The sequence below is a fragment of the Pseudophryne corroboree genome, chromosome 12, assembly GCF_028390025.1.
Source record: "Pseudophryne corroboree isolate aPseCor3 chromosome 12, aPseCor3.hap2, whole genome shotgun sequence".
NCBI classification, from domain to species: domain Eukaryota; kingdom Metazoa; phylum Chordata; class Amphibia; order Anura; family Myobatrachidae; genus Pseudophryne; species Pseudophryne corroboree.
The window spans coordinates 47,364,086-47,436,174 of record NC_086455.1 but is presented as its reverse complement, the minus strand read 5'-3'; the positions used below and the strand labels follow the sequence as shown (position 1 = coordinate 47,436,174).

The following is a 72,089-nucleotide window of genomic DNA, read 5'->3' as shown; positions in this document are numbered from 1 at the left end:
AACAGCACACAAAAATAATTTCCTTTGTAAAATTGTTTAATAATACTTTTAAAAATTCACTAATACAATATATACTACTTTAATCACCAAATTTTCCAAAACATGTCAATGAAGAGAGGAACAATTAAATATCTAATACTGTCATACCAATGCAACACAATACAAATAAGCACTGATACATCCTTGTATATTGTTAGTAGTTGGTTATCTACAGTACCTCTTTGTTGGTTATCTACTTCTTTGTGAGAGAATAGTTTTTCATTGTGCTGTATTGGCATGACCAGAGGTATATAGTGTAGCCACGGCGCCCGGAGCACGTGCAAGGGGGGTTAAATCAGCGATCAGGTCTGAATTAGCCCCTCTGCCAGGAGTAAGACTAAGACAGAGGTTCCCAAACTGTGTGCCGTGGCTCCCTGGGGTGCCTCGGGACACTTGCAGGGGTGCCCTGGGTTGGTGGTCCAGGACCAATTCAAATAATTCATGGTCAATATAATAGGCAAAACCAGTGCTGGTGGCTGCCAGTCATAAAATATGTGGCCAAACAGAAGCAAATCTTGTCCCTCACCACACAACTGACCCTAAGGATGACATATAAATGCGATCTACTTAATGTAATATTTCTTTCTATATTTCTCAATAAGAAATATTTGGCCTAGGGGTGCCGTGAAACAAAATCTGATATTCTAGGGCGCCGTGATTCAAAAAAGTTTGGAAACCACTGGACTAAGGAGTTTCTTTGCAAGAACAGTGATTTGCTGTAGCTGCTGACGATTTTCATGACAGGAAAGACTGAGAAAGATAGCAACACATGATCACACACACACGCACGCACGCACGCACGCACGCACCCACACATTGTTGTATGGAAAACAGCACATACAATAAACATAGTGCCCACAAGATGCAGACAGTGCAGTGTTCACGATAAAATAACATGTAATACACCAAAATACTTAATGATTTGTTTAGGGAAGAATTCACACAAGGTCAACTTGCATTTGGAATTTATTGCATAGGCATCACATTGATCATGTATATTGTACTTAGTGAGAAGAAAATGAATATCACAGCGAATATATATTGCAAACAAGAAACCCTGTATTGCATTATTATCATATCATATTAGTATCAACACTTGCAAAACTTCCCAAAATATAATGTGACTAATGTTATATAGAAATATCTCGCTACAACAAACATTTAAGCATAGACACACCCATTTGTGGAACTAGATACGCCCTTTAGGCAGAGTATGACACGCCCCATCGGTGGCGCACTGTGCTCTGCACGGCACATCCTAATGTAATCTCCCTGATTCTAGTTTTCAAAAGTAGGCAAGTATGGGTTAAATTAAAGGGGTGTCTCCGTATGGGTGAAGATAACAGGATACAGGTAATAGGCGATAAACAGCAGTCAATATCATAAGGTCTTTCTTGGGCTAAGAACTGTACAACTTTACAGCACTGTGATACTCCAATAAAACAGTGACACTCTTGGGCATGTGCAGACCCTTTTATAGATCAAAGTAAACAACATGTACCTGCAATCTAATTAGCCGGAACTTTAAGTTTGGTGATTCAGACGTGTGATATTGTTGTGGTTGATGAGAAATGCACAATAACACCAATCTAAGATAATACAGCTTGTGACGTTTAACCATTTAACTACATGTAAAAACTCTCATGTACTCCTGAATCCATGTAAAATTATTTAATCTCACGTAGAAAGCCTCCATCACCACCATCCTTTCATCAAACCTCTGCTTGTAAATAATCTGCTTCACCCCTACTTAGATCTACCTCTGGTCTGCTCCTCATCTCATAACCTCTCACTTGTCCTACTGCCAACTTACTGAAATCGCTACCATGTCTATTTAGACTCTCCCACAGCCTTCAAAGACTCACTACACTTGCTTAATTGCCACCTTTTCCCACGAGAAGGGAGCTGCTTCCATTTGTTTTCATGTGTGCATTTTCGCTGTCTCCTTTGCATATCTCTTTTTTGCATGCCCTGTTTTCCTCATTGTCTGTTACTGTGAAGCATTGTGGTTCTAAAAACGTAATAATAATAATAATAATAATAATTTGATTCGTGGTCAGTTGAGCTCAACGTCATCCTGTGGTGTGGCTCTGAACATAGTATTTCATGCTTGGGTTTAAAGAAAAAAACTCTGTATTGTTTTTCCCGTTTGGTTAACAAATTAAGGAATTTCCATTTAGCAGGGGTGAAGCTAGGCTGTCTGTCACCCTGGGAAAAACTGGGCCCTCCCCCCGCCCTTCCCTTCCATAGATAGTAGTCAAAACTCAGTAGTACTTCGTACTGTCATCAACACTGTAAGGAATTAGCTGTTTCTAGGGTGAGGGCAAAACTCATTAGATTAAGGTGCTTAGAGCCTGTTGAATTTAATCTGTGGTTCTAGGGTGTGGTCCGTTTTAAATGGAACATGCAGACTTAACTGTCTCAAGACTCAAAGGCACTGTCGGACTAGGGCATGAAGGGCACAGCGGGGGGATGCTGTTGTGGGAGCCCATGCTTAAGGGTGTGGCAAGTCTCCACTGGGGCGTGGCCAGCCACCACACAGGTTTAGCTAACCATTACAGAGTACATGTTCTGTGCCCCTTGGTAAATATATAATAAACCATATTCTTGTGAAGTATAATGTAACATATGTATAATGCATAATTCAAGTGTACTGGGATAGAGTCTGGAACCTGATCCCCAGAGGAGGAGGAGGGCCCATAGGCAGTGGGGCCAACCGGTGGCTTCCCCTGTTCCCCTGTGGGCCAGTCCGACCCTGCTCAAAGGTATTTATCACTGCCTGTACTACACTATCTCATCCACCATGGGGCATCACAGTGACCACTATACTCTATGTAGAGCATTACAGTGACCACCATATAATGCAGAGAGCATCAGTGACCACCATGTAATAAAGAGAACATTGCAGTGATCACATTGAATTGATACAGAGAACATCTGTGACTGCCATATAATGCAGAGAACATAATGGTCACTGTCATATAATGCAGATAACTTCAGTGACTGCGATATAATGCAGAGAGCATCATGGTGACTGTCATATGATGAATAGAATATCGCAGTGACCACCATATAATACAGAGAGCATCATGGTGACTGTCATATGATGAATAGAATATCGCAGTGACCACCATATAATACAGAGAGCATCATGGTGACTGTCATATGATGCAGAGAACATCACAGTAAGCACTATATAATACAGAGCATTAGTGATCACCATGTAATACAGGGAACATTGCAGTGACCGGTATATAATGCAGAGAACATCAGTGACTGCCATATAATCCAGAGAACATCATTGTGGCTACCACATAATGCAGAGAGCATCAGTAACCATCAATTACAATGGAGAGCATCAGTGATACGCCAATGCCTGCAGACCGGGGGGTATATCAGGAGAAGCAGGGTGAGTCAGTCCTTGTCCTGGACTTCGTGTCACTCCTACGACCTGTGTGTCTGGCTCCGTTCTCCAGTTCCTTTGTGTACCTGCTTGCCTTCCAGTTTGTTCCGGTACTCCCGTGGAACCACAAGCACCAGCAATCCTTGCATTTGTGATCAAGCTTCACACCTTTAACAACCACAGTGTGCTCCAGCCCTCTGCAGTAGAGACTCTCCTCCAGGTGCATCTCATCATCTACACCTGGTCATCAGCCTGCAAGCTGCCAATGTTATTTCCAACTGCACTGAGAACTTTTACACTTGTCTCCTGCAATTGCTACCAGGCTTGCTACTTTCATCACCATCTCTGCTGGCTCCACGGCCTAACTACCTTCGGTTCCCATACCGACATATCGATCCCCTGATCGATTGAACTACCACACAGTCTTTGCCATAGACTCTCAGCTTCCACGCTGCACATTTATCATTGCATTTGTTTCTGTTATTACCAAGTATTCCTGCTGCCATATTGTTTACCTTACTGTTCAAAAAAACAACATTGCGCACATGCGCAGGAATCCAATCCGGCCTCCTCACTTCTTCCATCCTACCTCCACTGACCCTCTAGCGCCCCCTCCGGGGACACAAACCAAACAGAACCTGACAGGCTGTGCGTGAGGTGGAGAAGGCTGTGCAGCCACAGTGTTCAGGAAGCAGACAGGTGTCCCTGAGGCTGTGCGTGAGGTGGAGAAGGCTGTGCAGCCACAGTGTTCAGGAAGCAGGCAGCCAGGCAGGTGCCCTGAGGCTGTGAGTGAGGAAGAGCAGGCCGTGCAGCCACAGAAGTGTTCAGGAAGCAGGCAGCCAGGCAGGTGCCCTGAGGCTGTGAGTGCGGAGGAGGAGAAGGCCATGCAGCCACGATTTTCAGGAAGCAGGCAGCTAGGCAGGTCTGCCAAGGATATGAGTGGGGAGGCCATGCAGCCAGGTGCATAACTCCCAGAGGCAATGGAGGCGCCTGCCCTTGGGCCGGTGCCTCCATTGCTCCTGAAGGGCACCTGCATGAACAGCAGCACCCATGTGGTTCACAGCGGGATCCAAGTGTGGTTGCTGCTCTGCCAACGGAGCTCTGCAGCGCACCCGCTGCTGCTACATAGTTAATTGGCTCTATCCCTAGAGCCCTGCTAACACCTGCAATAGGGGACCGGGAGTCTCCTGCCTAGTACCACCCTGCCTGCACTGCAGCAAGGAACGGTGCACCCACCACTGCTGCCGGACTGTAAGATGGGACCCACTCTGATTCTGCATGCTACAGACAGCTGAATCTCGTGTGTCTGACCTAACCCGCTGGCCGTTGTCACATAGCGTAGCTGGAGCCCTGCCAATTCACTGCAGGTTCTGGTCCCTGTAGAACATCTGAGAGCGCTATCTATAAAATTCTGTAAGTTCAGTGGCGTAACTAGGGCCCCGCAGCCCCTGTGAGCGATTGGAGACGCGCAGGGCTGCGGGGAGCCCTAGCCGCCGCCACTGATTCTGTTTTGTGAAAGAGGGACACGGAGGGCACAGCGAGCGCCTCTCCTGTGTGTCCCTCCTGGGTCTCCGGCGGCAGCGGTGTGTCTGTTTAATGAAGTGCCCGTTTGTGAGCCAATCAGAGCTCACGAACGGGCACTTCATTAAACAGACACGCCGCTGCCGCTGGAGACCCAGGAGGAACACACAGGACAGGCGCGCGCTGTGCCCTCCGTGTCCCTCCTTCACAAAACAAACAGCACAGCAGCGGGGGAGCCCAGAGGGGAGGGATGGGGGTGCACCTGGCACTGGGTGAGAGCATATTTGGCACTGGGGGAGAGCATATTTGGGCACTGGGGGAGAGCATATTTGACACTGGGGGAGCATATTTGGCATTGGGGAGGCATATTTGGCATTGGGGGGGCATATTTGCACTGCGGGGCATATTTGGCACTGGGGGAGCATATATGGCTCTGGAGGAGCATATTTGGCACCAGAGGGTATATGTGTACCTGGCTTTGGGGGGGGGGGGGTCATAGTTGGCACTAGGGGTGTATGTGTACCTGGCACTGGGGGGGGGGGGCATAAATGGCACTGGGGCATATGTGTACCTGGCACTGTGGGGGAATATCTGGCACTGGGAGCACAGCCCTAGCAACAAGCATTACCCCCTGGTTACAAGCAAAACACCCAGCTCATGAAATCCCTGGCAACAAGCATTACCCCCTAGCAACGAGCATGACACCCAGTGCATGAAACCCCTGGCAATGAATATTACTACCTGGCAACAAGCTTGAAACCCAGCACATGAAACCCCTGTCAACAAGCATGACACCCAGTGCATGAAACCCCTGGCAACGAGCATGATACCCTGAGCATGAAAACCCCTGGCACCGTGCATGGAACCAAGAGCATGAAACCCCTGGCAACGAGTAGGTAATTTAAAAGTAATTAGAAGCCTTACTGTAGGACTTAATGTGTAATGGGCATTGCGGTGTGTGTCATAATGTATCACAGGCATTACTGTGTGTGGCATACTATATCACGGGCATTGTGGTATGTGGTATAATGTCTCAGGGGCATTGCAGTGTGTGGCATAGGATATAACGGGCATTGCGGTATGTGTCACAGGCATTACGATGTGGTATACTATATCACGGGCATTGTGGTATGTGGTATAATGTCTCTGGGCATTGCAGTGTGTGGCATAATGTTTAACGGGCATTGCGGTGTGTGTCATAATCTGTCAGAGGCATTGTGGTATGTGCTATAATGTATCAGGGGCATTGCAGTGTGTAGCATAATGTATAACGGGCATTGCGATGCGTGGCATAATGTGTCACAGGCATTACGGTGTGTGGCATAATGTGTCGGGCATTATGGTGTGTGGCATATTGTGTCATGGGCATTATTGTGTGTGACATAATGTCTAAGGGCCATTGCAGTATGTGACATAATGTATACTGGGCATTACTATACGGAGGGAAAATGACAAATAATGTAAGAGGCATGAATCTGGATATTTTTTTTCCTGTGGTGGCCAACGTCTGGGTGGGCGTGCAGTTTGCAAAGCTACGCCAATTTCAGCAAGGCCATGCCCACTTTTGCAGGCGAGCGCAGATTCACCACTTCACAAGTGCCAATTGGAGGGGGGGGGGGGTCGCCAGAGAATTTTTGCCTTGGGGGAGAAAAATTTCTAGTTACGCCACTGTGTAAGCTGTGTAAGTCATGTGATACACACGAACACACACACACACACACACACACACACACACAATATTTGTTTTCCCTTTTATTTATTTTTTTCTTCAAGGGGGAGGGGGCGGCCCCAGACTCCAACTTGCCTCCTGGCGACTGGAATGAACCTACGCACCTACATGCAGCCACAGAAGTGTTCAGGAAGCTGGTAGCCAGGAAGGTCCCCCAAGGATGTGAGTGAGGACGTGTAGGCCGTACAGCCCCAGTGTTCAGTAAGCAGTTAAATTCAGTCACATCATTGTATCCCTAATAATAATAAATATAATAATAATAATTATTATATATTGCTTTATTTATTATTATTGATATTATTCTACATATATATTGGTCGGATTAGGTACAGGCAGTGCAACCTCTCTTCCTGCTTTTGTTTGCTTGTGAAAGGTGTGCCCTACCTCTCCTTTACGTAGTGTAATTGGCCAAGTAGTTGGATGACACACTTTTTATTACACCCAGAGTAAATAAATATGTCACAGTGCAAACAAAATTAAAAATGGTGGTGGTCAATGGGAGGAGAGAACAAACAAGGAGGTGGAGCGGATACTGACTGTTTCATTTGTACTGGACCCCGCAATTTCTGATTCCTATCTTTTTATCTAAATTGGGACACTCAATAAATGGTATGCAGGATGCCAGTGTACTCAGCTGGCATTTTCCCTGCAAATACTGTGCCAGACTGTAGGTGACTCCTATGTCCACTCTCTGTAAATTTATGGCAAGATTTACAATGTTTTGCAAACACTGTTTCCATTAAAGGCATGAGAGGATGGACGTCACACCACACTCACAAATCATGTTTTACTTACTATAGGAAAAACTCCTGAAAGAAAGGTATAATTGTCTCAGACCCAGGAAACTCCCTATTTCCAATGCTTCCAGATTTATCCTAGAGAATGTTAGATGTGCAGAAAAATAAGCATCTTTCTTATAGCAAAAATTGAGGACTCTCTCTATTAGCAGAACATTCATAAACTGGGATTTATGGCTTGGGTGGGTATGCAATTAGGTTCGTTTTTTCGCCTAAGAGAAAAAACATGACTTTTCGCTATTTTTAGGGCAAATGGGGATTCATCCTATTCAAAAGCAGGGCAGTTTTTTCGCCTTGGTGAAAAATTCATCAGGAGCGAAAAACATGTGGCTCCACGTTTTTCTTCCCTGCGCTGGCTAAAAAGATTTTGAGGCATTTTTCACCAATGCCTTTTCACTAAAAAAAAAAAGAGGAAAAGGCATTGCCGAAAATGAGCCGTAATTGAATAGGAAGGGGTAAACCAATAGCTCAGAGACTACCGGAGAAAATGGAATACCCCCCATATTCTGCTAAGCATAATATACAGTGTAGGGAAACCTATTGTGACAATTCTAATTATATTTAGAATATTTTTAATCAACATATTTAAGTTGTGTGTGCACATCAATTTCAGTAACTCACTGATAACTTTTTATTTTCTTACATATTGTAAAGAAAACTTAATGAGAAACTGAGTTTATTACCAAAACAATAATATCAACATCTATCCCAATGTGGTTCCTATGTTATTATGAAATCTTACAATTATATTTAATTTATATTGTATCCCATTTATCTCTGTCTGACTCAGCCGCCGTCTTGTGCATTGAGACCCCCCTACTGGTGTCTCACATCCGCCGCTCTTGTACAAGATGTGGCTATTAAATAACGAGACTGTACTTGTAAGGAATAAACTATACTGCATGAGTTAAAAGGGAGTGGGGGTACATTGACCATGGACTATCCCAAATCAGTTTTGCAAGTTACACCCATCTGTCACACAGCCTTCGAAGAAGTTGTGTTTTTCTCGTGATTTGAACAAACGCTTAGTTCAAAAGTGGAGCAATGCATTTAATAAATTTATAGTTACATTGAACAAAATGCCCACTGAATCTTTCCATATGCTAACTGAGGCTTACGGCTCAGATTGTATGTCACGTGCAAATGTGTTTGAGTGGCACAAAAGATTTAGTGATAGTTGTAAGGATGTTGAAGATTATGAATGTCCTGGAAGGCCTTGTGCATCAAAAACAAATGAAAATGTTGGAATTTTTTTTTTAAATTGTTCGAATTGACCGTTGACTCAGCATCCAAATGATAGCAGAAATGGTTAATAAAGAAACTGGTAAGCACGTTTTGCATCAAGATCTTAACAATAGTTTGTGCTAAGATGGTTCCAAGGCTTCTCACTGACAAGCAGAAAATCAAAAGCGAATTTGTACAGACATTTTGGAACATATTGAAGCAGATTTTGCATGTTTTAGATAAAGTTATTACCTGTGAAGAAACATGGATCTTCCAGTACCATCCTGAGACAAAGCGCCAGTCCATGCACTGGAAAACACCATCATCACCAAGAATGAAGAAAGCAATTCAAAATTCAAAGCCATGTTGATTGTTTTCTTTGAGATCAAGGGTGTTATTTTGGCAGACTGGGTACCAGAAGGCGCAACAGTGATCAACATTACTACAAAAATGTCCTAGAAACTTTGTGGGAAAGAATCAGAACAAAGAGGCCAGACTTATGGACAAATCCTCCATCAGGACAGCACATCAGCCCACACAGCTCTCTTTGTGAAGCAGTTTTTGGCCAAGAAACAGATTGCAGTGCTAGAACACCCTCCACACTCGACAAACCTAGCACCGTGTGCCTTCTTTCTTTCCTCTGAAGTAAAATTTGTTCTTAAGGGAACCTGCTTTGCATCAGTGACTGAGGTAAAGAAGAAAACGACGGCGCTTTTGAGACAGCTGACACATAATGAGCTACAAAACTGTTTTGACCAATGGAAAATAAGAATGTAGCGGTGTGTGGATGCAGAAGGGAAGTACATAGAAGAGGAGCGGAGTTAAAAATGTATTAAATATAATTATACTTCATTATAGTATCAGCCTCTAGATTTAATAGCCACATCTTGTACATAAGCAGAAGCACAATTGGACCTCTGAGCACCCTATGCTGTCTCAGACTTACTCTCCTAAGATGCTGGGGCCTCTCCACCTGTGAATGAATTTGCAGTGGCTGACCAGGGAATGCCCAGAAAACAACCCTGAAACACCTGCATTTTTCTAGCAACCTCCCAATACCTCCACCAAATGCTGATTGCCTGTCACTCACTTTGCAACACATTTTCTGTGTATGTGCTGTCGCTAATACTTAGGTAAAAAGTTGCTCCACTGCTTCTGACATCAACATTCAGAAAATTGATGGTGCAAATGATATGCGTCCTTGTACAAAGCAGTGCATAAGAGATGCCTTCAGTGGGCTGAGAAATTGGCGTATTTTTTCAGAACCGCTGCATGCAGGACTGCAGTTGCAGCGGGGTTTGCATGCACCTCTGAACCATGCCTTCTGTCACTTACCAATTTATGCCACACAGCAGTGCCCCCCAAGTCATATTTTGCCAAATAGAATTGTTTCTCATCAAAACATTTATCCCAAGCACTTAGTTCATTTGGGCCTTAAGAAAATTGAAGACCAAATTACTGTAAGTACAACAGTTTCGTAACACAAGTGCATTCAGATGAAAACACCATAGAAGCGCTGGGTACAAAAAGTACTATGGCAGATTTGAAATGTGTATTTTAATTGCACCAATCTCACATGAAACTGCAGTAAATATGTGCATTGGCCTATAGATAAGGGCCCGCAGATATTGGAGATATTTGCTGAGGTTCCTCCATGGTATAATACATCCGGAGAAGACTTAATTTTTGTGGTTATCCTCTGAAAATGGCTATTTTAGGGGAATATTTTGCAAACATGGCGCCAGATGGAATGGCTTGCGAGACTCTGGACGAACTCAAACTTTTTTTTTAAGAAGCAAACATTTACAAGGCAAAACATGGTTGGTTTTGTCTTGTAAACGTTTGCGGAATTAAAAAACATATGAGTTCGTCCAGAGTCTCGGAGGTCAGGCCATCTCACAAGCAATTACATCAAGCCCCTTATTTGATAACTAGGCCCCAAAGCCTCTCTATGGCACATCTGCATTTTACTGAACTTGTTGTGCAAACCAGAACCTGTCTTTTCAGGTACAGGTCGGGGGTCACAAATGCACGTTACTTTCAACTTTAAGTTGCCCATATTGCAGTGGTATACAGGGTGTTTAAAAAAAAAAAAAAAAAGGTAACTGAAACTTTTTTCCATCCTCACACATTGCTCATGGTGCTGCGAGGTCTGCCGGAATGTCCTTTATTATAATTAGCCACGGACCCTGTTTGCCGGAACATTTACATCCAAGACAGGATAGTTTTGTTTGGTAGTGCAGGTCTCTGGAAATTGTCCTGGAACCCAGTTGTTACGGATGCCAGGGAAGGCCTGCCATTCCATCCTGTCCCGTAACTTCAGAAATAATGTTCCATACATTATTCACATTCCTGGATGACGTACTATGGCATACCGGTTATCACTCAACGTCTACTGTAACACATAAGATACATATACAAGTTTCAGTTAAATTTTTTTAAAACACCCTGTATAACTCTGCTATTAATCTTGGAGCCCCAGTGAAAATCTCATTCCTAAAATTATTATTTTTTTTCTATCAACTGCAGCCTAACGCCGGCGGTAAAGGGTCCCAGTGATACGCAGATGCACAGCCAGCAGACGCTCCGACGCATAGAGTTTTAACTCTCCTCTCCAGATTCTCTTGTCCTCCATCATATATAGGTGACGCCATCTCTCAGTTGAGTTTAGTAGCTGCCCCCATAGAGCAATTATTGCACCTGGTCTGTGGTTTACAGCTTTGAGCTCAGTTCTGCAAAAAAAAACAAAAAAACAACGTCATTTGAGTGACAAACTGCAGAAATTAACCCTTTCTGTGGCTGCTGCACAGGAATCACGCAAAGTCTATTCATAAGGCTGAATTCAATTAGGGGAGATGTTCTCGCCCTGCGAGTAAGTGAAAGTATATACCGCACACACGGTACCATTGGACTTGCAGATATTTTCTTGCAATACACCATATACATAGAAACATAGAATTTTGTGGCACATAAGAACCACATGGCCCATCCGGTCTGCCTTAAGGCATTACTGTTAGTTTAGGGGTTAGCGTCGGGTTTGGGGGGCAATTAATTGTTTTCTTACTTACTAATTGAGCAGTTAGAGAATATACTTTAAAAGCAATGTTGTCACTGCTGCTCCGTTTTTTGGTGTCACTGATCCATGGGTCCCCCTTGCACTTTAAGGCCCTGTACAGGTGTCCCCTTTGTCCCTTCCCCGCCCCTCCCCCTTTTCACCAGACCTTTCTGGAAGATACTATTTACCCGTGTGCGTGCTCGTTGGAGCGGCTCGTGGAGGCTTGGGTCAGTTTTAGTGGGGGACATAGTCCCCATTTTTTGGACCCAGGTCACCCCTATAGTATTTCTTTATTTTTTTATGTGTGTGTGTGTGTGTGTGTGTGGGGGGGGGGTGTCCTGGTTATACCTCCTGGATGTGGTCACGCCCCTCTCAGTACGCGGGTCTGTATCTGATCTCTTTGGCCCTGAGTTCTTACAGTAAGTTGCCAATTCTATTGGTTTTAGAATGGGTGTAAGGAGAATTACTATCAGCCAGCGCTTAAAAAACACATCTACAGCTGTGTACACACTGGATGATATCGTGTATGATGTGCCAGATTTGGACACATTATTTACGATATCATCCAGTCTGTATGCACTATGTCACTGACGATATCCTGCACATCGTCAGTGTCATCGCCCGCGAGGGCCATGCTACCGGATGCTGCATGCCCCCCTGCCGTCTCTGCGCTACCGGCATTGGAAAGTACAGTATGTATGCATTTGTACATGCTGGCACCCCCTGCCGGGTCCCTTCACTGACGACATTGCATCGTTGGCGCGGCGTCTAGCGTGTACCCACCATTAGGGGGATATCTTCAAATTATACTGAAGAATATTAGTATACAATTAAAAAAAACTATCAGTAAGGTATTGAGTTTTAGGCGCATAATATTTTACCAAAACGTTCATTACAAATATAATGACATCTGGTTTATTATACATGCCCCAAAACTATTGCACATTTTATGGAAAGAGAACTTTTTTGCACAAGATAAATTCATTTTATCCTTAGTCCCTAATAGAGCAGTTTCATATTCTGTACAATTTAATGCAAATTTGACATAAAGAGAAATAATTGGAATAATTCCCCATATTTCAGCACCTAGACCTGCACCAGTGCTAACTTTTAATTCCCTAGTTGTTTCTCAGTATGAATGCAGCAGATGGCTTCAATTTACAACCATCAACGCATCTAGACTGGGTACATTACATTGCAGAGTTGCGCATTGCACATCTTTATGTACAGAAACAGATTATAAATAATGTCTGTTTTGTTGCAACCATGTGATTATTACTGAATTCTCATCCCTATAAATAAATATATTGCCTCTCATTGTGTTTGATCTGACATCCTTCATTCTCTTTTTTTAACGGATGTATTAAGAGGAGTTAAGAGAGAAAATGATCTCCTGATGTTATTCAGAAACCAGCTTTGCCTCTGACTTATTCATGCATTCTCCCATGTGAGCATTCATCTATTCTTAATAGCTGTTCCGCACTCTCCCTGTTCATCATAATCTCCATGTTCCAGTTTCCTACAAGGAGAACATATGACAAAAGTTATCAGACATTATTTACCACCAGGCCAGAAGCATATTTTATAGAAGCAGAATAATTATCCCATAAGATCTTTCCCACATGCTGGAACTCAGAATGAGACCCAGCTACCACACACTCTCCTTCTGCTGTAGGTTCATTGGGGGAGACGTAGTGCAGCGTAAAGAGTGGAGAAGTTGCCCATAGCAACAAATCAGTTGCTACCTATCATTTATAGAATGTGCTTAATAAATGCTACCCTAAAACTTATTGGTTGCTATAGGCAACATCTCCACTTGTCCATTCTTATGAGTCACCTATAAATGTTAAAAAAATCTGGTAAAATAAAAATGTCATCTTTTGTACAGTATTGCTATTGCGCTAGGTACCATGCTGGCCTATACACATATACAAAAAAGGGGCAGACTAGATGGGCCAAGTGGTTTTTATCTGCCGTCACATTCTATGTTTCTATGTTACGTAGTGTACATATATACCGTGTACATAAATTCATAATGTACAGTATAGAAAGTACATACATACATATATACAGATATACATAGTGTACTTACATATATACAGTACATACATACTGTGATAGAAGCACTGGTAAAGTAAAAAAATGGAGATATGTTTGTTGCAGGTTTCTGGCCTATGTATTTTAAAACTCCAGGAAGATGTTTGTGATTGCTCTGCTGAGAGCTTTTGGGCTTTTGGTAAAAGTTGGATAAGGGTTCCTGGGGTATGGATGCGAGCGAGAAGCGAGTGCTCCATCCACAAGACCGATTTCAGGTATTTAGGCCATTAGCCTAAGGGCAGGCTAATTAGCATTTGCACCTGTAAGAGGTTGATAAAAAGCTGTGTCAGGGGTTGGCTCAGGGTCTCACTACCTGGGGAAATAAGCAGCAGGCCTGTTATGAGACACTGTGATTTACACAGCACTGTGCATATGCCTGTGTTTGTGGTAGGGGCATTAGGTCCTACCATTTGAGAGAGGGAATCTATTATGTTTAGTTAGTGCCCAGACTGGCTAGGATTTATTTTTACAGTATATTTCTGTACTGCACAATAAAATTAGCCACGGCTAGATTGCACACAAAAAAAAACCCTGGACTGGTGTGCTGTTTTGCTGTCTGCTGTGTGTGGAGGTGCCCATCTATCCCAGGAGAGAGTACCCCTATCCTGATCTCCTCACAATATCCCAGTAAAACTATATATGTAATTAGGGGTGCACATGTGGGGAGTTTATTTTATGAATGAATGTGTTTGCAAATAGAGAGATGGCAACCTTCGCAAGATTTGTGGGAAAGTGGACGAAGGCCCCCTGATTATTTTGACGCACAGGGATGGCCTATTTGTCGAAGGTGTAATCGTAGTGGCCATGTGAAACAAGCATGCAACGTTGAAGATCCTTTAAATACCAGTGCACCGAGGCTGGAGCAAATGGAACATGTCTACCCTTGGAAGAAAGACAGCCTAGAGATGTAGAACTGTACCCTGTATATCAGAACCAGATTCAAGGGATTGCCATGCCCATTTCAACAGACCCTGATAACCAAGATCGCACATCCAAAGTTTAGGGCACAGTCATATGTTTCAAAGTGAGCCGTGGTTATTAATTCATAAACCAGAAAGTCACCAAGGAAGATGTGTTCATACATTATACAGCCATCACGAAAAATAACCCTAGAAAGTATCTCTGCGTTGTAGGAGATGGAGAGACAGTCGAGTTTAATATTGTCCAAGGAGTAAAGGGTGTACAGGCAGCTAATGTGAGTTCGAGGCAGCAAATATGCAGCAAATCATAGCCAATCCTGGACTTACCAAACTCCAAGAAGGTACTGCCGAGAGGGTTCTAATCAGCAGTACCCTAACCAGAAATGGTACTATCCCTCATACGCATGGAGGGAGTCATATAGCCACAGAAGGCACTACTCCGGTGTTCCATTACAGAACAAAGTGTTGGAAAGAACATTATGCCAAGATGCAGAGCAACAAGGTAGATAGTGCCTCCAAACATGCCGAGTATTTTCAGACCTCAATTTCTTCAAGAGTCACCTCATCAGAGCCAACCTAAAGTACACTATCGACTGAAGCTATGCACAGCAGGTCTGAAGGAAGACACAGCGAGAATTACAGACTCTCCTTGGCAGAAAGTTTGGGTTCACCCATAGTGAAGCCCCTCGATGACCCAAATGGTTTTATAAGCATGTATTGGCCTGTTGCGTCAGTCATGAAAATTACAGGTTACTGAGAATATGTTTTTGTACCAGAAATGCCAGAATGAAATGTACCAGAAGTTTATATTTGGGGTCCAAATCAGAGCATGTCAGGTTTAAAAAAAAATACAATCACAGTTGTAAATTCATGTCCTTGCAGTTGATAGTGCGTATATGGGATTTATGTGGATGGATTGAAAAACTGGTAAAGAAAACGTAGACCCTGGAAGTACCAAGAACCAACCAACTCTGAATAGCATCCACATTAAAAGTCAGGGTAACCTATTAAGGTGAGAAAGGGGGACCTGCCGGGAGTAAGACGTTGATTGGAGTGGAGTAAATGCCATGCATCACATACTGATCGAATCAGTAAATGATCTCTAAGGATGATGGATGGCCAGAGGAGCGCATTAGAACTTGAAGGAGATTAATCAAATCAATACTGAGCTAACAGCCTGATCTAAGGATACATCTGTATATGTCTTCTTCTCCCCTGCCCAGTCCATCGTGTATCCTTAGTTTGCAGCCAGGGCATAATCCCTAAAACAAGGAAGCTAATAGCTGTTGCAGCTTAAATAAAGTTATGCAAAGGTGTTTATTGGCCCAAATGAACTTACCAGCAGGGCTGCCAAGAGAAATCCTGGGCCCCGGTACAACAATTTTCTGAGGCCCCCTGCCCCCACTGGAGGGGGTGTGACCACAGCATGCTGAGGGCATGGCCATTCCTCTTTGGGGGGGTGTATGCTTCCCAGCCAGGGCAGTACAGAGACTAGCTGTGCCCAGGTACTTTTCAGGGGGCATGGTCTAATCAAAGGAGGTGTGGACCTGGGCCCCCACTGGGCCCCTCTATCAGACCTGGGCCCAGGTAATTTATACCCTCCCCCCCTCTCTCGACACCACTGCTTACCAGTGATGTGCGGTGAGGTGAGGCAGAGCCTTTCTTGTCATATTGATGTATATACCAGAGTTTTGACTGTATAAAGTATATGAAAAATACAAAGAATTTATAAGAAATATTTTCTTTGTATTGTTCTAATCATTGTTATAGTCAACACTCTGGAGTAAATAGTCTATGGCAGGTGCGCCCACCTTTTCTGCACATCTCTGATCAAAACTCACCAATTTTCCAGCAGTATATACTACTGCACCTGTGTATAATGCCCACATGAATCCTTTGGCTCATATATTGCATACCCCCCAACTGTACCTTTTCGGCTGGTACAGTATTGTTTTTTTATGGTCTGTAACAGCCAAAAGGGTCCTTGTACCGGGTTCAGCGTCTCTCCAGTAGTCCCATAGAGTTAAATGGCAGCGCAGCTGGGCCATGCCCCCTATACCCATGGACACGACCCTTTCCTTTTTTGTACTGATTTCTGCAATGTTGGAGGGTATGATATAAGAGTGTACATCTGGCTCTGATACTAGCCAGTGCCTCCTGAGCCATTTACCTCACTGCACATCCCTGGAACTTACTCATTGCCGTGTTGATCATTTGTAAGTTGGTTTTGTTAAGAAGAGGGGCAACATTTAAAGGGAATATAATATACAAGGGAAGTTGACCATCTTTATCAAATGACCGCTGCCCAAATATGACAAAGGCAGCTGGCACCAAGTACAGTATGAAAGTTTGTCAACATTTTCTTAAATAATGAAGGGTGTGAAGGGTGAGAGGGGAAATATCCTAAATATTTCAAGTAGAATGGAAGTCACTTAAAATTTTCAATGTCTCCAGGATGGCCTCACAGGGATCATAAAAGTATAAACACAGGTCTACTGCAAAAGCAAAGGCTTTCAGTTCCACAGGGCCAACAGTGATGCCATGCTACATGGAGCTACGTATGAAATGTCAGGGATCTAGGGCAAAGTTGAAAATGAGTGTGGAATGGAGACACTCCTGCCTAATTCTTCAATAAAACTTAAATTGCTGAGCGTTAAGGCCACTCACAGTGAGGAACACTAATGGATCACGATACAAGGTCTGGAAGACACCCACGAAGTCAGCCCCAAAACCCATAAAAAATTTGATCACAAGACCCTGTCAAATATCTTAATAGTGTAATAAGTCACTACTATATTATTTCATTCAAAACCAATGTGAAAACGAGTCATAGTTGCCACCAGCTGGTGAACATTGCGGTCGGATGACCGACACTTCACAAATCCCTTCTACTAACACTAATTCTAAGTTCGGGGCAAGGGACCCCACCAAGCCAGCGAAGGCCAGACACCCCGGAGGCAGCACACTAGCGAGAGGCTAGGGTGTTAGTAAGTGTTAATATGAAAGAAGCAAAAGGTATGTGTTAAAAAGTGTTACATAGATGAAAGGTATTAATTTAAAAGCAAAAAAGTGTTGTATTAGTAAAACTAATATTTGAAAGTGTTAAAAAAAAGTGCTAGCGAAAAATATGTGTTAGCGAAAAAGCTAAGTTTGTGGATCACTCTGTAGTGTTTTAATTACATTAGTAAGATGTTTCCCAGATCTGTTGCTCCACCTGAAGTATTTGTTTTTCTCATAACCTAAGTTAAGTTGGGCATGTTCCACTCACGGGGTGTAATACAGCTGTTATGCTTCTTTAGCCACTTGACTGGCATAGTCGCATGTGATGCGACTGGAGTCAGGTGTATGTTACCTGGCTTGGTCACATCACATGTGATGCACTGCCAATGATGTGTGCTGCCCTCCCGCTTTCCGGAGCCCCCGATGTTTGCTGCCCCCATTGCACCCCGGACACGGCAGTGTTGCAGCAACATCACTGCCGGAATCTCGCCCCAGAGTGCTGTGTGTTCGGCATACTGGAGCGCATACTTCAGAGAAGCACAGTGCAGCAAAGGGAATGTTTGTTCCTCTCCCAGCACTGATCTCTGCGTGTTTTTTTTTTTTTGTGTTTGCTACCAGGGGGCTGTGGGGTCTACTATTACAGGTTGAGTATCCCATATCCAAATATTCCGAAATACGGAATATTCCGAAATACAGACTTTTTTGAGTGAGAGTGAGATAGTGGAACTTTTGTTTTTTGATGGCTCAATGTACACAAACTTTGTTTAATACACAAAGTTATTAAAAATATTGTATTAAATGACCTTCAGGCTGTGTGTATAAGGTGTATATGAAACATAAATAAATTGTGTGAATGTAGACACACTTTGTTTAATGCACAAAGTTATAAAAAATATTGGCTAAAATTACATTCAGGCTGTGTGTATAAGGTGTATATGTAACATAAATACATTCTGTGCTTAGATTTAGGTCCCGTCACCATGATATCTCATTATGGTATGCAATTATTCCAAAATACGGAAAAATCCGATATCCAAAATACTTCTGGTCCCAAGCATTTTGGATAAGGGATACTCAACCTGTATTGGTATTTGAGACCAGTGGCGGGGCTGGGGGGGTTTCTATTGCAAATGGGGGGAGGGGGGGGATTCATTTTATAATGGGGGCAAAACACCCCTAGATATGTTTTTCTTTACATAAAATATTTTAACTTATTATTAAAAATACTTTTTTTAACTTTAATAAGTAATTTAAAAAAAACTACAATTTCTCAGCATTTTTGTAGGTGAAAAAATTGTCACTTAAGTGGTCGAAGGCCTGACTGGTAGAGGCGGTATCATCTGACAACAGGGCAGAATAGTCAATTGCACCAGAAAAGAACATGACCAGAAGGGCCTTGATATATAACGGGATGTAGTTATGATCCCGGTGATCGGGATCCCGGAGGTCAGCATACAGCCGCCACCGACAGGGGGCCTAGGACTATTCCCACTCGTGGGTGTCCATGACACCCACAGAGTGGGAATAGAACCTGTGGTGTGCGCAGCCAGCCACCGAGCCCGCAACGTGGCAAGCGCAGCGAGCCTGCAAGGGGCTTTGATACGCTCGCCCCCCTGACGGCATTCTGGCAGCCGGGATCCCAGCGTCGGTATGCTGACCCCCGGGATCCCGACTGCCGGTCACCCATACCCAACCCTATATAACTATATACAGTATAACTATAGGCAATTACCTCTCTTGAAGGAAATACATAAAAGTGAAACAGAATAACAGCAACATTCATGAATAAGTATAAAGTACAGAGCAGAGGACATGATGAATACGCTCTACCAATGGTTGTCGTGATATCGGGCAGACAAGCTCTTTAGGAAGCCAGTGACTGATAAAATGTTCCAGGATCTGCAATCATTGGTGGATCTATAATGGGTGCAGTGTGTGCAATACACATGGGCCGCTGAGTCCAGGGGGGCTCACGCTGCACTCATGTTTAATTACCTGTCCGGTGTCCTGCATCGGCGCTGCAACAGAAATCACCCAAAAATTGGTACGGTGCCCAGTTTTCAGGTGATCTGCACATGCACAGTAAGATTAGCAACTGAAAACATGGCAGGCGCCATGTTTCCAGAGATGTGCAATACATTGTGGCAGAGTCTACCTATAGTCTAATGTGACACATTTCTTTCTTTCTTTCTTTCTTTCTTTCTTTCTTTCTTTCTTTCTTTCTTTCTTTCTTTCTTTCTTTCTTCTTTCTTTCTTTCTCTTTCTCACTCTCTCTCTCTCTCTCTCTCTCTCTCTCCTGTCCAAACAACATAGCTTTTTTTTTCTCATAGGAACTCAGAGACATCAAATGACACATTGAAAGATGTTTTCCTGGAATAAAATAAAATAAAAATTACAGAATCTACATTTTCCAAACTCTGGAGATTATATATAAATCTTCCCGTGTTTTTAAAGGTATAAATCAATATGCTGCTGAAGAGGTCATCCAGCTCTGCCCAGAGAAATATCTTGTAGCATGTTTTAATATAAGAGTAACCATTTCCAATCCGCCTCTCTAATAATTTGAGCTCAGTAGCAAAGTATTATTATTATGATTTATATTATTATTATTATTATTATTATTTATTTATAAAACATCATAAAGGGACCACGGTGCCATAGAATGGGATGTAGAGCAGAATCACTACAAATGAAACATTGAACTAACAGCTATGAGTCACATAGTAGAACAAGACAACTACAGATTGAAAAATGAACAAACAGTAACACATTGCATATTACAGAAAGGAAAGTTCACTGGCTCAACATGATGCTGCAGTCAGTGACTGAGGGGTTGGTATCTATGTACCGGTGAACCTCATCCCGGTGGACAGAATCCAGACCGCGATATGCCTGGCGCCGGAATGCCGGCAGCGGGGTGAGCGCAAAAGAGCCACGCTGCGGGCACGGTGGCATGCTATGCGCACCATGCAATGATTTTCCCTCCAAGGGTGTCGTGGTCACCCCAAGAGGGGGAAAAGGTGTCGGTATCCCAGCGCTAGGATCCTGGCAGCCGGGATATTGAATGCATCCCTGGATGAGGCTAGACAGAAGGTGCCTGGCATGGTGAGCAGGTAGACAGGAGAGCGCAGGCAGCAAACCAGGAAAGAGTAAAACTTGGGGAAAGATCATCCTGCCTACGAGAGTTTACAATCTTGGATGCATAAAGGCAGGGCCAGATTAAGCCTTGGGGTGGGGGGGGGGCATTTAAAACAAGGGGCCAGGGGGGTGTATTGTGCATATCTCCCAACATGACCCATTCTAGGTGGGTCAAAATGCTCTTTACCTGGAATTCCCTCTTAATATATGATTGGCTTTACCTGTGTTGAACTGTTTAAATGTCACACCTGGAATCTACTCCAGACCTTTTACCTGCTTAATTGATGATGAAATAACGAGGGAATAGCCCACTCCTGTCCATGAAAAAGCTTTTGAGTCAATTGTCCCATTACTTTTGGTCCCATAAAAAGTGGGAGGCACATATAGAAACCGTTGTAATTCCTACATCGCTCACCTGATTTGGATGTAAATACCCTCAAAATAAAGCGGAAAGTCTGCAATTAAAGCACATCTTGTTTGTTTCATTTCAAATCCATTGTGATGGTGTATAGAGCCCAAAATATGAGAATTGTGTCGATGTCCCAATATTTATGGATCTGACTGTAGATTGAGAAACTTTGTTTCAGGTTAAAAACAAGGAGGAAATGTGTGATCTTTTTAAAACGATGCTAGACAAATATACCCATAAGTGCATCCCCTTGGGCAGTAAAAATAAGAGTATTAAATTCAAACCAATGTGGTTAAACAAAAAGGTAAAGGAAGAAATGGATAAAAAGGGGCGAGCATTCAAAGCTTTCAAATCAGACGGGAAGGCAGAGTCATTCCAGTACTACAAGGAATGTAACAACAAATGCAAAAAGGAAATCAGAGCAGCTAAAATAAAAAAACAAAAGCAAATCACTAAGGAGAGTAAAACTAACCCTAAAAAATTCTTTAAGTAATAAATAGTAAGAGGCTAAAAAGAGAGAATACAGGACCATTAAAAAGCGAACTGGTAATCCTGATAAATGACGACAAAGATAAAGCGGAAATATTGAACAAATTTCCCTCATCAGTGTTTACTAGAGAGGACCAGATTGTGGGATTAGTGAGTAACAATAACAATAGTATCGATAAAGGCCCATTACTTAATACTTATCTGTCTGAGGAAGTAGTCCGGGAATGATTACAAAAAAATTAGGACTAATAAATCTCCAGGTCCAGATAGATACACTCTAGGGTTCTGATGGAGTTAAATTCTGCAATAACAAGGCATCTGTATCTGATTCACTTAGATGGGTATTAAACTTCCTCCTGGTAACTATAGACCGGTTAGTCTGACATCAATAGTGGGGAAACTATTGGAAAGTATACTAAGGGACAGCGTACAGGACTACTTGGAGAACTCCCATGCTATTAATAAGAACCAGCATGATTTTGTGAGAAATAGGTCATGCCAAACTAATTTGATTAACTTCTATGAGATAGTAAGCGACAATCTCGTAATGCAATAGATGGGGTTTATCTGGATTTTGCAAAAGCTTTCGACACAGTACCTCATGGGAGGCTGATTTTCAAATTAAGGAAGCTCAGTATAGGAGACACTATTTGTACACGGTTGAGTAATTGGCTTGATAACAAGGAACAGCGAGTGGTGATTAATGGGATGTTTTCCAGCTGGGCTAAAGTAATTAGTGGAATACCGCAGGGTTCTGTGCTAGGGCCACTATTGTTAAAAATATTTATTAATGACTTAGGAGACTTAGGAGAAGGACTAGTAAGTTCAGTGTCAATTTTTGCAGACGATACTAAAATATGTAGGGTAATCAAGTCAGATGTGGATGTGGAGTCTCTTCAGAGCGATTTATTTAAACTTGAAGTTTGGGCAATGAAATGGTGTATGAGGATTAATGTGAAAAAAATTAAAGTTACGCACTTTGGGACTAAGAATAAACATGCAACCTACCTAAATGGGGAAATAATAGGCAAAACTGTATTAGAAAAGGATTTGGGGGTGTTCATTGATAGTAGATTTAGCGGCAACACACAATGTCAAAGTGCAGCAGCAAAGGCAAATAAGGTGTTAGTATGCATTAAAAGGGGAAGTGAGACAAGAGATGAGAGCGTATTCCTGCCACTGTACAAATCATTGGTACAGCCGCATCTTGAGTATTGTGTACAGTTCTGGGCAACACACTATAAAAAAGACATATTAGAACTTGAAAAGGTTCAGAGGCGAGCTACCAAATTGATTGTTTACTAAGAGACCTTTACACAAAACGCACAGACACCCGCTAAGGCTTGAAGAGAGTAAATTTCGTACTCAGCACAGGAAAGGATTCTTCACTGCAATGGAGTGACTGCATGGTCCATGCTGAATTCAGCAGCATTGCCTATGCTAGTGATATCGATAGATTTTGCTGCATGTAGATCCGGCAGTGATGGGCGAAGTCGCTGACGACCTGCGGGAGTGTGCATTGTCAGGGACATAGTGGAACCCACTGAATGATTTCAATGATTTGTCATTCCGGTCTGCCGGAATCGGGAGGAATGTGAGGATTGGAATATACTGTAAATTGAACAGCAGCTTCTAAACTGAAGTGGAGAGAGGAGGAGATAAGTGGATAAGTGTTTTACAACTTAAGGTGAGAAAATGGTCTGTTCCTGGAAATGTTACGAAGATGGATGTGGCAGGATTGGGAGAGTGACAGAATGTGAGAAATGAAGGGGAGGAAGAGTTAAGTATAACACCCGGGCAGCAGGGGGTCTCCGTCATCTCCCTCGGTTCTGTAGACTCCTCCAACACTGGGAAGCAGCAGCAGGCTGCCCCCAGTGCCTCCTCCTTCCCCCTGCAGCCGGCTGCGTTGATAGGGGGAGGAGATTACCATCCGGGTCCAGGGCTGCCTAGAGGAAGGTATGCCGGGGGGACGGGGGTCGGCATCTGCGGCGGGGCGGCGGAGGTGGCTGGTTGCAGCGTTCAGCGATAAGAAGCCCATAGGCTTCTATAGGGTATCGCCATCCAGAGATGGCGATACCCTGGACGGCAAAAAAACGGCGGTAGGGTCTTAGTACATTTGAAAATGCGGTAATACCCCCGTTTTCGGGGGTTTTATCTCATTTTTCCTTTAGTACATCCCGCCCACAGAGAGGCCCAGAAGGATGAATTAGAAATGACTCTTAGAATTAGCACTGATGTAACCACTTGTCACTGTGTAACAGCATTGAGGTGCATGAGTAGTCAGCTAACATTTTTGCTTGAGCATTTCTCTATCCTAGCTAGCTTATGGGTATGGGCAATACGTATATGGAATACACTGCTAGAGAAGGTTGTAATGGCGGACTCAGTCAATGCGTTTAAAAATGGGTCAGACAAATTTCTGACGGAAAAAGATATTTGAGGCTATAGCCTTTAGCCTAAATAGAATAGGGAATGCAATATAATTCAGGTTGAACGCGATGGACTACTAGTCTTTTTTCAACCTCACCTACTATGTTACTATGTTACTATCTGGCAGATCATCTGCAAGATCTGGCTGGTTGGAATGAAAATCTGTAATGACAATCAACCATTTACTCCCAAACACTTACCTAGAGTCTAGGTAGAGACCGTTTTGTCCATCATGGAATGGGTCATGGTGGAAGGTATGGTATGTGTATATTAAATATATAAACCAATGGTGAATATTAGATTTAAACTAATAGTATAATAATGCCTGAGTACTAGTTATACCTTCACCTTATTAAGAGACAACTATTTTATAAAGTTTTCCTGTAGTAGAACAAACACAACTTAAACAATCAAAAAAATACACATAGAAAAATAAAATCTATAATTTATCTAGCAAAAATGTAATAGCAGCAGCCTCTGTACTAGTTACACACTGGGACAGGACCCAGGAGGACTCTCTGTGTGTGTGTCTCTCTCTCGACCCAAATGCTCTCATTAGATAACAGGTTACTCAGGACCAAGACACCCAGGTGGGGAGGAGGAGAAGCTGGGATCCATGGGTCACTTACAGCTCACTCCCCCCTCCTACCTCTTCTCTGGTCGGGAAGCTCCATTGGTATCTCATGAAACCTGATACTCCTGTATCTCTACCTGCAATGCATACTGTCCAACTCACATTCTGGCAGCCTGGTTCTGCTGCTGCACAAGAGGGAGAGCTAGTGATGTCAGTCCAGCCGGGGGCCCCCTTGACAGAGGGGGACCGGGATATAGTTTACACTGCACCCCCTCCCCCTTAATCTGCCTATGCATAAAAGGTGACAATGAATGAGTGAGTAGGTGTGGAAAGGACAGTAGAGGATTAGTTTAGAGATACTGGTAAGCTTTGATGAAAGGATTTGTTTTAAAGCACTTTTGAAGCCTTGGGGATTAGTGCATAGGCATGGAGATGAGTTTCAATGGTTGGGTTACAACACAGGTGAAGTTTTATTGGCAAGAGTAGGAAGAGGTAATCAGTGGGGAGGTGAGGCAGCTGCAACTGGCAGTGCATGGTGCAGGGTATATGGATCAGGAGATAAGCTGGGTACACACTAGACGATGTGTGTACCCAGTGACATTGCACCTGATGGGACCCAGCAGGGGAGCCAGCATCAGCAAGTGCATACACACTTGCCAATGCCGGCTGCAATGGAGTGACTGCAGGGTCCATGCTGCATTCAGCAGCATTGCCTATGCTAGTGATATTGCTAGATTTTGCTGCATGTAGATCCGGCGGCGATGGGCGATGTTGCTGACGACCTGCAGGAGTGTGCATTGTCAGGGACATAGTGGAACCCACTGAATGATTTCAATGATTTGTCATTCCGGTCTGCCGGAATCGGGAGGAATGTGAGGAATATACTGCAAATTGAACAGCAGTTGTTAAATTTAAGTGGAGAGAGAAGGAGATAAGTGGATAAGTGTTTTACAACTTAAGGTGAGAAAATGGTCTGTTCCTGGAAATGTTACGAAGATGGATGTGGCAGGATTGGGAGAGTGACAGAATGTGAGAAATTAAGGGGAGGGAAGAGTAAACGGGGTACTCACGGAGCGATATTCTAAGCAATCTGACTAGATTGCTTAGAATATAAGCCTGATCGCTCCGTGTGTAGTCCTTACAGCGATAGCGATGCGCAGCCCTGCGCATCGCTATCGCTGCTGCTAGATTTGCCTGCCGCTGGGTGAAGTGAGCGGCCCCCCGTCTCCCCCCGCACGCTCAGCACAGATCGCGCTGTGCTGAGCGGCAAGAGAGATGTGTGCTGAGCGGTTCGCTCAGCACACATCTCTCCCCACATCGGCCCGTCTATATGGATTACACCCGGGCAGCGGATTTGTGGAAGAGAGGAGATAATGATGTCAATGGAGGAGAGGAGATGAAGTGTTCCCTGGAGAGAGGGAAGATAGTTACGTTTTCAGGACATTAAAAAGGAGATAGTAGACAACTGGAGAAAGAAGAGACTTAAGAATAGACTTAGAGGAGATATAAATTTGGGCGGCATCAGAAAAAAAGTAGCTGAAAAGAACACCAAAGGAGTGTACAAGGAGAAAAGAAGGGGGAGAAAATGTACTTCAATAAGTAAAGAAGAAGAGGTGGGCTCAAGGAAGAGACAGATGGAATGAATTGAAAGATAGTAGGTAAACCAGGGGAGGCTGGAGTCAAACAGAACCATTGCGTTTAGGGTGGTCCACAGTGTTGAAAGCCACAGAGAGGTCCAGAAGTATGAATGAGAAATGACTCTTAGAATTAGCACTGATGTAACCACTTGTCACTGTGTAGCAGCATTGAGGTGCATGAGTAGTCAGCTAACATTTTTGCTTGAGCATTTCTCTATCTTAGCTAGCTTATGGGTGTGGGCAACTAGTGACTAAGGCAGTGTTTCCCAAACTGGGTGCCGGGTCAGCCTGGGGTGCCTTGGTGCACTTACACTGTGTTGGTGGTCCAGGATCAATTCAAATTGTTTATGGTCAGTGTAATAGGCAAAACCAGTGCTTATAGCAAACAGAAGCGAATCCTGTCCCTCACCACATAACTGAACCTAGGGGTGACAAATAAGGGGACAAATAAATACTATTTACTTAATTGAATATTTGTTTCTGAATTTCTCAATAAGAAACTGTTGGCCTAAGGGTGCCGTGAAAAAATTCTGATAATATAGGGCGCTGTGATTCAAAAAAGATTTGGAACCCCTGGACTAAGGGGTTCCCACTCATGTTAGCTTTACAGCAAAGTTTTTTTCTAATAGGGGACACAGGCGCTGATACAGTATGAGGTTATATTACAATAAGTTAGACCATCATGATTCCAATATATGTTCTCAGCAGGGAAATGAGGTGAGCTAAAAGGCTCAGGAAGCACTGGCTAGCACCAGAGCCAGATTTACATACAATATATGAGCCAAAGGGTATATCTGGGCATTATACACAGGTGCAGCAGTATAAACTCCTGGAAATTTAGTGAGTTTTGATCAGAGATGTGCGGAAGAGGTAGGCATGGGAGGCACTGCCTCACCTGCCATAGATTTTTTACTCCAGAGTTTTGGCTATAAAAATAATTAGAATAATGCACAGAAGATATTTCAAACATATTCTTTGTACTGTATTTATCATATACTTTATACAGTCAAAACTCTGGCAAAAACGTTAGTATGATAGGAAAGGCTCTGCCTCACCTGCCTCACCCCACCGCACGTCACTGGTTCTCAACTCCTCCATTGGTTCTAAATGATAAGTGGTGATAAATGATGATAAATGATAATGGAAACATCTTGTTCTCCACTACCGTGCAGTACGTGAGTAATTGGGTTATGAATATGACAAGGAAAACAAAAATCCATACATCTCCTTGGTAGTTCTTGTTGTCGCACACGCTTCTATGCAAACAAATAATAGGTACAGGTTGAGTCTCCCTTATCCAAAATGCTTGGGACCAGAGGTATTTTGGAATAATTGCATACCATAATGAGATATCATGGTGATGGGACCTAAATCTAAGCACAGAATGCATTTATGTTACATATACAACTTATACACACAGCCTGAAGGTCATTTTAGCCAATATTTTTAATAACTTTGTGCATTAAACAAAGTGTGTCTACATTCACACAATTCATTTATGTTTCATATACACCTTATACACACAGCCTGAAGGTCATTTAATACAATATTTTTAATAACTTTGTGTATTAAACAAAGTTTGTGTACATTGAGCCACCAGAAAACAAAGGTTTCACTATCTCAGTCCCACTCAAAAAAGTCCGTATTTCGAAATATTACGTATTTCGGAATATTTGGATATGGGATACTCAAACCTGTATTATTCAGGTGCTTAGAGAAATGGGTCTTCAACCTCTAGAACACCAGCAGTCAGCAAGGAAGGTGTGTGCATCCCCACCATACGGAGACAAATAAAGATGTATACAGAATGTGCCCTAGGTGGTTATGGTAACAAAATGTACTGTATATTAATGTCTAGTATATATAATGTTCTTAATTTATTATCACAAAAACATATTCATTAAAGGACAAACTCCTGTAAGAAGGAGGTCACATGAAAACAATAAGAAATTTGTAAAAAATAAGAATTTACTTACCGATAATTCTATTTCTCATAGTCCGTAGTGGATGCTGGGGACTCCGAAAGGACCATGGGGAATAGCGGCTCCGCAGGAGACTGGGCACAAAAGTAAAAGCTTTAGGACTACCTGGTGTGCACTGGCTCCTCCCCCTATGACCCTCCTCCAAGCCTCAGTTAGGATACTGTGCCCGGACGAGCGTACACAATAAGGAAGGATTTTGAATCCCGGGTAAGACTCATACCAGCCACACCAATCACACCGTACAACTTGTGATCTGAACCCAGTTAACAGCATGATAACAGAGGAGCCTCTGAAAAGATGGCTCACAACAATAATAACCCGATTTTTGTAACAATAATTATGTACAAGTATTGCAGACAATCCGCACTTGGGATGGGCGCCCAGCATCCACTACGGACTATGAGAAATAGAATTATCGGTAAGTAAATTCTTATTTTCTCTGACGTCCTAGTGGATGCTGGGGACTCCGAAAGGACCATGGGGATTATACCAAAGCTCCCAAACGGGCGGGAGAGTGCGGATGACTCTGCAGCACCGAATGAGAGAACTCCAGGTCCTCCTCAGCCAGGGTATCAAATTTGTAGAATTTAGCAAACGTGTTTGCCCCTGACCAAGTAGCTGCTCGGCAAAGTTGTAAAGCCGAGACCCCTCGGGCAGCCGCCCAAGATGAGCCCACTTTCCTTGTGGAATGGGCTTTTACAGATTTTGGCTGAGGCAGGCCTGCCACAGAATGTGCAAGCTGAATTGTACTACAAATCCAACAAGCAATAGTCTGCTTAGAAGCAGGAGCACCCAGCTTGTTGGGTGCATACAGGATAAACAGCGAGTCAGATTTTCTGACTCCAGCCGTCCTGGAAACATATATTTTCAGGGCCCTGACTACGTCCAGTAACTTGGAATCCTCCAAGTCCCTAGTAGCCGCAGGCACCACAATAGGCTGGTTTTAGTGAAATGCTGAAACCACCTTAGGGAGAAATTGAGGACGAGTCCTCAATTCTGCCCTGTCCGTATGAAAAATTAGGTAAGGGCTTTTATAGGATAAAGCCGCCAATTCTGAAACACGCCTGGCTGAAGCCAGGGCTAACAGCATTACCACTTTCCATGTGAGATATTTTAAGTCCACAGTGGTGAGTGGTTCAAACCAATGTGATTTTAGGAACCCCAAAACTACATTGAGATCCCAAGGTGCCACTGGAGGCACAAAAGGAGGCTGTATATGCAGTACTCCCTTGACAAACGTCTGAACTTCAGGAACTGAAGCTAGTTCTTTTTGGAAGAATATTGACAGGGCCGAAATTTGAACCTTAATGGACCCTAATTTTAGGCCCATAGACAGTCCTGTTTGCAGGAAATGCAGGAAACGACCCAGTTGAAATTCCTCTGTAGGGGCCTTCCTGGCCTCACACCACGCAACATATTTACGCCAAATACGGTGATAATGTTGCACAGTTACATCCTTCCTGGCTTTGATCAGGGTAGGGATGACTTCATCCGGAATGCCTTTTTCCTTCAGGATCCGGCGTTCAACCGCCATGCCGACAAACGCAGCCGCGGTAAGTCTTGGAACAGACATGGTCCCTGCTGGAGCAGGTCCTTTCTTAGAGGTAGAGGCCACGGGTCTTCCGTGAGCATCTCTTGAAGTTCCGGGTACCAAGTCCTTCTTGGCCAATCCGGAGCCACGAGTATAGTCCTTACTCCTCTCCTTCTTATGATTCTCAGTACCTTGGGTATGAGAGGCAGAGGAGGGAACACATACACTGACTGGTACACCCACGGTGTTACCAGAGCGTCCACAGCTATTGCCTGAGGGTCCCTTTACCTGGCGCAATATCTGTCCAGTTTTTTGTTGAGGCGGGACGCCATCATGTCTACCTTTGGTTTTTCCCAACGGTTCACAATCATGTGGAAGACTTCTGGGTGAAGTCCCCACTCCCCCGGGTGGAGGTCGTGTCTGCCGAGGAAGTCTGCTTCCCAGTTGTCCACTCCCGGAATGAACACTGCTGACAGTGCTATCACATGATTTTCCGCCCAGCGAAGAATCCTTGCAACTTCCGTCATTGCCCTCCTGCTTCTCGTGCCGCCCTGTCTGTATACGTGGGTGACTGCCGTGATGTTGTCCGACTGGATCAACACTGGCTGACCCTGAAGCAGAGGCCTTGCCTGACTTAGGGCATTGTAAATGGCCCTTAGTTCCAGGATATTTATGTGAAGTGACTGTCCAGAATCATCCCTAGGAACAGCAGACGTGTCGTCGGAATCAGCTGCGATTTTGGAATATTTAGAATCCATCCGTGCTGTCGTAGTACTACTTGAGATAGTGCTACTCCGACCTCTAACTGTTCTCTGGACCTTGCCCTTATCAGGAGATCGTCCAAGTAAGGGATAATTAAGACGCCTTTTCTTCGAAGAAGAATCATCATTTCGGCCATTACCTTGGTAAAGACCCGGGGTGCCGTGGACAATCCAAACGGCAGCGTCTGAAACTGATAGTGACAGTTCTGTACCACAAACCTGAGGTACCCTTGGTGAGAAGGGCAAATTGGGACATGGAGGTAAGCATCCTTGATGTCCAGAGACACCATATAGTCCCCTTCTTCCAGGTTCGCTATCACTGCTCTGAGTGATTCCATCTTGAATTTGAACCTTTGTATGTAAGTGTTCAAGGATTTCAGATTTAAAATAGGTCTCACCGAGCCGTCCGGCTTCGGTACCACAAACAGCGTGGAATAATACCCCTTTCCCTGTTGTAGGAGGGGTACCTTGATTATCACCTGCTGGGAATACAGCTTGTGAATGGCTTCCAATACTGCCTCCCTGTCGGGGGGAGACGTTGGTAAAGCAGACTTCAGGAACCGGCGAGGGGGAGACGTCTCGAATTCCAATTTGTACCCCTGAGATACTACCTGCAGGATCCAGGAGTCCACTTGCGAGTGAGCCCACTGCGCGCTGAAATTCTTGAGACGGGCCCCCACCGTGCCTGAGTCCGCTTGTAAGGCCCCAGCGTCATGCTGAGGACTTGGCAGAAACGGGGGAGGGCTTCTGTTCGTGGGAAGAGGCTGTCTGCTGCAGTCTTTTTCCCCTTCCTCTGCCCCGGGGCAGATATGAGTGGCCTTTTGCCCGCTTGCCCTTATGGGGACGAAAGGACTGAGCCTGAAAAGACGGTGTCTTTTTCTGCTGAGAGGTGACCTGGGGTAAAAAGGTGGATTTCCCAGCCGTTGCCGTGGCCACCAGGTCCGATAGACCGACCCCAAATAACTCCTCCCCTTTATACGGCAATACTTCCATATGCCGTTTGGAATCCGCATCACCTGACCACTGTCGCGTCCATAACCCTCTTCTGGCAGAAATGGACAGCGCACTTACTCTTGATGCCAGAGTGCAAATATCCCTCTGTGCATCTCGCATATATAGAAATGCATCCTTTAAATGCTCTATAGTCAATAATATATTGTCCCTGTCCAGGGTATCAATATTTTCAGTCAGGGAATCCGACCAAGCCACCCCAGCACTGCACATCCAGGCTGAGGCGATTGCTGGTCGCAGTATAATACCAGTATGTGTGTATATACTTTTTAGGATATTTTCCAGCTTCCTATCAGCTGGTTCCTTGAGGGCGGCCGTATCAGGAGACGGTAACGCCACTTGTTTTGATAAGCGTGTGAGCGCCTTATCTACCCTAGGGGGTGTTTCCCAACGCGCCCTAACCTCTGGCGGAAAAGGGTATAATGCCAATAATTTTTTAGAAATTAGCAGTTTTTTATCGGGGGAAACCCACGCTTCATCACACACCTCATTTAATTCATCTGATTCAGGAAAAACTACGGGTAGTTTTTTCACACCCCACATAATACCCTTTTTTGTGGTACTTGTAGTATCAGAAATGTTCAAAACCTCCTTCATTGCCGTGATCATGTAACGTGTGGCCCTACTGGAAAATACGTTTGTTTCCTCACCGTCGACACTGGAGTCAGTGTCTGTGTCTGTGTCTGTGTCGACCATCTGAGGTAACGGGCGCTTTAGAGCCCCTGACGGTGTTTGAGACGCCTGTACAGGTATTAACTGATTTGCCGGCTGTCTCATGTCGTCAACAGTCTTTTGTAAAGTGCTGACACTATCACGTAATTCCTTCCATAAGACCATCCAGTCAGGTGTCGACTCCCTAGGGGGTGACATCACTAATACAGGCAATTGCTCCGCCTCCACACCATTTTCCTCCTCATACATGTCGACACAACGTACCGACACACAGCACACACACAGGGAATGCTCTGATAGAGGACAGGACCCCACTAGCCCTTTGGGGAGACAGAGGGAGAGTTTGCCAGCACACACCAGAGCGCTATATATATACAGGGATAACCTTATATAAGTGTTTCTCCCTGATATAGCTGCTGTATATATTTATCTGCCAAATTAGTGCCCCCCCTCTCTTGTTTTACCCTGTTTCTGTAGTGCAGGACTGCAGGGGAGAGTCAGGGAGCTTTCCTCCAACGGAGCTGTGAGGAAAAAATGGCGCCAGTGTGCTGAGGAGATAGGCTCCGCCCCCTTCTCGGCGGCCTTTCTCCCGCTTTTTTATGGAAAAATTGGCAGGGGTTAAATGCATCCATATAGCCCAGGAGCTATATGTGATGTATTTTTTTTGCCATATAAGGTGTTTTTATTGCGTCTCAGGGCGCCCCCCCCCCCAGCGCCCTGCACCCTCAGTGACCGGAGTGTGAAGTGTGCTGAGAGCAATGGCGCACAGCTGCGGTGCTGTGCGCTACCTTATTGAAGACAGGACGTCTTCTGCCGCCGATTTTCCGGACCTCTTCAGTCTTCTGGCTCTGTAAGGGGGCCGGCGGCGCGGCTCTGGGACCCATCCATGGCTGGGCCTGTGATCGTCCCTCTGGAGCTAATGTCCAGTAGCCTAAGAAGCCCAATCCACTCTGCACGCAGGTGAGTTCGCTTCTTCTCCCCTTAGTCCCTCGGTGCAGTGAGCCTGTTGCCAGCAGGTCTCACTGAAAATAAAAAACCTACTTTAAACTTTTACTCTAAGCAGCTCAGGAGAGCCCCTTAGTATGCACCCTTCTCGTTCGGGCACAAAAATCTAACTGAGGCTTGGAGGAGGGTCATAGGGGGAGGAGCCAGTGCACACCAGGTAGTCCTAAAGCTCTTACTTTTGTGCCCAGTCTCCTGCGGAGCCGCTATTCCCCATGGTCCTTTCGGAGTCCCCAGCATCCACTAGGACGTCAGAGAAATATAACAAATATTATACACATCAAATACTAACATAATTATAATTAACAAGCCGATGCATTAGGTCAGTGGTTCCCAAACTTTCTTGAATCATGGCGCCCTAAAGTATCAGCATTTTTTTTTGACACCCCAAAGATAAGGTAAAAGTTTTTTTCTTGATAAACATGGGAAAAAAATATGAAATATTAAATTAAGTAAATTGTGCCTGTCTGTCATCCTTAGGGTCAGTTATGTGGTGGAGTACAGTTGTGCTTCTCATTGTCCACATGGTTTATGATTAGCAGCCACTAGCACTGGTTTTGCCTCTCACTTTGACCATAAACAATTTGATTTGCTACTGGACCACCAACCGGAGGAACCCCTGCAGAAGCCTTGCAGCACCTCAGGGTGCCTAGGCACACAGTTTGTGAACCACTGTATTAGTGCATAATACAGTATGATTGGCTCAAAACTATATAAGAAGCCTCAGTTTTTGCAGTTGGTTTGGAATTTGTCAACTGTTGTTAGATAGATTAGGTTTGGGGAATTTTTGTGATTGGACAGGATTGGCCTATCAGGGAACTGTAAGGAGTAGCATGTGTGTGCTCACAAGGCTGGTGTGAGCTTGGAATCCATCTTGCAGGATGGTGTTTGCCCCTTCCTCCCCATAGTTCTCTTACTCGTTCTGTTCTTACTCTTTGTTTATATGGTGCTCTTACGTGGGAAGGCGATACAAACCAGCGGCCACATTAGGTGTAAGTAGCCGTTGTGGAGCACATATAAAGAAACAAAGAAATACCCTAAGGTATTACTACTCCCAGGCGCTAGATAAGAGGTTCACCACAGCAGCTATATATAAACAGGGGTTGGTCAGACCCCTAAACAATAGGCAGTTACAAAGGATACTAGCGCTTATTGGTCACAAAAAAAAACTTAAAAAAAAAAGTTGCTTGTATGCAACGAAAAACGTTGGTGAGACCTGCTTTATAGTGTCTACTCCCTACTCCTTGGAAATATTGGACCTGGACCAAGTCCCCGCGGAATATCCATCATTGGACCATACAAGGACATTCCTAATATACCGTGGAAAGCTACAATTTATCACCCACCGAGGAACAGCCATCTTGCGGACGCAGATTCACCTAATTACCTCGAGAGATGTTGGTGGTAACTATAATCCTCGGATAGGACATTGAGCCTTAGAAATCAAGGGGACTTTCCTAGGAACAGGTTCATTACATCATCAATGGGAGTAACACTATTTACTATTCTCATATTGTTTTTATATGGCATTGACCACCTATGTTCATTGCATTCAATTTTTATCACGCTCAAAATATATTTTTATAATAAATTGTGATTTATTTATTTTTTTGTGACCAATAAGTGCTAGTATCCTTTGTATCTGCCTGTTGTGGAGCACATGCCCTGTGAGGGGCGGCTAGTATGGCCTACCTCAGCGGGAAGACTCTGAGAATCTGTCCCTGCGAAGTGCGAACACGCTCGTAATGTCTGTTAGACGGGGTTGTGGGTCTTCGCAGCTCAGTATACACGTATCACAGGGGGAGCTCATCAGTAGCCTCCTATTTTAGTTCAGAATCATTTGGCTGGAGCTGAGTGTTTGTAGTGACCTTCTTTGCTCCACCAAAATTAAGTAAAAGCTCAGGGTCATACCTTTAATAAGTCAAGTCATGACCTTTAAACCAAAGGAGCCTGTGTCCGTGTGGTTATTTCTAGTGATAAGGTAGTTAAATAAGTTGTACATATGTTTTAATTGCAATAAAGTTATGGACGCCTTAATTAATTAGAATGCTGTATGTGGGATAAAAACAAAAAAGGGAACCATATGTTGCACATTATTCCCCAATAATACACTTATATGCAGTGACTACACTCCACAAGTGTTACCTGGAACCTTCCGGTTCCCAATTAAAATACTGTCCAGAATAATCCATTTATGTGTCATTTATAGTACAGATAAAACTGTTGTCTTTTCAGAAGGTTGAATACTTCTGCAAGCCACTGTATACTCAGCATACAGCAATTCCATATTGATGAAGGTACTAATTGAGATATAACATACTTGCCTACCTGACCCTCTCCATGAGGGAGAAAATGCTCTGTTCCTGGACTTTCCTGGTAATGTATGATTGCCATCACCTGTGGTGAAACACCTTTCATATCAATTAACTACCTCACCGCAGGTGATGGCAATCATACATTATCAGGAAAGTCCAGGAACAGAGCATTTTCTCCCTCATGGAGAGTGTCAGGTAGGCAAGTATGAGATATAAAGTCTCTCTCTCTCAGTCAGTGCACCTCTAAACAATTCAGGATCAGCTATGGAATGGATGGGTGTAATAACCATTCAGCTCTAAGAAGCTACAGCTCCTGTCCACCACAACCACGATTGCAGTGTCCACAAAGAATACTCAAGCCCAGTTTCTTTATACCTGGATTTCTATGTGCCCTGGTGCATAATTCCACCAAGCGGTATCTTCTGCAGAGCTCTTATATGACTTTCTCAAAGTTTTAGCTGCTGTCAAAAAAACAATCAGTCTCTTAATGCATCTGCCTTCTCTATAGCACAGGTTCTCAAACTGGGTCCTCAGGACCCCACACAGTGCATGTTTTCCAGGTCTCCTCACAGAATACCAAGTGAAAGAATTAGCTCCACCTGTGAACATTTTAAAATGTGTCAGTGAGTAATTAATACACCTGTGCTCCTGCTGGGTTACCTGCAAAACATGCACTGTGTGGGGTCCTGAGGACCGAGTTTGAGAACCTGTGCTCTATAGCATAGGTTCTCAAACTCGGTCCTCAGGACCCCACACAGTGCATGTTTTGCAGGTAACCCAGCAGGTGCACAGGTGTATTAATTACTCACAGACACATTTTAAAAGGTCCACAGGTGGAGCTAATTATTTCACTTGTGATTCTGTGAGGAGACCTGCAAAACATGCACCGTGTGGGGTCCTGAGGACCGAGTTTGAGAACCTGTGCTCTATTGGATAGAACAGACCGCATGCTGGGCAGAATTAGTGAAACATAATTTAACAATATTTTCTGGTAAATTACTGTAACACACTAATACATTGACTTTTGCTTACTAAGAATATATGATTGGCTTTATACCACATTTTCAATTTTGTTACCTTCCCTCTATAATTGAGGGATATTTTAGTGACATATTGCACATCTATTATGCATGATATTATATGTTAGGAGAACCAAGAGAGGAAAATGTACTCTAATCATAAAATGCCTAAGAATCTCACGTTATAACAATCCTCTAGACTACCATAGATATTTCCAGTGGGATATGGAAAATTTCTGATTGCAAGATTCCATATGGAGATTCAGAAGTGTATTCAATAGATTAAGAGAACACATAGATGTGGAACTCACCACCAAATGTATAGATTCCAGCAGTTACTTCTTATCAAAATGATCAACTTGGACAATTACTTACGTTTAATGGCCAACATATGGAATAACTTCTCGGCCGCTTTGCTTGCCTCCTATTTGTGTGGGGTTCAATGCCTCTCATTCGCTTTCAGGAAGATTATCAGATTACTTATGAAGTTTATCTACATTTTTTAGTAAGTGTATCTTTCCCATTATCCTTCTGCTTGGGACTGTAAATATTAACAATAAATGTGACTACATGGCTTCTACAGTAGGTTGCGCAGACACGAGGGCAGAGATCACTGTTGAAGCCTTGAGGAAACAATAGGGAATAAAGCCTGCCTTTCCCAATCTTTTCAGCACACACGCTCTAAACTTTACATGCTGTATCAGATGTCTAGCCTGCAATTCCTAGAATGCCTTGGGATGTAAGGAACAAGGCTGTACAGCCATAGTTTGAGCAGTTTATTAGCCTTATCATTACTGCACATTTGTCTTGCTTTTTTAGTCATTGATCTTCATAACCAAATGTAATTCTGAACATAAATCTGGAATATATTAAAATGAACCTATTACACATCAGGCTTAACAGATATTGTACTGTAACATGAGCTGTGCCTTGCTGAAAATGCCATACAGTTTGGATTATTTTAGTGCCTTTTTTTTTTAAAGTTATTTTTATTGCAAAGCTTCATACAAAACCATACAAAATATGGAATACGGTACATAGAAATCCAATTGCATTGTAATAGATGCGACCTGAACATCAATGGAAGCAGTGCGGTTTTAATATATAGTATAAAGTTCAAAAAATAAGGAACCATATAAAAGAAAAACTGAGAAAGGAAATGAGAACAGAGGTAATGATAAAGGAAAGGAAAGGAGGAGGATAGATGAGGAAGATAGAGAAAAGGACGAAAAAAGAGAAGAAAAAGGAAGAAGAGAAAGAGGGGACCACCGAGCCAAAACGCACTAGAATCAGAGTTGGGCCTATGAAATAGATGGTTATTGCATAGATTAGCCTAAGTCTTTCTATATCAATATCTTTAGGTCCCAGAAGATGGGGTGGCAAAGTAGGCAAACCACGGGGACCATATTTTCTCAAATTTGTTGCTAGAATAATGTAAGACATGGGTGATTTTTTTCCATAGAGATAATATATACGTTATGGTAAGAACTTACCGTTGATAACGGTATTTCTCCTAAGTCCACAGGTTCCACAGGATAACAATGGGATATGATGGAGCGACAGCGGATTGGCACCAAACGATCAAAAGCTTTCTGGCCTCCCAGGATGCAACGGGCCCGTCCATAGATCCCGCCCAACTGTTCAGGCAAATCAGTTGTATTCCAAAGCACAAGGCAGGAGCATCATGTAGAGCCCTAATCAGGCGAGAACACACATGCACACCCTTCCATACAAGAAGAAAGCGGTTAGTGAGTAGAAGGATCCTCAAATCAGGAGCGTCAGGGTGGGATCCCTGTGGATCCTGTGGACTTAGGAGAAATACCATTATCAACGGTAAGTTCTTACCATAACGTATATTTCTCCAGCAGGATCCACAGGTTATCCACAGGATAACAAAGGGATTTCCCAAAGCAATTTAGTGGTGGGGATGCTCCTGATTGGACAGGAGAACCTTACGCTTGAATTCAGCGTCATGAGAAGCAAAAGATTCCAAGGCATAATGACTAATGAATGTGTTAATGGAAGACCATGTGGCTGCCATACATATCTGTTCTGCTGAAGCACCATGTTGTGCTGCCCATGAAGGACCTACCTTACGAGTAGAGTGAGCAGAGACATTAACCGGAACAGGGAGATCAACTTTAGAATCTGAAATCGTCATTCGAAGCCATCTTGCCAGCGTCTGTTTAGTAGCAGGCCATCCTCTCTTGTGAAATCCGTAGAGAATGAAGAGAGAATCTGTTTTTCTGATAGCACTGGTACGATCCACGTAGATCCTTAATGCCCGGACTACGTCCAGCGAGGCATCTCCCGCAGAAAGTCCCGATACCTGAAAAGCCAGGACTACAATTTATTCGTTAAGGTGGAATTTAGACACCACCTTCGGAAGATACCCAGACCTAGTTCTGAGAACTGCTTTATCTGGATAAAAAAATCAGAAATGGGGAACGACATGACCAGGAGAGCATCTGACTCCCCACTGCTGACATCAACTCCAGGGATCGCGGCCTCATGCTATTCCTGATGCCTAAAAACCCTAAGGCCTAGTGCTGGTGCACCCGTGGTGGCGGCAAGTCAGCTACTGTTTGGTAGTCTCCTCCCAAAACAGTGCAGCTGTGTCCATATTCCATCATGCTACGCGGAACCGATGCCTTACCTTCTCTCCGTGCTCCGGCCAAAGCCTGGTAACGTCTGATGGACCTGATAGTATATCCGACACAGACGCCCGCCGAAACAGCACTGCACTCGTGGGTAAGCGTTGTCGCGACCCGGCGGAGAGTTGTTGGAGCGACTCTTTCCAATATGCGTATAAGACGCTGTTTAGAAAGATCACTCAAAAAATAGTAAGCCTATAAAAATAAAATAAGAAAGTTTGGGGCTGCTAAAGAAACAGTAGCCCTCTGACCATGGTCCGGCTCCTGCCATACCAAACAAAAAAATGGTTTGCCTGAGCCAGTGGGCGGGATATATGGACGGGCCCCTTGCATCCTGGGAGGCCAGAAAGCTTTTGATCGTTTGGTGCCAATCCGCTGTCGCTTCATCATATCCCATTTCTAACATATTCTTTGTATTTTTCATATAGTTTCAATACTATACAGTCAAAACTCTGGCACAAATGTTAGTATGACAGGAAAGGCTCTGCCTCACCTCACCGCACTCACTGAAGTGGACAGAGATATAGGGGTCTATTTACTAAGCCTTGGATGGAGATAAAGGGGGTAATTCCGAGATGAGCGTAGCTGTGCTAAATTTAGCACAGCTACGTTCACACTGACATGCGGGGGGACGCCCAGCACAGGGCTATCCCGCCCCGCATGTCAGTGCCGGCCCCCCTCCCCAGCAGAAGTGCAAAGGCATCGCACAGCGGCGATGCCTTTGCACATCAAGAGTAGCTCCCGACCAGCGCAGCTTTAGCATGCTGGCCGGGAGCTACTCATCGCGCAGCAGCTGCGGCCCGCCCCCTGTTCGGTTCGGCCACGCCTGCGTTGGCCGGACCGCACCCACGAAACGGGGGGCGATCAGTGAAAAAAATGGCTAATCTGCGCATGCGTATGCACCGCAATGCGCACACGCGTCATACGGGTACGAAGTCCTTTGTGGTTCTAGCTACGATTCCAATCGCACAGCCAAACGCAAGGAGATTGACAGGAAGTGGGAGTTTCTGGGCGTCAACTGACCGTTTTCTGGGAGTGTTTGGAAAAACGCAGCGTTTGCTGGGCGGGTATCTGACGTCATTACCGTGTCACTCGTCGCAGCAATCATCGCACAGGATAAGTAACTACAGGGCTGGTCTTGTTTTGCACAAAATGTGTTTGCAGGCGCTCTGCTGCACAGGCGTTCGCACTCCTGCAAAGCGAAAATACATTCCCCCGTGGGCAGCGACTATGCATTTGCACTGCTGCTAAAAACTGCTAGCGAGTGATCAACTCGGAATGACCCCCTATAAGTCTCGGCATAACCGTTAACATAAATGGAAAGATTTCACTTTGCACAAAGAAACAGTGCTAGTATCAGCAACTCAATACTTTTTTCCTGGATCAGAGTCCTGCAAAGGTTTCGGTATGAGTAGCATATTATATAGGTATACTGAATATTACTTTTCAGAAGCATACAGTATATTACCTATACATTTAAATAAGTCTTGTCACAATCAAATAAAAGACCAGGGGCGAAATTTGAGAAGGACCCCGTCACTACAGGACATGCTGCCGTTCAGTGTCGCAGTTGTCAATGATACTGAAAGGTTGTATACAGTAGGAAGAACTGCAGCCAAGACTTACAGAAGACCGTCAAGAAAGTATATGGTCACAGTTTTTGCAGACAGTACCAATGCCCCAAGTCACAGTAACAAGGTAAATAAGTGCCATGACATCCAAATGAGTAGTGTTGTCCTTTGGGAGGTGAGAAATGGGTACAGTATCGGAACCATAGGATGCAAGCAATAAATGTTCTAGTACCATGGTTACCTGGCTCTTGCAATTACTGCAGCTCTGTGCAAAACTGCAAAATAAAATTCTGGCCACACCCCATGCAAGTTGGTTGTATGGCTTGTTCATCAAATATCTGAGCTTGTGGTTAGTTTGGCCTTAATTATGTACAGTAGATCAAATGCCAAAAATGTATTAGTGTTTTGGGGTCAGATGGTGCATTAACAGTGCAAAGTAGCCTTCTTGTTTCCAGATTGGCGGATGATACCTTATTGCACAATGATGAATATCAGTGCGATCCAATGGTTGGGAGCCCCAAACATTGTATTGTCAACCAGCTTTGGTCAAAGATGACAAAACCGGTTGTCCAGATCTGCATGTGTGATCAGCTTAAAGAGGTTGTCCTCTATTTCACAATCCACCTTTAATATAACCATCTTCTGCACCATACTAGAATGTCACGTGATTACCCAGAATGTAGCCAATGTAATCATACCGCGGCCCATAGGTAGAAAGGGGCCAGTATCTTTTTCAATATTTTGTTAACTGACAAACTCATTGCTGAGACTTGTTTTACTTTTCTTAAATTACTGTAACCCAGAGTTTCCCAAACTCTGCCATTACAGTCCAGGTTTTAAGGATATTCATGCATGTCCACTTGCATCTGGACTCAAGCAAGGATATCCTTAAAAGCTGGACTGCAACGGCAGAGTTTGGGAAACTCTGCTGTAACCTCTCCTTAGAATCAATAGTGACTATGTCACATAACCTGTTAGCCTGGTTTTTTCTCTAACGTCCTAAGTGGATGCTGGGGACTCCGTAAGGACCATGGGGAATAGCGGCTCCGCAGGAGACTGGGCACATCTAAAGAAAGCTTTAGGACTATCTGGTGTGCACTGGCTCCTCCCCCTATGACCCTCCTCCAAGCCTCAGTTAGATCTCTGTGCCCGAACGAGAAGGGTGCACACTAGGGGCTCTCCTGAGCTTCTTAGTGAAAGTTTTAGCTTAGGTTTTTTATTTTCAGTGAGACCTGCTGGCAACAGGGACTAAGGGGAGAAGAAGCGAACTCACCTGCGTGCAGAGTGGATTGGGCTTCTTAGGCTACTGGACATTAGCTCCAGAGGGACGATCACAGGCCCAGCCATGGATGGGTCCCAGAGCCGCGCCGCCGGCCCCCTTACAGAGCCAGAAGACAGAAGAGGTCCGGAAAATCGGCGGCAGAAGACATCCTGTCTTCACCAAGGTAGCGCACAGCACTGCAGCTGTGCGCCATTGCTCCTCAGCACACTTCACACTTCGGTCACTGAGGGTGCAGGGCGCTAGGGGGGGGCGCCCTGAGCAGCAATAAAAACGCCTTGGCTGGCGAAAATACATCACATATAGCCCCCAGGGCTATATGGATGAATTTTAACCCCTGCCAGAATCCATAAAAAAGCAGGAGAAAAGTCCGCGAAAAAGGGGCGGAGCCTATCTCCTCAGCACACTGGCGCCATTTTCCCTCACAGCTCCGTTGGAGGGAAGCTCCCCTGGCTCTCCCCTGCAGTCACTACACTACAGAAAGGGTTAAAAAAGAGAGGGGGGCACTAATTAGGCGCAGTATTAACAATACAGCAGCTATAAGGGGAAAAACACTTATATAAGGTTATCCCTGTATATATATAGCGCTTTGGTGTGTGCTGGCAAACTCTCCCTCTGTCTCCCCAAAGGGCTAGTGGGGTCCTGTCCTCTATCAGAGCATTCCCTGTGTGTGTGCTGTATGTCGGTACGTTTGTGTCGACATGTATGAGGAGAAAAATGATGTGGAGACGGAGCAGATTGCCTGTAATAGTGATGTCACCCCCTAGGGGGTCGACACCTGAGTGGATGAACTGTTGGAAGGAATTACGTGACAGTGTCAGCTCTGTATAAAAGACAGTGGTTGACATGAGACAGCCGGCTACTCAGCTTGTGCCTGTCCAGACGTCTCATAGGCCGTCAGGGGCTCTAAAGCGCCCGTTACCTCAGATGGCAGATATAGACGCCGACACGGATACTGACTCCAGTGTCGACGGTGAAGAGACAAATGTGACTTCCAGTAGGGCCACACGTTACATGATTGAGGCAATGAAAAATGTTTTACACATTTCTGATAATACGAGTACCACCAAAAAGGGGTATTATGTTCGGTGAGGAAAAACTACCGGTAGTTTTCCTGAATCTGAGAAATTAAATGAGGTGTGTGATGATGCGTGGGTTTCCCCCGATAACAACTGATAATTTCTAAAATGTTATTGGCATTATATCCTTTCCCGCCAGAGGTTAGGGTGCGTTGGGAAACACCCCCTAGGGTGGATAAAGCGCTCACACGCTTGTAAGGGCTCTATCCTCTCCTGAGATGGCCGCCCTTAAGGATCCTGCTGATAGAAAGCAGGAGGGTATCCTAAAATGTATTTACACACATACTGGTGTTATACTGCGACCAGCAATCGCCTCAGCCTGGATGTGCAGTGCTGGGTTGGCGTGGTCGGATTCCCTGACTGAAAATATTGATACCCCAGATAGGGACAGTATATTTTTGCCTATAGAGCATTTGAAAGATGCATTTCTATATATGCGTGATGCACAGCGGAATATTTGCCGACTGGCATCAAGTCTAAGTGCGTTGTCCATTTCTACCAGTAGAGGGTTATGGACATGTCAGTGGTCAGGTGATGCGTATTCCAAACGGCATTTGGAAGTATTGCCTTATTAAGGGGAGGAGTTATTTGGGGTCGGTCTTTCAGACCTGGTGGCCACGGCAACAGCTGGGAAATCCACGTTTGTACCCCAGGTCGCCTCTCAACATGAGAAGACGCCGTATTATCAGGCGCAGTCTTTTCGTGGATAAGCGGGCAAAAGGTTCCTCATTTCTGCCCTGTGACAGAGGGAGAGGAAAAAGGCTGCAGAAATCAGCCAGTTCCCAGGAACAGAAACCCTCTCCCGCCTCTGCCAAGCCCTCAGTATACGCTGGGACTTTACAAGCAGAATCAGGCACGGTGGGGGGCCCGTCTCAATGAATTTCAGCGCGCAGTGGGCTCACTCGCAAGTAGACCCCTGGATCCTTCAGGTGATATCTCAGGGGTACAAATTAGAATTCGAGACGTCTCCCCCTTGCCGTTTCCTAAAGTCGGCTTTACCGATGTCTCCTTCTGACAGGGAGACAGTTTTGGAAGCCATTCACAAGCTGTATTCCCAGCAGGTGATAATCAAGATACCCCTCCTGCAACAGGGAACGGGGTATTATTCCACACTGTTGTGGTACCGAAGCCGGACGGCTCGGTGAGACCGATTCTAAATCTAAAATCTTTGAACACTTACATACAGAGGTTCAAATTCAAGATTGAGTCACTCAGAGCAGTGATTGCGAACCTGGAAGAAGGGGACTACATGATGTCTCGGAACATCAAGGATGCTTACCTTCATGTCAAAATTTACCCTTCTCACCAAGGGTACCTCAGGTTTATGTTACAGAACTGTCACTAGCAGTTCAGACGCTGCCGTATGGATGGTCCACGGCACCCCGGGTCTTTACCAAGGTAATGGCCGAAATGATGATATTCCTTCAAAGGAAGGGAATTTTAGTTATCCCTTACTTGGACAATTCCCTGATAAGGGTAAGATCCAGGGAACAGTTGGAGGTCGGTGTAGCACTATCTCAGGTAGTGTTGCTGCAGCACGGTTGGATTCTCAATATTCCAAAATCGTAGCTGGTTCCGACGACTTGTCTTCTGTTCCTAGGGATGATCCTGGACACAGTCCAGAAAAAGGTGTTTCTCCCGGAGGAGAAAGCCAGGGAGTTATCCGAGCTAGTCAGGAACCTCCTAAAACCGAGCCAAGTCTCAGTGCATCAATGTACAAGGGTTCTGGGTAAAATGGTGGCTTCCTACGAAGCAATCCCATTCGGCAGATTCCACGCAAGAACTTTCCAGTGGGACCTGCTGGACAAATGGTCCGGGTCGCATCTTCAGATGCATCAGCGGATAACCCTGTCACCAAGGACAAGGGGTCCCTCCTGTGGTGGTTGCAGAGTGCTCATCTTCTAGAGGGCCGCAGATTCGGCATTCAGGACTGGGTCCTGGTAACCACGGATGCCAGCCTGCGAGGCTGGGGAGCAGTCACACAGGGAAGGAATATCCAGGACTTATGGTCAAGCCTGGAGACATCACTTCACATAAATATCCTGAAGCTAAGGGACATTTACAATGCTCTAAGCTTAGCAAGACCTCTGCTTCAAGGTCAGCCAGTGTTGATCCAGTCGGACAACATCACGGCAGTCACCCACGTAAACAGACAGGGTGGCACAAGAAGCAGGAGGGCAATGGCAGAAGCTGCAAGGATTCTTCGCTGGGCGGAGAATCATGTGATAGCACTGTCAGCAGTATTCATTCCGGGAGTGGAAAACTGGGAAGCAGACTTCCTCAGCACGACCTCCACCCGGGAGAGTGGGGACTTCACCCAGAAGTCTTCCACATGATTATAAACCGTTGGGAAAAACTCGACAGGTATTGCGCCAGGTCCAGGGACCCTCAGGCAATAGCTGTAGACGCTCTGGTAACACCGTGGGTGTACCAGTCAGTGTATGTGTTCCCTCCTCTGCCTCTCATACCCAAGGTACTGAGATTGATAAGATGGAGAGGAGTAAGCACTATATTCGTGGCTCCGGATTGGCCAAGAAGGACTTGGTAACCGGAACTTCAAGAGATGCTCACGGAGGATCCGTGGCCTCTACCTCTAAGAAGGGACCTGCTCCAGCAAGGACCCTGTCTGTTCCAAGACTTACCGCGGCTGCGTTTGACGGCATGGCGGTTGAACGCCGGATCCTGAAGGAAAAAAGGCATTCCGGATGAAGTCATCCCTATCCTGATCTAAGCCAGGAAGGATGTAACCGCAAAAACATTATCACCGCAATTGGCGAAAATATGTTGCGTGGTGCGAGGCCAGTAAGGCCCGACGGTGGAAATTCAACTGGGTCGATTCCTACATTTCCTGCAAACAGGAGTGTCTATGGGCCTGAAATTGGGGTCCATTAAGGTTCAAATTTCGGCCCTGTCAATTTTCTTCCAAAAAGAACTAGCTTCAGTCCCTGAAGTTCAGACGTTTGTAAAAGGGGTACTGCATATACAGCCTCCTTTTGTGCCTCAAGTGGCACTTTGGGATCTCAATGTAGTTTTGGGTTCCAAAAGTCACATTGGTTTGAACCACTTAAATCTGTGGAGTTAAAATATCTCACATGGAAAGTGGTCATGCTGTTGGCCCTGGCCGGGGCCAGGCGCGTGTCAGAATTGGCGGCTTTATCCTGAAATAGCCCTTATCTGATGTTCCATTCGGACATGGCGGAATTGAGGACTCGTCCTCAGTTTCTCCCTAAGGTGGTTTCAGCGTTTCACCTGAACCAACCTATTTGTGGTGCCTGCGGCTACTAGGGACTTGGAGGACTCCAAGTTGCTAGACGTGGTCAGGGCCCTGAAAATATATGTTTCCAGGAGGGCTGGAGTCAGGAAATCTGACTCGCTGTTTATCCTGTATGCACCCAACAAGCTGGGTGCTCCTGCTTCTAAGCAGACTATTGCTCGTTGGATTTGTAGTACAATTCAGCTTGCACATTCTGTGGCAGGCCTGCCACAGCCAAAAATCTGTAAATGCCCACTCCACAAGGAAGGTGGGCTCATCTTGGGCGGCTGCCCGAGGGGTCTCGGCTTTACAACTTTGCCGAGCAGCTACTTGGTCAGGAGCAAATACGTTTGTAAAATTCTACAAAATTGATATCCTGGCTGAGGAGGACCTGGAGTTCTCTCATTTGGTGCTGCAGAGTCATCCGCACTCTACCGCCCGTTTGGGAGCTTTGGTATAATCCCCATGGTCCATACGGAGTCCCCAGCATCCACTTAGGACGTTAGAGAAAATAAGAATTTACTTACCGATAATTCTATTTCTCATAGTCCGTAGTGGATGCTGGGCGCCCATCCCAAGTGCGGATTGTCTGCAATACTTGTACATAGTTATTGTTACAAAAATCGGGTTATTATTGTTGTGAGCCATCTTTTCAGAGGCTCCTCTGTTATCATGCTGTTAACTGGGTTCAGATCACAGGTTGTACGGTGTGATTGGTGTGGCTGGTATGAGTCTTACCCGGGATTCAAAATCCTTCCTTATTGTGTACGCTCGTCCGGGCACAGTATCCTAACTGAGGCTTGGAGGAGGGTCATAGGGGGAGGAGCCAGTGCACACCAGATAGTCCTAAAGCTTTCTTAAGATGTGCCCAGTCTCCTGCGGAGCCGCTATTCCCCATGGTCCTTACGGAGTCCCCAGCATCCACTACGGACTATGAGAAATAGAATTATCGGTAAGTAAATTCTTATTTTTTGTCTGTGCACAGCAGTATGGACCTCTTACCTACTCAACAGGGTCTCCTCAGACGCAGCATTCGGATCTCGCAGATGCATGTAGGAGGCGTCTATCCCCGATAGGGCCGTGTATTTGTTTGGGCCAAATGGGAAGTTGTCCATGGACCCCAGGAGTACCAAGGCCCTAGGCTGATAGCTGAGGGTCCCCTTTTTCCAGGGATACCAGATTTTTGAAAATCGGCCCTGGAGAACCGGAGCTATCGTTTTTTATCCCAAAGCTAAGAAATCTATTTCCAGGAACTAGAGATATCAATCAAGCTGCCCTCCCACAGCAAAATGATGAATATTAAGCTCACTCCATTATCCACCCCTCCCTTGCATAGTAAACACCCCCTACCGCCCGTGGAACATCAAAGCTGCTGCTGATAGCATCCCCCCACCCTGTACAGCTGATCCATGCCCAGTGAAGTGAAGCCCATACTTTACTTAGGAGTTCTCCAAATGGAATCTGCATTCCACAGCGTGTCCCCTCGCGGGCTTGCTTAGCTCGCCACGCTTCGGGTCCGGTGGCGACCTTTGGTTGCCACACTAATCTATTCCCCGTCGGGTGGTGGCATGGACCACCACCCGAGTGGGGGATCCGGGCGGTGGTCGGGATTCCTACCGACGGCATTTCACTGGGAGTGAGGAATCCGACGTCGGTATCCTAACCGCCCGGATCCTGACACATCCCCTTCCAAATACCCCAGACTTTACTATCTTGAAGGTCCCTCTATTAAGTTTAAAGGCTAATTCCCTTATATTGGTTTTAAGAAATTCCATCCACTTATATCTTTGTCATTGGTAACAATATATACCAGGAGTTCTGGTCCACCCTATCCCCTCCCCGACATCTGCTGACCTCACCCACAATACTGTATGGCCAAACCCAAGCACCGTGGAAGCAGAGGTTTGAGAAATTCCACTAATCAGTAGCGAGCATGGTCATTATTGGTGTGTGGCACATTTTACATGGAAATGAACTGTAAACATTTTGTACATTACTGTATTATTAATAATTAATGAATGTGTAGCCCTGCCGGGCTGGTGCTGTCCCGGTATCGGGTCTTTTATACTCTCTTAACCTGGATTGGTCGGGCTATATTAATAAAGTGTGCCTCCACCCAAACTAAGTTGTTTATTTCAGGCCCGTTTGGGTACGCCTTTTATCCTGATGAGTGGATATGGGAATGACAACCTATATACCCCCCCGCGTTATTCATATACCTGTTCTCTTTTCCCTTCTAGGTTCATCGATTCACTGACTCTGTCTTCACCACTTTGGCTGCGGCTCCAGATCAGTGATATAATGGTAAGTATAGCAGTGAATATCTTAAATAACAGGTAATCTTTATTCACAGGAACATCAACATATCGTTACCTCAGAATCCTCAAATTTACATACCACTATAGAGTGCCTCAGCTACTCTATTACCCAGGCCTATACAATAAAACTTTTGCATGCAATACAAAAAACACTTTTAACAAAATGGCATCATGCTATACATTGGAGTGACCCAGGCAGCGTTGGACTGGCAAATCAAAGTGGTGGCTGGCCACACCCCTTCTGGATACTGGCCCCACCCCTATATGTGGGCCCCTACCATTGCATTCCCCGGGAGGGCCCTTCATGCTCTAGTCCGACACTGGACCCGGGTTCTCAATGTTATATTAGTGCATTGTTGGGGCCTTTACCGCTAGTATTCAAGTTCAAGGGAAGTACAACAACGTTAACCACGGATTTCAGGGTGCTTCTAGTTCCTTAACCTCCCTCTGGATATACTAGCTGTCTCTGGTAGGGCGAGAAGGGTACTCCAGTGGAGCTGTCTGAAGAGTAGCCGAATCTACGACGCCCTTCTCTGGCCCTGGAGCTTGAAGGGGTTAATACTTACTAACTCACGTGCAGTACTGTTATGCCAAGCTTTATTCAGATGATGGACGACAGTTCTGGTGTATAATAGTTTATGGTTGAGCCCTTTCTTAAGCCCTTCTTTACAAAGGTGGGGTGTGATTGCAATAAACCGATAATATCCAATTGTCTATGAACTCTCTGCAACAGGCGATGATTATTACAAAATATCCTTTATACGCAAAGCAACCCTTCCACATCCGTGGCGTTCATACAGTCTATATAATATCACATTTAATCCTGGTGGGGTTAAAGTCTCTGCCTGCATGGATCCATGTCTTTGCAGCAGCATCTCAATGACAGTGTTAAACATACACCTCCGGTTGCTATGCAATTAGTTCTTGGGTGCATTTACCCGCCATACCTTTGTCTCAGGATGAGTTATAGTCTCTATGGGGTATGTGGTGCTGTTTGCACTTACTTCACTTCAGCTGCATTAAGGCGTCCCTTTAACGTTACTCAGTGTGAATTAGGGGAGTATTCTCCTCTGGGTACTATCATTAGCCAGTGGCTTCCTATGTGATTCACTGTCTCTAATAGGCTAACTCATTTACATGGGGCGTGCTCACATTTAATAGTTAATCCCCCCCCTTGAGCTGATTGTTACCTGGTGGTTTGCGACACTCCCCCGACTCTTCCCATGTCTAAGCTGATTGAGGGGTCTATTTACTAAGCCTTGCATGGAAATAAAATCGCTGGAGATAAAGTACCAGCCAATCGGCTCCTAACTGCCATTTTTCAAACACAGCCTGTGACATAGCAGTTAGGAGCCGATTGGCTGGTACTTTATCTCCAGCGACTTTATCTCCATCCAAGGCTTAGTAAATAGACCCCTTAGTGAGGTGTCTGAGCTCCCTTCCCTCAGGTCACTAGTGCTGAGCCTTTTTATGCAGTGATTTACCTAACAGGTCCTCGGGCAGGGCTGCCATGACAACGACCTGACAGCCTGACAGCTCTCCTCCCTCTCTACACAAACTCCCGCTGCCAGCGACTCCAACACCTCACCGATGTCAGCGGGGAATCACCTCCTTCACTGGTAAGTGATCACCCGGTCCTCTGCCACTCCTCTGTTGCGCCGCCCGCTACCGTTATGTTGACCAACAAGTGAACGATGCGCACTACTCTGGCCTCCTCACTCCTCACAGGGCTCCTGGCTCTTCCCCTAACTGCCGCACCAGCAGCCCCTATTATAACCTCCTCTCCAACTGCTCATGACTCCTGCTCCCTGGCTACGGCATGCGGATCATGCTGCTGCGGGGACAATCTAGTAGCTTCTTCCCCCTCCACTGTATTATAGCGTACACTGCTATAAACCCTAACCTTCCTTGTTTTAATAAACTATGCAGCACCTACAGGGCTGCCATGAGAAAATCTGGGCCCCGGTACAACAACTTCCTGGGCCCCCTGCCCCCACTGGAGGGGGTGTGACCACAGCATTTGCCTCCCAGCCAGGGTAGTAGAGAGCCTGGCTGGGCCCAGGTACTTTTCATGGGGCACGGCCTACTCAAAGGAGGCGTGGACCTGGGCCCCCACTGGGCCCCTCTATCAAACCTGGGCCCAGGGAATTTGTACCCTCTCCCCCCCTCTCTGGACACCACTGAGCACCTATGCCCTCTACCATGCCTACAGGAAGTGTTCCCCCCCTTTTACATTATTAGGCATGGTTACAAATGTGGCAACTTTATTATTTTGGGTTCAGGCCAGTTCTTCCTCTATCCCATATTATAGAAATCACTGTAGAACAGAGCTGTTTTTTCCACTTCACATAAGATACAGTAAATGGAGATAATGTGACCCAAAAGGGGCTTATTCATTTATTAACTTATGGGTAAACCGAAAGGTAATTTCCTAATTATAATTATACTGTTGAAGCCTTGAGCTACACATGAACCTGGGGTTCCGATGTGTCCTAGTTTTCCCAGGAGTGTCCCATCAATTAAGCCAGAATACTGCTTGTGTTTCAGTTTAGGCTCCTAACAGGCCTGCTTTACCCTAATGAATGGGCAAACTTTTCTATAGAGGTTTCACTGCATTTACCAGCTAATAAGGAGCACTCGGTGGCTTTTATAGGCTGAGAAATGTACAAGTACATGGCAGATATTTTAGGTACTTATCTGTTTCACAATGCGGGAGTCTGCAGCTATTCAGCCGCAAGCTATATAGGAATACATGCAGTAGCTCTATCTATCTGTTATATAACGTTGCACACTTTAGTGGTTGCTTTTTCCTATGGCCTTGACATTTTGCTCAGTTTCATATGCTAATGCAACGACCAGCTGAACTGAGTTGCAAGTCTTATAGGCCCTACACACTGGGCGATATTGGTCAAAGATATGAACGATCTCGTTCATTAATGAACAAGATACCGTTCATATCTTTGAGTGTGGAGGCACCAGCGATGAACGATGCGCGGCCCCGCACTCGTTCATCGCTGGTGCCCCGTCGGCTGTGCATGCAGGCCAATATGGACGATCTCGTCCATATTTGCCTGCACTTCTATGGAGCCGGGTGACGGGGGGAGTGAAAAAACTTCACTCCCCCCGTCACTGCCCCACCGCCGCCGGGTCGCCCGTTGGCCGTATCCGCCGTCGGGCAGCTCGGTGGCGGATCGTTAAATGTGTAGGGCCCATTAGCGTTCGTTCATTAGTGTTACTACTTGTAGCAATCCCATGTTACTGTAGATGCAAGAGATCTTTCTTGAAAAGGCGTCCCTTCCCCATACACACAATTCAGTATCGCACTGGCATGTACATAGACACCCACGACACTCCCAGAGCACTCATATACGAAATAGTCGCTCTGGGCATGTTAATACCACCCATGCTGATCTCTGTTTGCAAAAGATATAGTGCCCATACACCTACACGTGACTTTGGACACTTTGTGGAAGATGTATTACCAGATGTTTGCTGTTTGCTAACTGCATGGCCCAGCTTCGCCCATTATCGAGGTGAAGCAAGACAATCACTGACTTCATGTATTAAAAAAGTGTTTTGTCAGAAAGTGAGAATGTCAACCCAACCATCTGGCAAATAGCACTCTCCCTCTTTCGGCATCTGACCGGCCCCTGCAGAGAATCTGTGCATGCACCGGTCAGAAATCCCCCAGCGGCACATGCAGCTAATTGAAGAAAAAAAACTTTATTGTTTATTGTATGCACAGAACCTGGCTGCATACTCTGGCAGCCGGGGACAGCTGCAAAAATCGATAGCGTCCCTGTCATCTTGCACACTTCACTACAATAATACAATGGTGAGAAGCGGTATCTGCAGCACATGACATGCACAGATACCATTAAACTCCAAAGCGCAGCATTATACATCTACCCCATTGTGCATGTTTTGCGATGTCTAGGCATGTGCAGTCAGCTCAAAAACAGGAGATGCGACTCAGAATCAGTGCAAACACCTTTATGATTGATGGCTTCTGGACATGTACCATGTATGCACTACAGGTGGTGATAGGAATCAGGTACTGTAAGCACTAGCAGAGCCCAACCAACCTAAATGAACAGGTAAAACAATACATTTTATTGCCTGTTGTTAAATAGATGAGCAGAGACATATTTTTCTACGTACATGGGGATAAGTCCCGGTGAGGCAGTTTCTGACTTGCTTGCTGCCAGATTGCAGTTTTGGCTAGGGTAGGATGCACTGCAGTTAGAGCTGGGTCAGGCTTTGGGTCTTTAGTTCTGAGGATTGGGGGAGCAGACATGCAGCAGCAAGCAGGAATCGAGCAGGTGGATCAGGGACTGCTAACTTTTAAAGTAGTTGATTTGCACGCAGTTGTCATTGACTTTATAATATATAACAATAATGGATGAAAATACTGTAGATCAGGTGTCTAGGGATCCCAGTATAACAGAGCACTGATATAACTATACACACAGTTTTAGTATGAAATACCTACAATCAAAATCCCAACGGTTAAAATACCAACAACAATTGACCGACGGTCAAAATCCCGACAAGGTCAAAATACTGACATTTAAAATACCGACAAGGTCAAATACGACATTTAAAATGTCAACAAGTCAAAAAGTCGACACGAGTTTATCATTGTTTTTTGGTATGTCATGGACACATTGGTCAACATGGACACCGTATAAGTACCACGTCCCCTCACACAGCTCGCTGCGCTCATCATCCTTCAGGCACTATAATATTCCCCCTCTGGGTCCACTGGGATGATAAAGTATGAACAAGTCGGTTTCAATTAAAAAATCATGTTGACTTTGTGACCTGTCGACATATTAAATGCCGGGATTTTGACCTTGTCGGGATTTTGACCATCGGTCAATGGTTGTCGGGATTTTGATTGTCGGTAAATTGACCGCATCCCATACATACACTAGGAAGCAGTTATACAGTACATGCACTTTGTGGGATTTCACAATCACTACCAACGTCAACACTGGCATATCTGTTCCTCATTCTTTCAATTTCAGAAACTTCATTTGAGGCTTGTGGTGAAGTAGTATTGGCCCATGCAGTCTTGTCCTCTGCCGTCCTGCTGTGTAGACTGAAGCTCTCTGACTGTCTCATCTTTGCTTCATATGTCATCGCTGTTTGCTCACCACCCAGAGACAGGTCTTTCTCATGTATGCAGCACAGCAAGGCCTGCAGCTCATGTCGGAACTTTGGGCAGAGTCCTAAGTATATGATGGGATTGTAGAAGCTCGCTGACTTGGCAAGCAGGGTGGCCACCACACTGGTGAGAGCTGGTACATGGTAACCACAGGCTGACCACATAGATATTACAGCGTACGGAGACCATGCTAGCAGGAACGCTGTGCAGATAACAAAGGACACCTGAGGGATAAAGGCAGCAAACATAGCATGCATTAGTATTTGGCCAATAGTCTCTAGTAGTAGGCTTTGCTTAAGTCACAGGACCTTTTAAAATGTGTCAGTGAATAATGAATACACCTGTGCACTTGCTGGGTTACCTGCAAAATATGCACTGTGTGGGGTCCTGAGGACCGAGTTTCAGAACCAAGTAGACTGCACTTTCGGACGTAAAGGGCCCAAAGCATTTTTTTGCACCTGGGTCCACCACTCACTAGTTCCACCACTGATTTACAGCATTAAATATTTCATTGCTAAAAACCAATTATATTAGTGAACACGTCTCCAACGTCTCATTCTTGCTTAACAAGTAAGATATCAGTTGCTCTCTCTGCATCCACAATTTAGCAAGTCACAAACTGAAGTATCTTTAAAAGAGGGACAGACATTCATGTCTCACCTGAAATCAATGCAGTGGACGCTCTACATCAGCAGAACCCTCATGCAAAAAATAAGAATTTACTTACCGATAATTCTATTTCTCGGAGTCCGTAGTGGATGTTGGGGTTCCTGAAAGGACCATGGGGAATAGCGGCTCCGCAGGAGACAGGGCACAAAAAGTAAAGCTTTTCCAGATCAGGTGGTGTGCACTGGCTCCTCCCCCTATGACCCTCCTCCAGACTCCAGTTAGGTACTGTGCCCGGACGAGCGTACACAATAAGGGAGGATTTTGAATCCCGGGTAAGACTCATACCAGCCACACCAATCACACCGTACAACTTGTGATCTAAACCCAGTTAACAGTATGATAACAGAGGAGCCTCTGAAAGATGGCTCCCTAAACAATAACCCGAATTAGTTAACAATAACTATGTACAAGTATTGCAGATAATCCGCACTTGGGATGGGCGCCCAGCATCCACTACGGACTCCGAGAAATAGAATTATCGGTAAGTAAATTCTTATTTTCTCTATCGTCCTAGTGGATGCTGGGGTTCCTGAAAGGACCATGGGGATTATACCAAAGCTCCCAAACGGGCGGGAGAGTGCGGATGACTCTGCAGCACCGAATGAGAGAACTCCAGGTCCTCCTTTGCCAGGGTATCAAATTTGTAGAATTTTACAAACGTGTTCTCCCCTGACCACGTAGCTGCTCGGCAGAGTTGTAATGCCGAGACCCCTCGGGCAGCCGCCCAAGATGAGCCCACCTTCCTTGTGGAATGGGCCTTAACAGATTTAGGCTGTGGCAGGCCTGCCACAGAATGTGCAAGTTGAATTGTGTTACAAATCCAACGAGCAATCGACTGCTTAGAAGCAGGCGCACCCAACTTGTTGGGTGCATACAGTATAAACAGCGAGTCAGATTTTCTGACTCCAGCCGTCCTTGAAATGTATATTTTTAAAGCTCTGACAACGTCCAACAACTTGGAGTCCTCCAAGTCGCTTGTAGCCGCAGGCACTACAATAGGCTGGTTCAGGTGAAACGCTGATACCACCTTAGGGAGAAAATGCGGACGCGTCCGCAGCTCTGCCCTATCCGAATGGAAAATTAAATAAGGGCTTTTATAAGATAAAGCCGCCAGTTCAGATACTCTCCTGGCGGACGCCAGGGCCAGTAACATAGTCACTTTCCATGTGAGATATTTCAAATCCACATTTTTTAGTGGTTCAAACCAATGGGATTTGATGAAATCTAAAACTACATTTAGATCCCACGGTGCCACCGGAGGCACCACAGGAGGCTGTATATGCAGTACTCCTTTGACAAAAGTCTGGACCTCAGGAACTGAGGCCAATTCTTTTTGGAAGAATATTGACAGGGCCGAAATTTGAACCTTAATAGATCCCAATTTGAGACCCATAGACAATCCTGATTGCAGGAAATGTAGGAAACGACCCAGTTGAAATTCCTCCGTCGGAGCACTCCGATCCTCGCACCACGCAACATATTTCCGCCAAATGCGGTGATAATGCTTCGCGGTGACTTCCTTTCTTGCCTTAATCAAGGTAGGAATGACTTCTTCTGGAATGCCTTTCCCTTTTAGGATCTGGCGTTCAACCGCCATGCCGTCAAACGCAGCCGCGGTAAGTCTTGGAATAGACACGGTCCCTGCTGAAGCAGGTCCTGTCTTAGAGGTAGAGGCCACGGATCGTCCGTGACCATCTCTTGAAGTTCCGGGTACCAAGACCGTCTTGGCCAATCCGGAGCCACTAGTATCGTTCTTACTCCGCTTTGCCTTATGATTCTCAATACCTTTGGTATGAGAGGCAGAGGAGGAAACACATACACCGACTGGTACACCCAAGGTGTTACCAGCGCGTCCACAGCTATTGCCTGCGGATCTCTTGACCTGGCGCAATACCTGTCCAGTTTTTTGTTGAGGCGAGACGCCATCATGTCCACCATTGGTCTTTCCCAACGGTTTATTAGCATGTGGAAAACTTCTGGATGAAGTCCCCACTCTCCCGGGTGAAGATCGTGTCTGCTGAGGAAGTCTGCTTCCCAGTTGTCCACTCCCGGGATGAACACTGCTGACAGTGCTATCACGTGATTCTCCGCCCAGCGAAGGATCCTGGCAGCTTCTGCCATTGCACTCCTGCTTCTTGTGCCGCCCTGTCTGTTTACATGGGCGACTGCCGTGATGTTGTCCGACTGGATCAACACCGGTCTTCCTTGAAGCAGAGGTTCCGCCTGGCTTAGAGCATTGTAGATTGCTCTTAGTTCCAGAATGTTTATGTGAAGAGACTTTTCCAGGCTCGACCACACTCCCTGGAAGTTTCTTCCTTGTGTGACTGCTCCCCAGCCTCTCAGGCTGGCGTCCGTGGTCACCAGGATCCAATCCTGTATGCCGAATCTGCGGCCCTCCAATAGATGAGCCCTCTGCAACCACCACAGAAGAGATACCCTTGTCCTTGGAGACAGGGTTATCCGCAGGTGCATCTGAAGATGCGTGCATTGATGTACAGACACCTTTCCTGGTTTTAGGAGATTCCTGACCAGGTCGGATAACTCCTTGGCTTTTTCCTCGGGAAGAAAAACCTTTTTCTGAACCGTGTCCAGAATCATCCCTAGGAACAGCAGACGAGTTGTCGGCATTAATTGGGATTTTGGAATATTCAGAATCCATCCGTGCTGCTTTAGCACCTCTTGAGATATTGCTAATCCCATCTCTAGCTGTTCTCTGGACCTTGCCCTTATTAGGAGATCGTCCAAGTATGGGATAATTAATACGCCTTTTCTTCGAAGAAGAATCATCATCTCGGCCATTACCTTTGTAAAGACCCGAGGTGCCGTGGACAAACCAAACGGCAGCGTCTGAAACTGATAGTGACAGTTTTGTACAACGAACCTGAGGTACCCCTGGTGTGCGGGGTAAATTGGAACGTGGAGATACGCATCCTTGATGTCCAAGGATACCATAAAGTCCCCTTCTTCCAGGTTCGCTATCACTGCTCTGAGTGACTCCATCTTGAACTTGAACTTCTTTATGTACAGGTTCAAGGACTTCAGATTTAGAATAGGCCTTACCGAGCCATCCGGCTTCGGTACCACAAATAGAGTGGAATAATACCCCTTCCCTTGTTGTAGAAGAGGTACCTTGACTATCACCTGCTGAGAGTACAGCTTGTGAATGGCTTCCAAAACCGTCTCCCTTTCGGAAGGGGACGTTGGTAAAGCCGACTTCAGGAAACGGCGAGGTGGATCTGTCTCTAATTCCAACCTGTACCCCTGAGATATTATCTGCAGGATCCAGGGATCTACCTGCGAGTGAGCCCACTACGCGCTGTAATTTTTGAGACGACCTCCCACCGTCCCCGAGTCCGCTTGAGAAGCCCCAGCGTCATGCTGAGGCTTTTGTAGAAGCCGGGGAGGGCTTCTGTTCCTGGGAAGGAGCTGCCTGTTGCTGTTTCTTCCCTCGACCTCTGCCTCGTGGCAGATATGAATAGCCCTTTGCTCTCTTATTTTTAAAGGAACGAAAGGGCTGCGGTTGAAAAGTCGGTGCCTTTTTCTGTTGGGGAGTGACTTGAGGTAGAAAGGTGGATTTCCCGGCTGTAGCCGTGGCCACCAAATCTGATAGACCGACTCCAAATAACTCCTCCCCTTTATACGGCAAAACTTCCATATGCCGTTTTGAATCCGCATCGCCTGTCCACTGTCGCGTCCATAAAGCTCTTCTGGCCGAAATGGACAGAGCACTTACCCGTGATGCCAGTGTGCAGATATCCCTCTGTGCATCACGCATATAAAGAAATGCATCCTTTATTTGTTCTAACGACAGTAAAATATTGTCCCTGTCCAGGGTATCAATATTTTCAATCAGGGACTCTGACCAAACTACCCCAGCACTGCACATCCAGGCAGTCGCTATAGCTGGTCGTAGTATAACACCTGCATGTGTGTATATACTTTTTTGGATATTTTCCATCCTCCTATCTGATGGATCTTTAAGTGCGGCCGTCTCAGGAGAAGGTAACGCCACTTGTTTTGATAAGCGTGTTAGCGCCTTGTCCACCCTAGGAGGTGTTTCCCAGCGCTCCCTAACCTCTGGCGGGAAAGGGTATAATGCCAATAATTTCTTTGAAATTATCAGCTTTTTATCAGGGGCAACCCACGCTTCATCACACACGTCATTTAATTCTTCTGATTCAGGAAAAACTATAGGTAGTTTTTTCACACCCCACATAATACCCTGTTTAGTGGTACCTGTAGTATCAGCTAAATGTAACGCCTCCTTCATTGCCAAAATCATATAACGTGTGGCCCTACTGGAAAATACGGTTGATTCGTAACCGTCACCACTGGAATCAGTGCCTGTGTCTGGGTCTGTGTCGACCGACTGAGGCAAAGGGCGTTTTACAGCCCCTGACGGTGTTTGAGGCGCCTGGACAGGCACTAATTGATTGTCCGGCCGCCTCATGTCGTCAAACGACTGCTTTAGCGTGTTGACACTATCCCGTAATTCCATAAATAAAGGCATCCATTCTGGTGTCGACCCCCTAGGAGGTGACATCCCCATATTTGGCAATTGCTCCGCCTCCACACCAATATCGTCCTCATACATGTCGACACACACGTACCGACACACAGCAGACACACCGGGAATGCTCTAAACGAAGACAGGACCCACTAGCCCTTTGGGGAGACAGAGGGAGAGTCTGCCAGCACACACCAAAAAGCGCTATATATGACAGGGATAGCCTTATAATAAGTGCTCCCTTATAGCTGCTTTATATATATCAAGATATTGCCATTAAATTTGCCCCCCCTCTCTGTTTTACCCTGTTTCTGTAGTGCAGTGCAGGGGAGAGACCTGGGAGCCGTCCTGACCAGCGGAGCTGTGAGAGGAAATGGCGCCGTGTGCTGAGGAGATAGGCCCCGCCCCTTTTTCGGCGGGCTCGTCTCCCGCTATTTTGTGAATACAGGCAGGGGTTAAATATCTCCATATAGCCTCTGGGGGCTATATGTGAGGTATTTTTAGCCTTTATATAGGTTTACATTTGCCTCCCAGGGCGCCCCCCCCCCCAGCGCCCTGCACCCTCAGTGACTGCGTGTGAAGTGTGCTGAGAGGAAAATGGCGCACAGCTGCAGTGCTGTGCGCTACCTTTAGAAGACTGCAGGAGTCTTCAGCCGCCGATTCTGGACCTCTTCTTACTTCAGCATCTGCAAGGGGGCCGGCGGCGCGGCTCCGGTGACCATCCAGGCTGTACCTGTGATCGTCCCTCTGGAGCTGATGTCCAGTAGCCAAGAAGCCAATCCATCCTGCACGCAGGTGAGTTCACTTCTTCTCCCCTCTGTCCCTCGTTGCAGTGATCCTGTTGCCAGCAGGAATCACTGTAAAATAAAAAACCTAAGCTAAACTTTCTCTAAGCAGCTCTTTATGAGAGCCACCTAGAATTGCACCCTTCTCGGCCGGGCACAAAAATCTAACTGGAGTCTGGAGGAGGGTCATAGGGGGAGGAGCCAGTGCACACCACCTGATCTGGAAAAGCTTTACTTTTTGTGCCCTGTCTCCTGCGGAGCCGCTATTCCCCATGGTCCTTTCAGGAACCCCAGCATCCACTAGGACGATAGAGAAATACTGTGATGCAATTACACTGTTAAATATAGGACCAGCTCAGTACAAACATGCATATACTCTCCCTGACCCTCTGATGATTGAAATACTCAGCCAAACTCAAGTTAATGGCCCTGTAGGTTTTAGGTACTCCCAGAGCCGGATTTAGGGTCACATTGGCCTGGAGCTAAAAACATTGAAGGAGCTGTGATCCATGTGGGTGGGTGTATACACCTCCTACACCATAGGTTCTCAAACTCGGTCCTCAGGACCCCACACAGTGCATGTTTTGCATGTTGCTGGCAGGCCGCTACTCACTGCATCACGGGTCGCAGCGGCTGCGTGACGTCAACCGCGGCCCGCCCCCCTCAAGGTCTGGGCATGCCTCCGTGGTCCAGACCGCGCCTCGCCAATGGCGTTCTAATGTGGTTGGCACACCCCTTCCCGCCTCGCGAGCGCCTCTGCCTATCAATCAGGCAGAAGCGATCGCAGCCCAGAGATGCTTTTAGCATTTCACTGGGCTCCCGGGGTGGGCATGCGCACGCCACATATAGATTCAGACTGCGATTGCTGCCGATGCAGCAATCCAGTCTGAATTAGGGCCATAGTTGTACAAACCATAGATTAATTTTTTACCACTGTTGCTTATTTTACTTTACCGGGCAACGAAAGCCGACAGCCTTGATGAGCCACTTAAATGGCATTTTCAGTAGAGATGAGCGGGTTCGGATTTACTCGGTTCTTTATGCCAGAATTATCGCCATTTCTTATTTTCTGGAATTTTTTTATTGGCTAACCAAAACACGTGACGTCCGATAGCCAATAAGGAGATTCGGGTAAATCAGAGTAAAACCGAACCCGCTCATCTCTAATTTTAAGTGAAATATGTAGATCTGCTGTTGCTATTTAATTTTGTAACTCATTTACTGTTCCAAATAACAGAAAGAAAACGTTATATCTCCAACATTCTATTGAGCTTAATCTACAAGTTTTACCAAACGAAGGTTTATCCTGCTAATTGCTCAGACTGGCAGTTTCTACTATTTAAGGTTACAAGGCATTTAAATTACTTTTTGTACATGTCCCCCTAAAGAGCAGTTTGTAAAATACAAACCTGTTTCTGGCTCAACTGCAAATGTGTCTTATTCTAAAAATAAAGGAAGATTTACTTTTTCCTAATTATTAAGTGTCTACACCAGATCATTGTAGTACCCGGGTGATGCCTCTTTCCATGGTGAGTTGACGTTGACTGCAGTCTCCTCCATGGGAGTTTCTGTGACTTTTGTGAACAGACCGGATGATTGATATATAGCAGAAGACCATGATGGTCACTGGAATGAAGAAACCCCAAATGAAGACACCAATAACATAACATTTGTATGGTGTGGAGCTTCTAGCCAGAGACCAGTCTATTTCACAAGTACCGTACTTGCGTTCTGCAAGGAGAATCACATAATAGATTAGACAAACTGTGATCAATGTCTAATGTGTTTGAGGTCAATTCAGTTACAAGCGATGTGCCACCAAGCATGGCAGTGATGCTTCTCTGTACCCATATCAGCTAGGCAGTGGCGTAAGTTTGTCCCAGTTGCCAGGAGGCAATACAAATATTGGTGCCCCCCCACCCATATATAAATAAATATATGTATGTAGGTGTATATATATATATATACACGTATATACATATTAGAGTTGAGCGGGTTCGGATCTTAACCCCCCCCCCGAACTTCATGATATGCACTAAATGGATGGGGTAATAATACCATTGCTTCAGAATGTTTTCTAATATATGTGGATTGAGCCCTAGCCAGTGTTTTGATTTAGTATCCATTGAGGAGAACTTTTGTGGCTTACATTTTCCAACAAATCAAATGCATATGGATTTTTAATGTGATGTGTGGCAATTATCCATCTTTTTATAAATTTGTAATAAATTGTTAGATTTTATTTATTGTGAAATGTCCTCTTTAATCTTTGGAACAACTGCCGGCGCCAGTATCCTATCTTTCTCCGGTGCTGTTAGGGGTGCTGTCCTGTCACTGTGGTGTCCTGTGCTGTTAGGGGTGCTGCAGCTGTGCATGGGTGTTGCTGTCCTGTCACTGTGCTGTACAGGGGCACTGTCCTGTATGCTGTACAAAGTACAGGGGTGTTGTAAAGGTACACTGTCCCTGTCCTGTATGCTGTAAAATTACAGGGGTGCTGTGAAAATAAATGTACACTGGCCCTGTCTTGTATACTGTAAAAATACAGGGGTGCTGTGAAAATAAATGTACACTGGCCCAGTCCTGTATGCTGTAATAACAGGGGTGCTGTGAAAATAAATGTACACTGGCCCTGTCTTGTATACTGTAAATTACAGGGGTGCTGTGAAAATAAATGTACACTGGCCCTGTCTTGTATGCTGTAATAACAGGGGTGCTGTGAAAATAAATGTACACTGGCCCTGTCCTGTATGCTGTAATAACAGGGGTGCTGTGAAAATAAATGTACACTGGCCCTGTCTTGTATACTGTAAATTACAGGGGTGCTGTGAAAATAAATGTACACTGACCCTGTCTTGTATACTGTAAATTGCAGGGGTGCTGTGAAAATAAATGTACACTGGCCCTGTCTTGTATGCTGTAAAACTACAGGGGTGCTGTGAAAATAAATGTACACTGGCCCTGTCTTGTATGTTGTAAAAATACAGGGGTGGTGTGAAAATAAAGGGGCACTGTTGTGTGCTGTAATAATAAGGGGGTGCTGTCCTGTGAAATGGAGAACAAAGATTTGGAGGAAACAATAATGAAAGATCAGGAACCACTTCCAGTTTCTAGTACTAATGCTGAAGCTGCTGCTGCTGCCATCAGTCATGACATTGATGATGCAATTCTATCAACGTCATCTGCTAAGGCCGATGCCCAATATCATAGAGGGCATGTAAAATCCAAGAAGCAAAAATGAATAACAAAAAAAAGAAATTATCTGATAAGAAACGTAAAGTTGGCAATATGCCATTCACAACACAAAGGCTAAGGCCTTGGCCTATGTTCATGACTGGTGGTTCAGCTTCCCATGAAGATGGAAGCCCTCCTCCTCCTTGAATCATTTTAAAAATAAAGCTTATTAAAGCACAGGAAAAAAACAAATGTGCATTCAGAGATATCACAAATCCCAAAGGAGAGTCCAAGTGTGCCCGCGGTTGCGATGTCTAGGCCTGACCTTCCCAAAATTGTGTGAGAAGAGGAGGCTCCTACCACCATTTGCACACCCCCTGCAAGTGCTGGGAGGAGCACTGCCAGTCCAGTTGCTGATATTGAGATGTCACTGTAGAAGTACACCAGGATGAGCAGGATATTGGTACAGTTGGCGCTGAGGAGGAAGTTGACAATGAGAATTCTGATGGGGATGTGGTGTGTTTGAATAAGGCACCAGTGGAGACAGTTCTTGGCCATGGGATGAAAAAGCCCATCATCATGCCTGGGCAAAATATCAGGATGAGGATGTAAACACTGAAGGGGGTGAGGAATCGGAGGATGAGGACGACATCTTGCCTCTGTAGAGCCAGTTTGTGCAAGGAGAGATTAATTGCTTCTTTTTTGGTGGGGGCCCAAACAAACCAATCATTTCAGCCACAGTCGTATGGCAGACCCTATCGCTAAAATTACTGGGGTGTTGCCCTATATCCGGTGTTGCCCCTCTGCCATATCAGTCCAGGGGTGCTGTTACCTGTCTGCTGTGCAATTCTCCAGGGGTGCTGCCTATGCTTTATAAATCCAGGGGTGTTGCCTATCTGCTGTATAAATCCAGAGGCGCTGCCGTATAATTACAGGGATGCTGCTGTACTTGATCCTAGGTTTAAATTAAAGCCTAGAGCAGAATATGAAACAAGCTTCAACATAACAACCAGATATGTGAAAACATAGCTGCAAAGGTGGAATTGGAAATTGCAATTTTGACTAAGTTTTTTCCGATAAAGTAAGGAGAGACCACATTTGTGGCCAAAGTCAATCAGACTCAGAAGAGACAGAATCATAATCCAGCGGAACGTGACATGGCAACATCTCTTATTTCATTTTCTCTGGCAGCTGCCGGAGAAAACTAGATTTTCCAAACACACCTATGTCTATATGTCTGCCATATAATTTCAGGGGTGCCCTGTCTGAACCCGCTCATCTCTAGTAGATATATCTTCTAGTGTGCACTGTGTACCCAGAATTAGAGAGGGGTTCTTCTCAATTAATTCATGTGAGGGACTCAAATGAATGGCTCCAATTAGTCAACCTTACTTTTGATTTTATTATTAATGTTCCACATTTTAGGATTATTTACAAAATGCGCATTTGTTGAACAGGGTTCTTTTCCTTTATTTTGTAAATGTTGTCTCCTTAATAATTGTACAACATAAGGGCTACGTAGTGTTATCACAAGACCTTGCGGTGTTAGAAGAACAGGATTTCATTGATCTTGTATTGCATCAGACTTCCATTGCACTGCAGCACTAGATGGGCCAGGAGCTCCTGTGAGGCACAAACAGTTACTGAATAAGGGCCCAGTATGGAGTCTCATGGTGGCTTGCATTCAGGAAGATATCTGGCTTGAACGCGATAGGCATTTTGCCTCTTTTCAACCTCAATTACTAGGTTACTATGCTGTTGGCACAGAGGTTAGCATTGCTTCCTCCCACAGTCCTACTTGTAATATGAAATGAGTTTCAACTAGATTGGTAAGCTCCACTAGGGCAGGGGCTGAATAACAAAAAATGTACTGCACAGTCCAGCTTAGTACTGTACTGAACCCACTTGAACTCAACTTGCCCGATCCGGGCCTGCTGTGGGGGCTTACGAGGGGCTGCTAAAACATCTAAGGGGATGCTTTATTTAAAAATAAAATATGAATAAACTAAACAAGACACACAGGTATGCTCACATGCGTGTAACTGGGAGCTGTGAAAAATGAAAATAAGGCATCTGCCACAAAATATGTAAATAAAAAAGCAATAAAAAAATTGAAAAAAAGAAACCCACAAGTTTTTCACAAAATAAGTATCCAGACTCCGTGGAGGGAAAATATCTAATCTTGATGCTGTGGTTTATTTGCATCCCAGCATTAAATCCGCGATTATCCTACTCCCTGAAAATGGATAAGGGGGTATAAATCGGAGGCTTTGGAGTTTTTCAGTTTGTACAGTAATGTGGTAATTATATATTTGCTTGGTTAAAGTCCTTTCTGTTCCACACCAATATAGGAGTGAAGGTGAAACCTGTGTGTTGTCCCTCTCTAATTTTTAAACACCTTCTTGACATTGTCCTCTTCCTCTTGCCTCTTCTCATAATGTGAAAAGTCATCAAATATGGAGGTGGTATGTTTGTATCTAGCTATGATTCGGAGAACTTGGCAAGTTTTTTCCAGGGGGACCACCTGTCACTGAAATTATGGTTTTATTAAATTGTGCATGTCCTGTTTAAACAACATAATGGTGGGAGGGAGGCCCAAGGACAATTCCATCTTGCACCTCTTTTTTTCTTTGCATTATGTGCTCTTTGGGGCCTAGTTTTTAAAAATGCCATCCTGTCTGCAACTGCAGTGCCACTCCTAGATGGGCAACGTGTTTGTGCCACCCACTTGTGTTGCTTAGCTTAGTCATAACTGCTACCTCAGCGCAACCTTTTGGCCTAAAAACAATATTGTGAGGTGTTCAGAATAGACTGGAAATGAGTGGAAATGAATGTTATTGAAGTTAATAATACTGTGATTTGGGCTGTCTTTATGTTTTTTTCCAAAAAATCCAGATCCAAAACCAAAACCCGAAAGGGTGGTTTTGGCAAAACCAATCCAGATCCAAAACACGAACGGAGATCCAGATCCAAAACACAAAACCCGAAAAGTGTCCGGTGCACATCTCTATATATATGTGTGTGTATTTGGAGTTTTCTGGGGAAAAAAAATGTATGTATCTATATATTTTTTTTTCCATTGTTCTTTATTTTAAATCACACATTTCTTAGCTGTGATACCCAGGATTGGAACCCATGACCTGTTACACTGAATACAGACACCTTACTAATTGAGCTAATTCCTCCTGCATAGCTAGCCTGCAGATTCCAATTATATGAAGCTACTTAGAATTGTCAGTTCAAAATCATTGCAATTAGGCAGAACTATGTGTGCAGCCACACACTACATACTGTAGATCTGCTCAGTCACTCACAATGCTGAGTATTTATCTGACAATTATTTTATAAGTCAGGATTAGAACCCACAACCTATACACTGGGAACAGGCACCTTACTGACGGAGCTATTTGCTCCTGTATAGGAAACATCTAGTTAGAATTCTCATGCTCCATATATAGGAGCAATTAGTTTCATCATTAAGGTGGTTGCTTCCAGTGTAGTAGGTTGTGGGTTCTAATCCTGGGTATGACACTTGTGAAATGTGTATCTAGAATAAAGAGGGTGTGACTCTGTTGTCTCCCACAGGTACGCCTCTGCAGCTAGTAACTCCAACATTGCAAGGTTTCCTTTGCATCTCTATAGGGATAGAGAGCTGGGATGGCATGGACGCGATGTACCATTATGGAACAGCACATTGTGTGTACCGCCCGTATTTGAATTGCCTCTTATATGAGCATTCATAATATATCTATTGTATATGTGTTTTGAGAAGTGTATTATATAGTAACTAGGGGGCAGATTTATTAAGCTCGGTGAAGTGATAAAGTAGAAGGTGATAAAGGACCAGCCAGTCAGCTCCTAACTGTCATTTTTCAAACCCAGCCTGTGACATGGCAGTAAGGATCTGATTGGCTGGTCCTTTATCACCTTCCACTTTATCACTTCACCGAACTTAATAAATCTGCCACTAGGTATCTTATGTCCGTGATGTGCTCAATAATGTAAGCCCCACTACATTAATATTTTTTTGTCAATCAAACCCAGGACCTTTACCTGTGAAGCTGCCCCAGCCCATAACCGGAGATCCAGCCCAGAAAATAGCAGAGATCCAGATGACAACGATAACCACTGAGACGCCGTGCTTATTCACTTGGTGAGCTGAGGAAAGGGCATACTACACACATCAAGAATAGTATGAGGGTTATCATCAGCTGAACATCTAAAAAACAAAATGTCAATACTAATGTCTTCAAGGATACACTTGGAATTTTTTATGCAAGCTTAAAACTATCTCATACATCCAACAGTAAGTTCTTAATAATGATTACCTAATACCCACCATCACTGGTAAAGTGTTAGGTTAGCCATTAAAAAACTGAGCTCTATCATCAAATATAAAAGTGCTTTTATTAGGTTTATAATTCTACTATAACTAAGAAATGTACCATTTTTAATTACAGGCTAGCTTTTTTTAATCTATTGGGGCAGACTAGGGGCTGCCAAACTATTTCCCATTAATGTATCCACCTTACCAGACACCGGAGGAACACTTAGACCGCACACCATGTACCCACTATAGATAAGCTAGTGGCAACAACAAACACCAAAGAGCACGGACACGTTTAACACTTTCTGCTGGAAACTATTCCATATTGATTGCTTAAAGACAATTTGAAAGCCCAGAACTGGGACAGGTTGGAAGTAAAGAGAGACACAGGCATAAAGGGGTCTATACTAAGTTTTGGAGAGAGATAAAGTGGACGGAGATAAAGTACTAGCCAATCAGCTCCTAATTGCCACGTCACAGGATGTACAGACAGAGAGGGGGGGGGGTGCAAATCCCACCCCTACATTTCCCTTCAGCACACTAAAAATGATCTGTAACCATACCTGAACCTATCTGGTAATAGAAATTCAGAGAATTAGTTTACACATGTTTGCAAACACATGTTTAAGCTGCTGAGCCACTTTCAAGGCTTCTCCGATGTCAGCAGTCCTAACACTACATGATGTAATTTGTCACAGTAGGCCTCATGATAAAGGCTTGTAGTGCCAATGGGAGATCCTGGGGGTGGCTCCTGGGTAAGTTAGCTCTCTGTCTGGATGTGTTTTAGTAATAGCCTTTATCATGAGGCCTACTGTTACAAATTACATGGCCCTATGTGGGCACTGCTATCATGTATAGTTAGGACTGCTGACATCGGAGAAGCCTTGAAAGTGGATCAGCAGCTTAAACATGTGCTTGCAAACATGTATAAACTAATTCTCTGAATTTCTGTTACCAGATAGGTTCGGGTATGTTTACAGATCATTTTTAGTGTGCTGAAGGGAAATGTAGGAGAGGGATTTGCAACCCCCCCACCCCACCCCTTTCTGTCTGTTTGTCTGTGTCCCCTCCCCCTTTCCAGCACCTGGTACATAATTATTTCCAGGAATGACCGAGCAACTACCAATGTTTGTCTGCTTACGTCACAGGATGAGTTTGAAAAATGACAGGAGCTGGTTGGTTGATACTTTATCTCCGTCCACTTTATATCTCTCCAAGGATTAGTACATTGACCCCTTAGGTGCCAAAAAGAGACAGTTGGAAAGTATGTAGTGCAGCAAAGGGTAATACAGTGGCACTACATGACTAATTAATAATAATAATGGAGTAAGCCACATGATACTGACAGCAAAAGTGTTACTAACATACCTTGATGTGGCAGGCATCCCTTGACATAACGAAGAAGGCTGATTACTGTAAGAGTGTTAATACTAATCAGGCCAAAGAGGAGGATCAGAAAGCCATCAACCTAATAAAGTGGGAATCATAATCAGGGCAGATTATACAGGATTAAAACAAGAGGATAAAAATAGTTCACAGGAACAAAGTAAAGGGACCAGTGCTCCTTATATACAAATTGCCAGCTCAATGGAGTAAATTCCAGGGCTGTGTCCCCACCAACCTTTATTCATTGATGTGTCTTTAAGGATACGTTTAATGACAATATATCAACTTTTAGTTTTATGCATTGGTCTTCATTTAAAACGATTATTACAAGAAGGCCCCTAAATCAAAGTAAAAAATAAAAAGTAATTAAAGTATTAGGTCACTTACGTTGCATGTCCAGAGAGAAGTGACCAAGAAGTCATTTCCTAATCCATGGAACAGTTCCACAATTCCACGAGAGTAGCCAAAAATAGAGATTCCAGCATCCGAAACAGCAAGGTTAAACGTCAGCAGATCCTGGGAATCCAACGGCCGCCTGCGTCTACACAAAAGGCAGATTACTGCTCCGTTCCCCAGCCATGAAAGCCAGCCTGCAGATATCAAAAGCAATAGCTGACACATTATCATTATACACAGCTGGCCTGGTCTTTATTCTATGTTTATCCCAGTCTATGAGGTTATCGGATTTATTTACACTGTTCATAGGTCACACATCAATAATCCCAAAACTGACCACCACACCTGAATGATTTATTGTCCAGTGACCTGGATCTAAATTATCAATTATATTCTTGGGACTGAAAACATGATCAGTTATGGAACAAGTAAATATTTTACATTGCATCTCTAATGCTAGATCTTCCCAATCTACCCTTACCCAGGAGCATGAGGTATACACCTATCACAGTCTTCCCATCATCAGAGGTCCTGGCATCAGTGGAACCATTGAGCTGTAAGTAGGTGCTATCTGTCAGGGCAATATCCAAGATCTTTCCTTGTCCATCCATGGCAGTTCTTGTAGCTGTGAGTCAAATTCAAGGAAAGCAACAGGTAGAATTTGTCTGCAGGTGGTGAAGAGCTGTGGCCTTCTTTCCAAACTTGGTTTGTCTTAGTTTAGTGATCTTACTTCCAGGGTTGCTGATCTTCGAAAGCTTTCAAAGTCTAATGCCAGTCTGTTAAGATGAAGATTCAACCCTGCCATAATGACACAGTGACCCCGCCTCTCATCTGAAATTACATCATAAACCAAACTTTAATCTTCTGAAAGCTTCTACCCAATTGTTTCTCAGTGTGGAAGATAATCTTATTGTGTCTGAAATACACAACCTGCCAAGGGAAAGTAATCTTCTATAGGGAAAGTAGTTCTATACAGGCAAGACCTCCCAACATGACTGGCAGGGGTGCTTGGGGACCAGAGCTAGCAAATACTGCTCTGTGGCCCAAGTTATACTGAAGGGGTGACTTGTTCTATCTGTCAAAAAGCTGTATTATTTAAAGCAAATATAGGACACTTCTAAACCTGATGGATGCTTGGTTTAAAACTCATTCCTAGCACCAAGTATTTCACTAGTTTCATAATGATGTAGAATATATTTAGATTACAATGGTCAACATGTTTTTTTTCACAAGAAAACTGAATAGCAACTCTAGTGCAATTTTAAATTCTGAATTTAAATATGTGATCAGAATTTTTCCATCAGGCATAGTGTGTTAGTGAGTTACTTTCTTTTTTCATATTTTAGTGTTCTTTATGGCATGTCATTAGTGGTGAAAGTGTGGGGGTAGGGTGTGGTATGGCATACCATTAAGAAATATGTTGCCGGTATGCCATACCGCGCGCCCCCCGTCCCGCTGTCATTTTTTTTTTAAATCCAGCGCGTCCGCCAAATTGAAGTTCCCTGCTGCAGTGCAGGGTTAAAGCTAGCTGTCTGCTGCAGCCTCTGCCTCCCCATGATTGGCTCTTGCACACACGTGACAGTGCAGGAGCCTAGCAGCAGCAGCAGCTGCAACCACCTCACGGATGACGATGCCAGCCACCGGTAACCTCACTTTGACTGATGCACACTCTCTTCCTCCATTGGACTGTGCTGGTCCGCAGGTAAGTTGGTGCTCTGTACTGTGTATGGCGCATGCAGCGGTGCTGGCAGCCTGGGGCAGGTTGCTGGTGTGTGTGTGTGTGTGTGTGTGTGTGTGTGTGTGTGTGTGTGTGTGTGTGTGTGTGTGTGTGTGTGTGGGGGGGGGGGGTAGGGGAGTGGTGGTAACTTAACTTTTATAAATGATTGCAGCAGCTTACATTTGTTAGGAGAGAGAGGAAGGTGGGTGGTTAAGTATGCATATGTGGGGGTGGAGGGGTGGGTTCTACAAAAGATGACTGCAGCCCATATTTGCTGGAATGGGGGTGCCGGAGGTGTTTGTGGTGGTGGGGTCTATAATAAATTATTGCAACAGACAATATTTGCCTGGGAGTGGAGGGGGCTATAATGATTGCAGCAGCCTATATTTCCTGTAGTGCATATATGTGTGGGGGGCATATATACTGTGTATATATATATATATATATATATACACACACACACACACACACACGTACGTATGTATAAGTATATATATATATGTGTGTGCAGTATCCTACTGGGGCATGAAGGGTGGGAAAATGCAGTAGTAGGGGCCCATGCTTATTGGTGTGGTCAGTCACCACAGAGATTTTGACTAGCTTTTAGAGAGTGCATGGTCTGTGCCCCTTGATAAATATTTATAGTAAATACTGCTAGGGCATGCATGATAACAGCAATGCTCTGTAGTGAATACACCATAGCCCTATGCAGTATAGACATATGTATAACTCAAGTGCATAGTCTAGAGCAGTGGTTCTCAAACTCGGTCCTCAGGACCCCACACAGTGCATGTTTTGGAGGTAACCCAGCAGGTGCACAGGTGTATTAATTACTCACTGACACATTGTAAAAGGACCGCAGGTGGAGCTAATTATGTTACTTGTGATTCTGTGAGGAGACCTGCAAAACATGCACCGTGTGGGGTCCTGAGGACCAAGTTTGAGAACCTGTGGTCTAGAGCTTAATCTCTAGAGAAGGTGGGGCCCACTGGGAGTTCCCCCCCCTGTGGGCCAGTGAGGGAGGAGGCGTACCATTAAGACACAGGTGACAC

General features: G+C 44.8%; 1 protein-coding gene and 1 long non-coding RNA gene across 2 annotated transcripts; both read right to left on the bottom strand.

Annotated features, from left to right (window-relative positions):
• Positions 1–13,085: 13,085 nt before the first annotated feature.
• Positions 13,086–50,786, bottom strand: LOC134980011 (uncharacterized). The gene is made up of 2 exons (XR_010190313.1): positions 50,394–50,786; positions 13,086–13,287 (listed from the first exon to the last, which is right to left on the bottom strand). It is a non-coding gene; the product is annotated as an uncharacterized LOC134980011 (long non-coding RNA).
• Positions 50,787–52,870: 2,084 nt separating this feature from the next.
• Positions 52,871–70,151, bottom strand: LOC134979980 (opsin-5-like). Its single transcript, XM_063946581.1, has 6 exons — positions 69,802–70,151; positions 69,312–69,514; positions 68,907–69,006; positions 67,265–67,369; positions 61,548–61,771; positions 52,871–54,303 (listed from the first exon to the last, which is right to left on the bottom strand). Exons 1-6 carry the CDS (start codon positions 69,929–69,931, stop codon positions 53,854–53,856), a joined length of 1,212 nt encoding a protein of 403 aa, XP_063802651.1. The 5' UTR covers positions 69,932–70,151; the 3' UTR covers positions 52,871–53,853.
• Positions 70,152–72,089: the final 1,938 nt, after the last annotated feature.

Coding starts and splice junctions, on each gene's coding strand:
- LOC134979980 (XM_063946581.1), bottom strand. CDS start 69,931: ATGGATGGACAAGGAAAGATCTTGGATATTGCCCTGACAGATAGCACC. Junction 69,515..69,801: donor TGTATACCTCATGCTCCTGG/GTAAGGGTAGAT, acceptor TGATATCTGCAG/GCTGGCTTTCATGGCTGGGG. Junction 67,370..68,906: donor GGGATGCCTGCCACATCAAG/GTATGTTAGTAA, acceptor CCCTTTCCTCAG/CTCACCAAGTGAATAAGCAC.